This window comes from Haematobia irritans, chromosome 1 (assembly GCF_050003625.1).
Source record: "Haematobia irritans isolate KBUSLIRL chromosome 1, ASM5000362v1, whole genome shotgun sequence".
Lineage (NCBI taxonomy): Eukaryota > Metazoa > Arthropoda > Insecta > Diptera > Muscidae > Haematobia > Haematobia irritans.
The window spans coordinates 93,514,215-93,583,774 of NC_134397.1; the positions used below are offsets into that span (position 1 = coordinate 93,514,215).

At 32.7% G+C, this 69,560-nt stretch overlaps 1 protein-coding gene and 1 long non-coding RNA gene across 2 annotated transcripts; both read right to left on the bottom strand.

Annotated features, from left to right (window-relative positions):
- Window positions 1–35,678: 35,678 nt before the first annotated feature.
- Window positions 35,679–36,264, bottom strand: LOC142240078 (uncharacterized). The gene is made up of 3 exons (XR_012723167.1): window positions 36,224–36,264; window positions 36,068–36,129; window positions 35,679–36,002 (listed from the first exon to the last, which is right to left on the bottom strand). It is a non-coding gene; the product is annotated as an uncharacterized LOC142240078 (long non-coding RNA).
- Window positions 36,265–49,678: 13,414 nt separating this feature from the next.
- On the bottom strand, window positions 49,679–50,845 carry LOC142240086 (uncharacterized). Its single transcript, XM_075311807.1, has 4 exons — window positions 50,565–50,845; window positions 50,297–50,507; window positions 50,120–50,233; window positions 49,679–49,898 (listed from the first exon to the last, which is right to left on the bottom strand). Exons 1-4 carry the CDS (start codon window positions 50,677–50,679, stop codon window positions 49,754–49,756), a joined length of 585 nt encoding a protein of 194 aa, XP_075167922.1. The 5' UTR covers window positions 50,680–50,845; the 3' UTR covers window positions 49,679–49,753.
- Window positions 50,846–69,560: the final 18,715 nt, after the last annotated feature.

A 69,560-nucleotide genomic window follows, 5' to 3' on the forward strand; every position in this document is an offset into this window, starting at 1 on the left:
TGAGTTGTATTTTTTGAGTTGTATTTTTATATTTAAAATTTTCCAATATATCGAAACATCTCCGATGCTCGTCTTCAGGGAAATTACTTTAAACAAAAAGAAAAAACATTTAACACATTAACAAAAAATATATCATTACATGAAAAACACAGATAATTACATTTAAATTTAAAGAACAGTGAACTTCTTTACAAGGGAGTATATTTACAACTAAAAGTTAATCTGTATTTCTATATTTTTGTACAATATTTCTATAAATATGTGCACAATGGTCCGTATCAGTCTTAAAATTCATTCGTCTTTCTGCAGGTACATTTATAATATGTAGCATCTCCAGAGTAAATCTCCTTTTATAATTGGTTTCTTGCGTCAAAATATCTACGTCCTTAAAGTTTGGTTTGTGTCCTGTTAAAGTGCAATGTGCTGCAAGTGCCGTCTTTTGCTCCAAGGGCTTATCAGTGGCTTTCTGATCAGATTTATGCCCTGAGAGTCTAGTTTTTAATCCGGTTTTCGTTGTACCAATATATACTTTTTGGCAAGTATCAGAGTCATTTCCATTGCATTTGATCTTATATACTACGTTTGACTTGTCTTCTTTCTTAATTTTGGATTTTGTCTTGCTGAAGAATTGATTTACTGTATTATGAGTCCTTTGTGCAATTTGAAATTTGTCCTTATTTAGCATGTTTGATGAGTTGAATCTTTCCGAGAATTGGGGGACATATGTCAAGGGTTTATAAATTTTGGGTTCAATTTCGTCATGTTTGATATGTTGTCGTTCTTTTACATGTTGTATTAGGTCGTCAATCGTCTTATTCGGGAAATCATTTAATCGCAATATGGTCCTTATCTTATCTTCGTTGTCCTTATGAAATATTTTGTCGCTGATATCGTGTACTCTTCTTATAAAATTTGTAGCCGTATTCATTATAACTCGTCTAGGATGTTTGGAGTTGAAATTTATCAATCGTCCTGTGGCTGTTGGCTTTTGATACCAGTTAATTTTTATTCCATTTCTGTGCCTTAGAATTATAGTATCTAAGTATGGTAACTTGTTGTCCTCTTCTGTTTCCATCGTAAATTGAATTTGTCTATCAAAGGCGTTTAAAGCTGATAAAGTGGCCTGAACGTCATTTTTATTCAAAATACAGAACAGATCATCTACATATTTTGTCATTATTTTTGGTTTAATAGTCAATTTTTCCAATACTGAGTCCAAGAGTACTTCCATTACAATATCGGCGATAATAGGTGAAGCTAGTGATCCCATTGGCATTCCTTTACGTTGATCATACACCTTGTCATCATATACAAAATATCTTGAGTCCTTTATACAAAAAGTTAACATTTCTATAAAAATATCCATCGGTATCTTCGTATAGTCCTTTATTTCGTCCCATTTTTCTTTTATAATCTTAATCGCCAAATTTACTGGAATGCTTGGAAAAAGAGATACTACGTCAAACGAGATCATTGTTTCATTGTCCTCAATCTTAATATTACTGGTTTTATTCTTAAATTCAATTGCGTCCTTTACATTATATTTGGAATCTTTCGTCAAATTTTTCAAAATATTTACAATATATTTTGATAGTTCATAAGAGGGGGAATTTATTGAAGAACATATCGGTCTTACAGGAACTCCTTCCTTATGTATCTTCGGAAGTCCATAAATTCGAGGGGCGTTAGCAGTTTTACATAAAAATATAGAAATACAGATTAGCTTTTAATTGTAAATATACTCCCTTGTAAAGAAGTTCACTGTTCTTTAAATTTAAATGTAATTATCTGTGTTTTTCATGTAATGATATATTTTTTGTTAATGTGTTAAATGTTTTTTCTTTTTGTTTAAAGTAATTTCCCTGAAGACGAGCATCGGAGATGTCTCGAAATATTGGAAAATTTTAAATATAAAAATACAACTCAAAAAACAACAACATCTGTTTTTATTCACATGACCTCAAGCCGAACTAAGCAAATATAATTAATCTTCAAAATCTCTATCACTCATATAATATTTTCGCACAAAAGAAAATCGAAATATCGAATAAAAAACAAGAACAAAGGCCTTAAGTTTAACAAACACTTCTTTTTTTTTTAATAAAAAGGTCAAAAACACGAAGAAAACCTCTTGCAAAAATAAGCTTGAGCCTGAAATTCACTTAAAATTTTTTCACTGTTACAATAAACACTCTACTTACATGTTAATATTTAGTTTTAATAATTAATTAATAAGCTGATTGTTAATTTGTTGATTGTTGATATCTGCTAATTTGTTGATTGTTGATATCCGTTTGAGGAAAGTGTAGTGGGCCGTTGGGCAGTTTCGTGGGTAGAGTTGGGTGGTTTCGTGGGTAACGTTGGGCGACAGTAATAATATTTTAATTCTTTCTTTATTTTATTTATTCTTTACCAGCGTCGTCGGCTTGGTTTGAGTTACGGTTTCATTTAATTTTAATCTTTCTTTATTAATACAAAATCCGACCTGAAGGTAAAAACATGATTTCTTATAGCTAGACTTAGATGCTTTCGTTTCTTTTTAGGCACATACATTTAGATGGTATTCTTATTTCTATCAAAGTGCAAAGTCAGCGGTTGACTGCTGTGTGCTGATGAATTTGCTGTCAATGGTGAATTTTGTGGGATATTGGGTTACCCATGCAGTTTCGCACACAGCATGGTCTTGATAATGTTAATTTCTGGTTGACTGTGTTAACATATATTTATGTATATATATATATATATATATATATATATATATATATATATATATATATATATATATATATATATATATATATATATATATATATATATATATATATATATATATATATATATATATATATATATATATATATATATATATATATATATATATATATATATATATATATATATATATATATATATATATATATATATATATATATATATATATATATATATATATATATATATATATATATATATATATATATATATATATATATATATATATATATATATATATATATATATATATATATATATATATATATATATATATATATATATATATATATATATATATATATATATATATATATATATATATATATATATATATATATATATATATGTATAACGTATAGTTTGGGGACAGTGTTTTTTTGTACTTTACTTTACAGTAAATTGTTATATTCTACTTTGTCGTACTATATATACTTATTTTTTCCAATTCCCATGTAAGGATCGTTATATATAACGTTTTTCCTTTGTATCGCATATTTCAAGGACTGTGTCATTTTATCGCATATTTCAAGGACGTGTACCCAAATTATACGATATATATAATACATAATAGTGTTGCCGCGCATACTTCGTCTTCACTGGTTTTTGTCTTCACTATTTTAGAGTTTCATACAATTACATTACAGAGGGCATTTACTACAAATAATATTATCTCCAGAGGGCATCTTGATACAATTTATTACTATTTCCACACATTGTAGCGATTATCAGGATTGGTCCAAACAAAATATTGTTTGTATTCTTCTAACATATTATGTTTCACCTTAGGTATACACTGGTAGAAAAAGTGTGATGCATTTTTTTGTGTTTATATTTTTTAATGCGCCAATTGGTTACATCCATTCTTTTACTTGCAGTATACTCTCTAGATCTGTATTTCTAAACACATATATGTTTTTAGGGTATTTTTATTTAATATATGTTTGCATCCAAGCATATTATATTTACAAACATTTTGTATCCCAAATATTGTATTAAAATTTACATTACAGAGGGCATTTACTACAAATAATATTATCTTCAAAGGGTATCTTGATACAATTTATTATATTTTTCACACATGTAAAAATATAAAAAATTAATTGTTTGGAACTCAAAACCATATAATTTTTACACCCAAACATATGAAAAACAGTCTTTTTTGTCCGTGTGAATTTCCCAATTCCTTTGTTTAAATTCTCCAAATATATTTCATTTATCAACAAAATTAGTAATCAATCAATTTCTAACATCATTTTTATTAATAGAATCCCAAAAACATCGTATGATTTTAAAAATTCCCAATGAAGGATAAAGATTCGAAAAATGTCTGCAAAAAATGTTTTAGTTTTAATATAATAGTTTATATATAATAAAACAAAATCCAAAAAATCTGAGTGCAACAGGATTTGAACCTAGACTTCAGAGCTCCCATTCCACCGCACTACATACCGTGCTACGTAAGCGCTGTTTGCTCCTTGACATTAGCACTTACAATACATATGCTATTGCACCATTTAACTTAATAAACAGAAAATCAAATCATTTACAAATGGCGGGAATTTCGCAAAGCTAGTATTTCATTCTAGTGTTACCAAGTGCAAATATATATATAGTATTAAGTTACCTTATCACTGTCTGTAAAATTAAGAGTTTTTTAGAATATGAATAATATGTATCGTTAAACAGATTTAAACACCACATTATAATCAGATTTGAAAAAAACGAAAAGAGCAGAACTTCTAGAAAAAGTATCAACGACACTTTATTAAAAAAAAAATAAAATAAAAATTTGTCAAATTTTCTTTTTTTTTTAGAAAACTTTGTTAAAATTTTATTGCTTCAGAAAATTTTCTCAAAACTTTATTTATTTAAAAAAAATCAAAATTTTATTTCTTTAGAAAATTATGTCAACAATTTATTTGTATAGAAAATTTGTTTAAAACTTTATTTCTTAATTACATTTTATGAAAAATTTAATGTTTTTAATTTTCCATATAATTTAAATTTTAAACAATTTCTAAAAAATAAAATTTTGGGAAAAAAATTTTAAAAGAAATCAAATTTTGACAAAATGATTTAAATTTTTTCCAAAATTTTATTTTTTAGAATTTGTTTCAAATTTAATTTATATGGAAAGTTTTGTCATAATATTATTTATTTAGAAAATGTTGTTAAAAATAAAAAAAAAATAAATTATATAGAAAATTTTATCATTTTTTAGATTTTTATCTTATAAAATTTTTTAAAATTGTGTTTTTATGGACAATGTTAAGAAAATTTCTATAGGCAACTTGGTCAAAATTGTGGTTCCATAGAAAATATGATAAAAATTTCTTAAGAAAAAGAAAAAGCAAACTTTATCATATCTTGTTTCTAGAGATTTTTGCTTCTGTAGTTCATTTTGTTGCTATAGAAAGTTTTGTCGAAATTTCTTTCTTTATAACATTTTACCAATTTTTTTAAGAAATGATTGTTTTAAAATGTTTTTTAATATAAAATTTTTCCTCCATGTACGTCAAAATTTTTATAGAAATTAGTTTTCGTCTTTAGAAAATTTTGTGATTTTTTCACTAACTTTTGTTGTTTTCTTGTAGACATTTTTAGAAATTTAATCTCATTATAATTTTCCAAAGAACATTTTGTCATATATTTTCTAAAGAAAATTTTATTTTCAAATTGTGTTTCTATAAAGTTTCTTCTTAAACAATATATGTATTTCTATATTAAATTGTTTTAAAAATGTTCTTTGAAAATTTTGTCTAAGCCTTGTGAAAATTCTTGTTGAAATCGGAAAATTTGCTTCTACTGAAACTTTTTCAAATTTGTCCTTCTACAGATTTTTTTTTTCAAAATCTTTTGTAGCAGAAATTCTTGTTAAAAATGTTATTTCTATAAATAATTTTGTTAATAGTTTGTTTCTAAAGAAATTCCTGTTACCAAATGTTCGTGTAAAAAAATTATTTCTACAGAAATTGTTATTATAAACTTTATTTCTATCAGAAAATTTTGTGAACATTTTGCTTCTACAAAATTTTTTTTACAGGTTTGTTTTTGTTTTTAAATGTTATTTCTATAATTGTTTTTCATAACAAATTTTAATTTGAGAGAAGTTTTGTTTCTATAGAAACTTTCTACATTAACAACATTAATTTTTCCTAAAATGTACTTAAGAAATAAAGTTTTAACAAAATTTTCTAAAGAAATAAAATTTTGAAAAGTTTTCCAAAGAAATAAAAATTTGAAAATTTTTTCAAAGAAATAAAGTTTTGAAAAAATTTTCTGAAGAAAAAAAATTTGACAGTTTTCTAAAAAAATAAAATTTTGACAAAATTTTCTGCAGAAATTAAATTTTGAAAAAAAATAAAAATTGTACCTTATACTTTTCCTAGACGTTCTGGTCTTTTCTTTTAATATAATTATAATGCGGCATTTAGATCTGTTTAACGATATATATTGAACAAATGAATTCTAAAAACTCTTCATTTTGCCGACAGCGATAAGGTAACTTAATACTATATATATTTCACTTGGTAACACTGGAATGAGATACTAGTTTTGCGAAATTCCCGCCATTTGTAAATGATTTGTTTTTCTGTTTGTTATGTTAATTGGTGCAAATATACCATATGTATTGTAAGTGGTAATGTCATAGAGCCATCAGCGCTTGCGTAGCTCAGCATGTAGCGCTGTGAAGTGGGGGTCCTGAGGTCCAGGTTCAAATCCTGTAGCACCTAGATTTTTGGATTTTGTTTTATTATATATAAGGTATGATAGTTAAACCTAAAACATATTTTTGCAGACATTTTTCGAATTTTTATCCTTTATTGGGAATTTTTAAAATCATACTATGTTTTTGGGATTCTATTAATAAAAATGATGTTAGAAATTTATTGATTACTAACTTTGTTAGTAAATGAAATATATTTGGAGAATTTAGACAACATTTTCTAACGAAATAAAGGATTGATAACATTTTAAATATTACACAGAAAAAATATAGTCGTCAACATATAAAAAAAAACAGACGGCGAGTATTTTACGGCAGAGAACGATATAAATTATTGTACTTTCTAAAAGAGGATAATTTTTTCTGTACCTTAGTTAGACGATTTGACTTAACAATGGACTTTTATACCTTTTATTATTCATAGAACAAAATTTTGAAAAATTTTAGACAAAAACACAAAATTGTCTAAAAAAGTTTTTTTTTTTTTTTTTTATAAAAGCAAAATCTTCTATAAGAACAAAATTTTATATTGGAGAGCATTTTGTATATTTACAATTCAATAATAGAGATTGTAAAACCAAAATTTTTCATAATTTTCTACAAAGACAACACTTTGGCAAACTTTTGTATAGAAACAAAGTTTATAAAGTTCGTAAACAATTTTTTTCAATACAAAAGTTTGTCAAATTTCTTTATTGAAACTTTTGTCAAAGTTGTCTTTTTATAGAAAATTTTGTAAAATTTTTAGTTTTGCAGAAGATTTTTGCCAAAATTTTGTTTCTGTTGAAAATTTTGTCAATTATTTTTTATAGAACATTTTGTCATAATTTTATTTCTGTATAAAATTTTGTTAAAATTTTACTTACATAAAATATTTAGTCAAAATTTTGATTCTATAGGAAATTTTGTTATTATAGAAAGTTTTGTCAAAAGTATATTTCTATAGAAGCTTTTTTTTCGTTTTTGAAAAACTTTATTTTTTGTTAAACATTGAATCTTTTTCAAAATTTATTAAACAAACAAAATTTTATACAAGAAAAAAAAATTTAAAAAAATGGTGAAATGTTTTAAAGAAAGAAAGAAAAAATCTAAAGAAACAACATGTGACAAAGTTTTGTTTTTTAAACAAATTTTTCATGGAACCACAATTCTGACCAAGTTGCCTATAGAAACCCAATTTTGATAAAATTGTCTACGAAAACAAAATTTTGATAAAATTGTCCATAGAAACACAATTTCCAGAATATTGAAACAAAAATCTGAAGAAACGACGAAGTTTTGACTAAATTTTCTAAATAAGTTAAAAATTTTTAAAAAATAAAAATAAAATTGTGATTTATATTGAACAAAACAAAAAATTTTGACATAATTTTCTAAAGAAAAAATGTTTTTTGTTTTGAAATTCTTTTTTATTCAATCTATCCTAGGGAACTAAGCAAATTAGATAACAGTTTTATATAATATTATATACAACAATTACAGATGTTATGCAAATCCATCGAAATACATAACGTATAACAAAAAAAAAAAAAACACTTAGTGAGATTTGCTGTGTATTTTAAAACCACAGATTAATTTCTAAAAGGCAAGTCTAGTATATGGTAGCGCTTTAGTCTTCTTGTTTCATTGAATCTGGTTGACATGATCGCCTATTCTGTTAAGATAGTTTTCTGATTGTATATTGAACAAAACAAACAATTTTGACATAATTATGTAAAGAAATAAAATTTAGACAAATTTTTAAAAAAGAATTTCTATAAAACTTCAATTTTGACATACATGGTGGAAAAGTTTTATAAAAAAAATGTTGTCAAAATTTTCTATAAAAATCAAATCTTAATTTTATAAATAAAATTTCACAATTTTCTAAATAAATAAATATTTTGTGAAAAAAGATACATTTTTGTAAAATAAGAATTTTTTACAAACTTTAAAATTTTTCAAAGAAATAAAATTTTGCAAAAATTTTGTAAAGAAATAAAACTTTCTACAGAAACAAAATTTTAAGAAAAATTTGTATTGAAGCAAAATTTTATATATAACTTTGGGATCCGTTTTATCGATGTGCTTTTTAATTTATGCTTTTACATTGTTTTTTACTCGGATTATATTTGTCTATTTATGAAAAAATAGTTATTTTATTATTTTTAAGTCTCTAGGCCTACTATAAAAAACCTTTGCGAGGGAATCGAACTCAGAATTCACGAATCCAAAGAGTATATATCACCCACTGGGCTATACAACCAATCTCACAGCCAATATGTAAAACTGTTGTTCGTTGTTCTCACAATTAAGACTTTTTAAGCATTTTTCCAAATACGTATCACTCATAGAAAAAATCATGCACGGCGTGCTCATTTCAAAACGATTCGTTCATGAAAGTGAATCAACACACATGTGGTGTCAAACTGAGAACAGGCGGTGTCAATCTGACAACGATAAAATGACACCATGCGTTGTCAAAACAACAACCAGCGTTCATGATCTGACAACGCTATGGTTACGACTTTATAAACAAAATTACAAAAAGATTTCTGCTGGCGTGACTCGAACCTGTGTTTTCTCCACCATGCGTTAACAGTCGCCTTAGCACATTGTACCACCGAGGGAGTTACCATAATAACATCTAACGATTATTTTAAGACTTGTCATGGCCAAAGAAAAACGAATGACGTTCATGAAATCGTGAACGCCCGTGGACGAAATAGTGAACATTCCGTTTTGATTTTTTTGTGAACGTTTCCGTTTCATTTTGTCACCGTCCGTTCACGACTACGGAACGTAATTTTTTCTATTAGTGTAGTTAATGCAAGAAAATATTATAACTGAAGCAAACAGAAATTTAAGCATCGGAACAAAGTTGACGAAACATAGATTTAAACACACAGGTGTTAATATTTCGCTTCAATCTTTTATATTGCTGGACAAAATCTTTAAAATTTTTATGAAACTTCTGGGTAAAAGTTGTGACGAAATTTATCTATCAGAAAAACTGTATTAAATAGTTTTTCTGATATATACATTTCCGTCTTGATCAAACTATTGGAAATTCTTCCCACGACACCTGACTGACGGAGAACTTTTGCATAAAGCAAAATTTGACCACATAATTTGTAGAAACGAATTTTTGAAAAATAGTTAATAGAAACAAAATTTGACAAAATGTTCTTAAGAAACTAACGTAGAAACAAAATAGATTTACAATTTAATAAAAGCATTTTTCATAGGAACAAATATTTTGATACACTTTTCTCTAAAGAAAAAAATTATCTAAAGAAAAAAAATGTTGGCAAATTTTCGAAATAAGTCAAATGTGGACAAAATTGTATGTATAAGTGAAGTACAAACAAAATTTAAAATTTTATTAAACAACATCTTTTTATAGAAACACAATTATGACAATAAAATTTTAGATATAAACAAAGCTTTCTTTTCTGTATAAAAGCATTTTAACATTCTTTATTTAAATGAAATATTGAAATATAAATAAAAGCATTTATTTATATAAAAGCATTTTATCATTCTGTATTTAAATGAAATATTTAAGAAAGAAATAAAATTTAGAACAATTTTTTCTTAGAAATAAACTTTCGGCATAATGTTCTAAATAAATAATATATTGACAAAATTTTTCATATAAATTAAATTTAAATAAAAAAAACCCAAATTTTCTATAGAAATATAATGTTGAAAACATTTTCTAAAGAAATAAAATTTTGAAATTTTTGATAAAGTAATAAAATTTTGACAAAATTTTCTGCAAAAATTAAGTTGTGAAAAAAAATATTATAACACTTTCCCTAGACGTTCTGGTTATTTCTTTACATCTGATTATAATGCGGCGTTTAAATCTGTTTTAAGATATAGATTGAACAAATTACTTGTAAAAACTCTTAATTTTACTGACAGCGATAAGGTAACTTTATCCTATATATATTTTAACTTGGTAACACTGTAATGAAGTACTAGTTTTGCGAATTTCCCGCCATTTTTTATGATTTGTTTTTCTGTTTGTTAAATTAAATGGTGCAATAGCATATGTATTGTAAGTATTAATGTCAAGGAGCAATCAGTGGTTACGTAGCTTAATATGTAGCGCAGTGGAGTGGGAGTACTGAGGTCTAGGTTCAAATCCTGTGGCACCCACATTTTTAGATTTTGTTTAATTATATATAAGGTATGATAATAAACCTAAAACATTTTTTTGCACACCTTTTTCGAAACCGTATTATCCTTCATTGGGAATTTTTAAAATCATACTGTTTTTGGGAATCTATTAATACAAATGATGTTCGAAATGGATGAAATTTTGATGATAAATGAAATAAATTTGTAGGATTGAGACAACATTTTCTAAAGCAATAAAGGATTGATAAAATTTTCAATATTTCATTGAAAAACTATTGTCGTAAAACAGAGAATGATATAAATTGTTGTATTGTCTAAAAGTCGATAATCTTTATAATACGATTTGACTTAGTAATGGAATTTTGTACCAGTTATTGAATCGATGTTAACTTGTCCAAAAAAATTTGAAACCTTCTGTTTTAACACATTTTTGACAAAATATTCAATAGAACAAAATGTTTTATAGAAACAAAATTTTGTAAAAAAAATCTATTAAAAGGGAACTGTGACAAAATGGGAAGAAAAATAAAAAAAAAATTAAAAAACAAATTTGTCCAAAAAAAATTTTGTTATAAAACCAAAATTTTATATTGGAGAACATTTTGTATATTTTCAATTCCATAAAAAGTTTTAAACCAACATTTTAACATTACTACAAAAACAACATTTTGGTAAACTTTTGTATAGAAACAAGGTTTTTGTTCTAAATTTTAGTTTTATAAAGTTCGTATTTTTTGTTTTCAATACAAAAATTTGTCAAATTTCTTTATAGAAACTTTTGTCATAGTTGTCTTTTTATAGAAAGTTTTGTAATGTTTTTGGTTTTGCAAAGGATTTTTGTCCAAATGCTGCTTCAGTAGAAACTTTTGTCAATATTTTGTCGAAATTTTATTTTGTAAAAATGTCCAAAAAATATTTAGTCAAAATGTTGTTTCAATAGGAAATTTTGTCAAAATTGTGTTTTTATAGAAATATTTGTCAAAAGTATGTTTATGTAGAAACTCTTTTTTTCTTTTTTCGTTTTTGAAAAACATTGTTTCTTGTTAAACATTAAAAACAAAACAGATTTAAATTCTTTTGTCAAAAATTTGTTGCTATAAAAAACTTTGTCACATTTGATTTATATAGACTTTTTTCTGTAGAACATCTTGTCAACATTTAATTTCATTAAAAAATGTTGTCAACATTTTTTTTTTCTGTAGAAATTTTTTTTCCGTTTTTTTAAGAAAACTTATCAAAAAATTTCTAATTTATACTTTTCCCCCCTTTTTTTTATCATACATTTACTGTATGTTTAAAATAAACAATAAATAAATAAATAAATTTCTACAATTTTTTTCTTTTGATTAAGCTACTCGTGTAGCTTAAATAAAAATAACAATAATGATTGCTCATATTTTTTTATATTAACTTTGTCATTCCGTTTGTAACACATCGAAATATTGCTCTAAGACCCCACAAAGCAGGGATCCGGAGCGGAGCGTGGAGCGGAGCGGAGCAAGCCCTTTTTTAGCCGGAGCGGGAGCGGAGCGAGCGGCATTTCTAAAATCCGGAGCGGAGCGGGAGCGGAGCGGTTTCCAAATGAAAAACCGCTCCGCTCCGAATAAAATATTACTTGAATGAAATGTGTAACTTTGAAATTACACTGTGTAGGTAATTTCAAATTTAGCTAGTACTTAGCGTAGTGTGAGCAAACGTTTAAAATGTACGATATGTATTTTTGTACGTACGTACATTGGGGAAAACACAACGTGTTTTTTTAGTAATTGTTTTCAAAAACGGCAAATGTCAAAATATATCTCTAGTATGTGTTGTAAAAGTAACAACAGTACTTTCGATCAATTTCATCCCGTATTACTACAAAGATGTTTGTAATGAACGTCAAATAAATGCAATTAAACGATCTTATTTATATTTAATTTTTTAGTTTTCTACACTGAAAAAAATATTGTCGTGAAGTCAAAGATTCCATGTCCTTAGGTTAGGTTAGGTTAGGTTAAAGTGGCAGCCCGATTAAGATTCAGGCTCACTTAGACTATTCAGTCCATTGTGATACCACATTAACTAAAAGTACCTATTACATATGGGCACTTCTAGTTTTAACCGCTGAACCTTCTTGATTATTTTTCTTTGTTGAACCAACCAGATTGTTCCAAAAATATTAGCAGACTGCTTAAGTTAACGTTTTCCAGATCCGCCAGTAATCTGAAGCTATATGCTCCTAAAAGTTGCTTGCGCTTTACACAAAATGCAGGACACTCACACAAGAGGTGTTTAATTGATTCTTTTTCCTCCGCATCATGACAGCTCATACAAAAGTCATTATACTTCGCGCCAATAGTTTTTGCAAAATCTCCTATCAGGCAGCGACCCGTTATAGCAGATATCAGGAGTGATATCTGACGTCTCGAGAACATTAGCATATCTAGTGTGCGGTTTAAGTTGAAATGGGGCCATATTTGCTTGGTGTCGTTACAACCCTTGCAATTCTCCCATCGAACATTTGCCATCATAACAGCCTTCTCACGCAGCATGAGCTTGAAGGTAGCTAGGGGCATACCAACAAATTCTAGTTCCCCTGGAATATGTAAGGTAGTCCCTAGCCTTGCCAACTCATCCGCTTCGCAGTTCCCCGGTATGTTCCTATGGCCGGGCACCCATATTAGGTGAATATTGTACTGCTCAGCCATCTCATTGAGAGATTTGCGGCAATCGATGGCCGTTTTCGAGTTGAGGAACACAGAGTCCAAGGATTTTATTGCAGGTTGACTGTCTGAGTATATATTAATGCCCACATTATTTGGAACATTACTTCTCAGCCAATTCGCCACCTCTCTTATTGCTAATATTTCAGCCTGAAAAACACTACAGTGATCAGGTAATCTTTTCGCTATTCGAAGTTCCAGATCTTTAGAATATACTCCGAAACCCACTTGGCCATCCAATTTGGAGCCATCAGTGTAGAAATCTATATATCTTTTATTCCCCGGGGTCCGTGTACACCACGCCTCACTGTTGGGAATTAGAGCCTCAAACTTTTTGTCGAAAAGTGGACTCGCCAAAGTGTAATCCACTACGTTAGGCACATCTGGCATTATTTTGAGGACCGAACTGTGACCGTAACTTTTTTCCGACCACAGCGATAGCTCGCGCAACCGCACAGCCGTTGTTGCAGCTGACTGTTTGGCCAAAATGTCTAAAGGCAATAGATGCAGTATGACATTAAGGGAGTTTGTTCCTGTCTTGCTGAATGCACCTGAGATACACAAGCACGCCATACGCTGAACTTTGTCTAAACTTGTCGGCTGGTGAAGTGCCGGCCACCAGACTACAACACCATATAGCATTATAGGTCTAACCACTGCCGTGTATAGCCAATGTACAATTTTTGGTTTTAGTCTCCACTTTTTCCCTATTGCCTTTTTGCACGAGTATAAAGCTACCGTTGCTTTCCTCGCCCTTTCTTCAATATTAAGTTTAAAGTTCAGCTTCCTGTCCAAAATAACGCCAAGGTATTTTGCACACTCCCTAAAGGGAATTTCAATACCCCCTAAGGAAATGGGCCTAACCGTGGGAGTTTTGCGATCTTTGCAGTACATGACTATTTCTGTCTTTGCAGGATTTACCCCAAGACCATTATCTTTCGCCCATTTCTCAGTCATCCGGAGGGCTCTCTGTATAATATCTCTAATTGTTGATGGGAATTTTCCCCTGACTGCTAGCGCCACATCATCTGCGTATGCCACCACTTGTATCCTTTCTTTTTCTAGGGAAACCAGAAGGTCGTTTATAGCAACATTCCAAAGAAGAGGTGATAGAACTCCTCCTTGAGGAGTGCCTCTGTTCACATACTTTTGTATGTTTGCTTGTCCTAGTGTGGCTGAAATACGTCTCTTCATTAGCAGTTCGTCTAACAGCCTGAGTTAGAATAAGAATGCAAATTTTGTTTAACATGGAAGACGCATTTCTCTAAAATTACGTTTTTTTTCTTGTCCAAAAGGCAATAAACTTTTGAATGAAGTTGTAATGTCCTTATAATTAAGTGATTTTACTTAAAAATGTGTATCATAACATGAAAGATAAAATTTTTGAGGTAAGGTCAACGTGACTTTAATAATTAAGAAAAATTCTTTAAAATTAATAAAATTGTCTTTAAATTTGTTTCCTTTTTGCATCTTGCCTACAAAGCAAAAAATCGTTAAAAATAAGACATGTTTTTCAACACTTTATTTTAAAGACGCTTTTTACTTGAAACATAGCATAATTTCTACTGGAAGTCGAGTCTTAATATGGAAAAAAATAACTCGTTAACTCGTTTTTAAAGGATTTTGATAACAACTGACGAAAAAAATCTAAAAAAATTAAAAATTAACATTTGCTTCCTAGAAGCAAGTACATAACCCCCAAATTTAAAAGAGAATTACGTCTTTAAGGTATCTTTACTGTTAAAGTAAAGACAAAATCTTTGGAACCGGGCATGCTTTTTTTTCAGTGTAAGGACATTCATATTGCTTTACTATTGTACTATATCCTAGCATTCTCTTGTTTCTGATATTAGTTCTCGAAAATTTTATTAAAATTATGGATAGTTTAAATTTTGGTCGAAAAATGTGCGCATATACATTTATTATACAATAAAGGGGAAAAAGCGAAATTAGTAACACTAGATCTGAGTAAGAATATTCGTAGGTATACCACGGACTGATGTCGATGGAGGTTGTTGCAAACATAAACATACACACACACATTACAAATATAACAAAACCTCTTCTCTACGTCTGTTGCAAAACAAAAACAAGTAAGGAAAGTCTAAAGTCGGGCGGGGCCGACTATATTATACCCTGCACCACTTTGTAGATCTAAATTTTCGATACCATATCACATCCGTTAAATGTGTTGGGGGCTATATATAAAGGTTTGTCCCAAATACATACATTTAAATATCACTCGATTTGGACAGAATTTGATAGACTTCTACAAAATCTATAGACTCAAAATTTAAGATGGCTAATGCACTAGGGTGGAACACAATTTTAGTAAAAAAATATGGGAAACATTTAAATCTGAAGCAATTTTAAGGAAACTTCGCAAAAGTTTATTTATGATTTATCGCTCAATATATATGTATTAGAAGTTTAGGAAAATTAGAGTCATTTTTACAACTTTTCGACTAAGCACACTGAAAAAAAAGCATACTCGGTTCCAAAGATTTTGTCTTTACTTTAAAAAAATTGGTATTGATTCCGAGCCAAAGAAGCGGAGAATACAAGTAAGGATACTTTTAAGACACAATTCTCTTTTAAATTTAGGTTTTGTGTACTTGCTTCTAGGAAGCAAATTTTAATTTTTCGCTTTCTCAGCTTTTTTTTCATATGCTATCAAAGTCCTTTAAAAACGAGTTAACGGCAACTTTATTTTCCAAATTAAGACTCGACTTCCAGTAGAAATTATGCTATGTTTGAAGTAAAAAACTTCTTTAAAATAAAGTGCTGAAAAACATGTCCTATATTTGAACGATTTTTTGCTTTGTAGTTAAGATGCAAAAAGACAACAAATTTAAAGACAATTTCATTAAATTTAAAGAATTTTTCTAAATTATTAAAGTCAAGTTGACCTTAGCCTATATATTTTTTCTTTCATGTTAAGATACCCATTTTTAAGTCAAATCACTTAATTATAAGGACAATACGACTTCATTGAAAAGTTTATCGACTTTTGGAGAAGGAAAATAACTTTATTTTAGAAAAATGCGTCTTCTATGCTAAGCAAAATTTGTATTCGTATTTTAAAGACATGAAATCTTTGACCTCACGACAATATTTTTTTTAGTGCAGTGGCGATTTTACAAGGAAAATGTTGGCCTCTGTGGGCAAATGAGTGTAAATCGGGTGAAAGCTATATATGGGAGCTATATCTAAATCTGAACCGATTTGGCTGATATTTTGCAAGTTTTTCGAGACTCATAAAATATTCGGAAGTACGGAATTTGAGGAAGATCGGTTGATATACACGCCAATTATGACCAAATCGGTGAAAAATATATATGGCAGCTATATCTAAATCTGAACCGATTTTTTCCAAAATCAATAGGGATCGTGCTTGAGCTGAAACAGGACCCTATACAAAATTTTAGGACAATCGGACTAAAACTGCGAGCTGTACTTTGCACACAAAAATACATCAACAGACAGACAGACGGACATCGCTAAATCGACTCAGAATTTAATTCTAAGACGATCGGTATACTAAGCAATGGGTCTCAGACTTTTCCTTCTTGGCGTTACATACAAATGCACAAACTTATTATACCCTGTACCACAGTAGTGGTGAAGGGTATAAAAACTTTCGGAGAGTAGTTACTTCTACTCTGTGTATTCCAATTCCAATCAGCGTTGCCGTTTTGGTCCAATCGGACCAAAATTGGTCCAAAAGATTTCTAATTTTTAAATTTGGTCCGATGGTCAGACCAAACAGAATTTGGTCCATTTTGGTCCATTTTCATAAATTTGGTTTCTATCACATATTAAATAGTAGATGGTGCACCGCACAGAATATTGTCGGGAGGCCAAATATTTCACCTGCTTAAAATACGAATTTTGCTTAGAATAGAAGACGTATTTCTCTTAAAAAAAGTTTTTCCTTGTCTAAAAGTCTCTAAACTTTTCAATGAAGTCTGTTTATCCTTATAGCTAAGTGATTCGACATAAAAATGTGTATCCAAACATGAATGCAAATTTCGTTTTAATGAAGTCAAAAAGGATTTAATATTTCTGAAAAAATCTTCAAAATTAATAAAATGTTTCAACACATTGTTTTAAAGTCATTATACCCTAAACCACATAGTGGTTAGGGTATAATAAGTTTGATCTGAAAAAAAAATGTGCCTACAAGAAATATTGATTTTAGACCCCATAAAATATATACCGATCGACTCAGAACCACCTCCTGAGTCGATCTAGCGCTTGGTGTCCGTCCGTCCATCCGTCCGTCTGTCCATGTATTTGTTGTTCACAGGATTTCGGTCGCAATTATTAACCGATTTTGATGAAATTTGGTACAGGGAGTTTTTTTGGGCACAAGGACGAACGTTATTGAATTTGGAAGAAATCGGATCAAACTTAGATATAGCTCCCATATATATGTATTGCCCGATTTCGACAAATGGGGTCACGTTGCACTTTTTTACTAACCGATCGTCGTCAAATTTAGCACAAAATAATCTTCTGTATCACCCTTTAAGTCTGAAAATTTCATCGAAATCGGTTCAGATTTAGATATAGGTCCCATATATGTACCGCCTGATTTTTCTAAATAAAATAAAACTCAATTGAACAAATAATACAATGCTTGTACTATAATTTTCTCGAAGAGGAGCGGAGCGGAGCGATTTTTTTTTTTCTCGGAGCGGAGCGGTTTTTTTTTCTCCGGAGCGGGAGCGGAGCGGAGCGAAAAAAATGGACCGCTCCGGATCCCTGCCACAAAGTATATATATTCTGGGTCCTGGTGAAATTCTGAATCGATCTAGCTATGTCCGTCCGTCTGTGGAAATCACGCTAACTTCCGAACCAAACAAGCAATCGACTTGAAACTTGGCACAAGTAGTTATTAGTGACGTAGGGCGGATGGTATTGAAAATGGGCCATACCGGACCACGTTTACGTATAGCCCCCATATAAACCGATCCCCAAATTTAACCTCCGGAGCCTCTTGGTGGAGCAAATTTCAACCGATCCGGTTGAAATTTGGTACCTGGTTTTAGTATATGGTCTCTAACAACCATGCAAAAATTGGTCCATATCGGTCCATAATTATATATAGCCCCATATAAACCGATCCCCAGATTTGACCTCCGAAGCCTCTTGGAGGAGCAAAATTCATCCGATTCGGCTGAAATTTGGTGCGTGTTGTTAGTATATGACCTCTAACAACCACGCAAAAATATGGTCTCTAACAACCATGCTAAAATTGGTCCATATCGGTCAATAATTATGTATAGCCCCCATATAAACTGGGATCACGGTTGCCACTAGGAACAAAAATAATCTACCAAAATTTGGAGAAAGTTCTAAAAAAAATATCTTCTATAGAACATTTAGTTCCATTTCTATAGAAAATTTTGCCAAAATTTGATTTCTAAAAAAATTTTACCGAAATTTGATTTCTAAAGAAAGTTTTACCAAAATTTGATTTCTATAGAAAATTTTGCCAAAATTTGGTTTCTATAGAAAATTTTGCCAAAATTTTATTTCTATAGAAAATTTTGGCATAATTTTATTTCTGTAAAAAAATTTTGCTAAAATGTTATTTCTGTGGAAAATTTTGCCAAAATTGTTTTGCTATAGAAAATTTTGCCAAAATTATTTTCCTAAAGAAAATATTGCCAAAATTTTAGTTATAAAGAAAATTTTGATAAATCTATAGCAAATTTTGGTGAAATTTTATTTCTGTAACTAATTTTGACAAAATTTTATTTCTATGGATGACAGTCTTTAATAGAAGTTTCTACGCAATCCATGGTGGAGGGTACATAAGATTCGGCCTGGCCGAACTTACGGCCGTATATACTTGTTTTTTTATTTTGGAAAAGATTTTTGTCAAAATTAGAAACTTTTGTCAATTTTTTTATACCCACCACCATAGAATGGTGACGGGGGTATAATAAGTTTGTCATTCCGTTTGTAACACATCGAAATATCGATTTCCGACTATATAAAGTATATATATTCTTGATCAGGGAGAAATTCTAAGACGATATAAGCATGTCCGTCTGTCCGTCTGTCTGTTGTAATCACGCTACAGTCTTCAATAATGAAGCAATCGTGCTGAAATTTGAAATTTTTTGTCTGCAGGCATGTCAAGTTCGTAGATGGGCTATATCGGTCCAGGTTTTGTTATAGTCCCCATATAAACCGACCTCCAAATTTGGGGTCTTTGGCTCATAGAAACCGTAGTTTCTATGAGCCTGGAGGTATTTTAGGACCATAAAGAGGTGTGCTAAAAATGGTGAGTATCGGTCCATGTTTTGGTATAGCCCCATATAGACCGATCTCCCGATTTTACTGCTTGGGCTTCTAAAATCTGTAATTTTTATCCAACTTGCCAGAAATTTTAAATCTAAAGGTGTTTAAAGACCATAAAAAGGTGTGCTAGAAATGGTGAGTATCGGTCCATGGTTTGGTATAGCCCTCATATAGACCGATCTCCCGATTTTACTTATTGGGCTTATAAAAACCGTAGTTTTTGTCAAATTTGCCTGAAATTGAAATTCTAGAAGTATTTTAGAACCATTAAGGGGTGCGCCAAAAATGGTGAGTATAGGTCCATGTTTTGGTATAGCCCCCATATAGACCGATCTCCCGATTTTACTTCTTGGGCTTCTAAAATCCGTAGTTTTTATCCAATTTGCCTGAAATTTAAAATCTAGAGGTATTTTAGGACCGAAAAGAGGTGTGCTAAAAATGGTAGCATCGGTTCATGTTTTGGTATAGCTCCCGTATATACCGATCTCCCGATTTTACTTCTTTGGCTTATAGAAACCGTAGTTTTTATCCAATTTGCACGAAATTTGAAATCTAGAATTATTTTACGAGGTGCGCCTAAAATGGTGGGAATCGGTCAATGTTTTAGTATAGCATCCATGTAGACCGATCTTTCGATTTTACTTTTTGGGTTTGTAGAAATCGTAGTTATTGTCTAATTTGCCTGAAATTGAAAATCTGGAGGTTTTGTAGGACTATAAATAGGTGAGCAAGAAATGATTTCATTGTTTGGGGTTCTAGAAACCCTAGTTTTTATCCAATTAGCCTGAAATTTTAAATCGAGAAGTATTTTAGGACCATAAAGAGGTGTGCTAAAAATGGTGAGTATCGGTCCATGTTTTAGTATAGCCCCCATAAAACCGATCTCCCGATTTGCGATAAATTGGAATGCCATAATATTGGTATTTTAGACACACAAAAACGTGAATCAGATTTAGGTTTTAGCGGTCCATTTTGTAAGGCCTCCATATAGACCGATTTCACTTCCTTTGGGTATAGAAGGCGCACTGATCAAGAAAATTGTTTGAAACTGAAAGTAAAATATTCAGATTTTAATTCTCGTAATCATCTAAATAATGCAGGTGGAAATCTAAAGATTTGCAAATCAAGGCGTTATTTCATCAGTTTCTTGCACACTTACAATAGATGTTAATGATTCCTTTAAAACTCAAACAAAAATGGTTCTTATAAATCCCGAATATGATATAGTCTTCATAGGTAAAATCTTTCAATTTATCTTCGGCAAGTGTACTAGTTGAACTGCTCTGCGTGGGAGAATATCTGTCATCAAACCCCTGAAATTTCAAAGGAAACTATAATATTTGATTCATGGTGGTGGGTATTTAAGATTCGGTCAGGCCGAACTTACTGCTGTACATACTTGTTTTATAGAAAGTTTTGTAATGTTTTTGATTTTGCAAAGGATTTTTGTCAGTAGAAACTTTTGTCAATAGTTTGTCGAAATTTCATTTTGTAAAAAATTTCTAAATTTTTTTTCTTTTGATTAAGCTACTCGTATAGCTTAAATCAAAATAACAATAATGATTGCCCATATTTTTCTTGTATAGAAAATTATGTTAAAAATTACCTTTTTTAAGAAAGTTTTGTAAGAAATTTATTTCTGTAAAACATGTTATTTCTTTAGAAAACGTTGTTTTTTTTCTTTCCAATATATTGTCAAAATTTTATTTCCTCAGAAAATGTTGAAAAATTTTATTCTTTTAGAAAATTTCAAAATTTTATTTCCGTAGAAATTTTGCGAAACTTTTATTTATATAGAAAATAACTAAAATGTTGTTTCTACAGTTGTTTTGTTAAAATTTTATTTCTTTAGAAAATTATGTCGAACGTTTATTTCTAAGAAAACATGCATTGCAAAAACAGTGAGCTCACCAGGAAGAAAATTTTGGGTTAATTTTAGTAAATTTTGAATATTTGTTGAAAATTTTAACTAAAAAGTATTACAAACGTTTGAATCACGCCGATGGCATAAAAATAGGTAAATATTTTTCACTTGTTAAAGAAAATTTTGTAGGCTGAAGGAAAAACATAGAGTTCAAAATTGCAAGAATGTATTTAGTGACAACGAAGTTCGAGGTGGATGCATTTTTTGGTAAAATTTACTAATTTAAAGAAATTTTGAACTATTTGGTGGAAGACACGAATTTAGTTAATCGTAATGCTTCATTTATGTATATTTTTTTCCTTGGTGTTAGTTAATTTAACTAACGTACATTGATTTCTTAGAAAATGATGTTAAAATGTTGTTTCTAAGAAGAGTTTGGCAAATTGTATTTCTTTAGAAAATTTTGTAAAAATTTATTTCTGCGTGCGTCTATCCAACCATCTTGCAGTCTATAGGGCTTTGCCCAAATAAATTTGACAAACATTCTTTTCCTCTACTGGTTAAGCTACACTTGTAGTTTAGTCAATGCATGGTTTTAAGCTGAAATAAAAACAAAAAAAACAACAACAAAATTTGTTTCTTTAGAAAATTATGTCACAGTTTTTTTCTTTTCTTAGAAAACTTCGCCAAAATATTATTCATTTAGCAAGTTTTTAATGAAATTAAATATTGAAACAAGTTCTACAGAAAAAATCTATTAGAAATTTTTCTATTGGAAAAAAACAAATTGTTGACATAAGAATACAATTTTTACTTTTTTAAATGTTTAACAAGAAAAAAGTGTTTTAAGGACGAAAAAATAAAAAGAGTCTACACAAGCATCCTTTTGACAAAACTTTCTATAAAAACAAAATTTTTAATAGATATAATATTTTGACTAAATAATTTATGGAAATAAAATTTTAACAAAATTTTCTACAGCAATAAGATTTTGACATAATCTTCTATAAAAAATTGACAACATTTTCTACAAAAAAAAATGTTGACAAAAATTTTACAACAGTTTCTATAAAAGGAAGACTTTGATAAAAAGTTTCTAGAAAGAAATTTGACAACCTTTGGATTGAAAAAACATTTTTTATGAAATTTATAAAACTAACATTTTAAAAAACTTTGTTTCTACACAAAAGTTTGTGAAAATACTTTTCCATAAACTTTTTCATGGAATTAAAAATATATAAAATTTTCTCCAATCTAACATTTTGTCAAAATTTTGTTCTTATAGAAAATTGTTATTTTATAAAAAGCTTTGTTTTTTAAGAAAAAGAAAAAGAAAAAAAATTTTGTCAAAGTTCCTTTTCAATAGATTTTTTTTCAAAATTTTGTTTCTATAAAATATTTTGTTGTATAGAATATTTTGTCACAAATGTTAAAACAGAAGGTTTCATATTTTTAAGGACAAGTTGACATTGATTCAACGGTATAAAATCCCATTGTTAAGTTTATCGTCTTTTGCACAAGACAACAACTTATATCATTGTTTGCCACAAAATACTCGTTTGAAAAACATTTTTGTTTTGTTTACGACAATATTTTTTCAGTGTAATATTGAAAATTTTGTCAGTTCTTTATTTCATTCGAAAATGTTGTCAATTTATAAAATCATTTTATTATTTTCAAAAAACATAGTATGATTTTAAAAATCAAAGGCTAATAAGGAATCGACAAATAGTTTAAATTTAACTATCATAGATATAATCAATTAAATAAAATCTAAAAGCATATAATCTCTAGGTGCAACAGGATTTGAACCTGGACTTCAGGACTCCCACTCCACTGCGCTACATACTGAGCTACATAAGCACTGATGCCTAATTGCTGTTAACATGTACAATACATATGCTATATTTGCATCATTTAACTTAACAACTAGAAAAACAAATCATAGAAAACTAGCGGGAATATCGCAAAACTAGCATCTCATTCTAGTGTTGCCAAGTGAAAGTACACATACAATTTAGTTACCTTATCGCTGTAGACAAAATGACTTTTTGAAGACACTTTTTCAAAATACATCAATAAATAGCTGTAAACACACTGCGTTATAAAAAGATCTAAAAACAATAAGAGAATGTCTAGCGACAACATGATAGTATGTCTAAACTGATTTTTTATAGAAATACCTTTTAAATTTGTGGAAAAGTTATGTTTTTATAAATAATTTTTTTTTCTGTAGAAAATTTTGTTGCTGTAAGAAATCTTGTCAACTTTTTGTGTATTACAATTTTTGTATAGAAAAAAAAAGATAAATCATTACATAGAAACAAAATTTTAATACAATCAAAATTTTATATAAAACCAAATTTTTTATACAAAAATTTCTCCAACAAAAATATTTTAAATTAACAAAATTTTTTAAAAAGTATTTCTAAAAAAATCAATTTTGACACACATGGATAGGAAAGAGTTTATAAAGTGTCCGTTACGCTATCGCTCGACACTCTTGTTTTGTTAGATCAGTTTATAATGCAGTATGTTAACATCTTACATCATATTTTGAAAAACGTTAAAAAAAAAACCTTCATTTTGCCTATAGCGAAAAGGTAACTTAGTTTTATATGTATTTTCATTTGGTAACACTGGAAGTTGACTCTATATTTGCAATTTATTATGTTACTTTTATTTATTTGTTGTTCTGTTGCTTAAGTTAACTGGTGCAAATACAGCACACGTGCAATACGTATTAATGTCATCCAGCAAAAAGAGCGTCTATAGCTCAGTATGTAGCGCATTGGAATGAAAGCCCTGAAGTGCGGGTTCAAATTCTATTGCACCCTGAAACTACATATTTATAGTTTTTATTTAATTTTCCGAAAAATAATTTTATTAATTCGTTTTCAAAATATAAATGTGCGAATGACAAATAAAATATCCTTTTGAATGAATTGTAATAATAGTGTATTGCATAAGGCCAATCTTTTAAAGAAGCAATTGAAATGATCATTGTATGAATCAGACTGTAGATGGCTTGTTTAACTTAGTAAAGCTTGGAACCAGTAGTAATATTTTATGCCTCACATCTTACAAGTTTATTTTTAATACAGGAGAGGTGGCAACAATACCAAAAAAATTGAAATATAAAAGTTGTTATAAATATTATAAAACAGGGTTATAAATTGTTAAACAGTAAGTAAATAAGTATAAATGTAACAGAGCAATAAATCAAAAATGCAATCTCAAAATTTTCAAAAACAGTCCCTGAACTATACGATAGACTGAAGTCCCCAAAGTATGCGGTTTATATACGATTTTTTTGAGGACCGTCCCCAAAGTATGCAAATGTCCCCGAAATATACAATATATCGGAAAAAAGTCCCCAAAATATATGGTACGCATATATATATATATATATATATATATATATATATATATATATATATATATATATATATATATATATATATATATATATATATATATATATATATAATATATATATATATATATATATATATATATATATATATATATATATATATATATATATATATATATATATATATATATATATATATATATATATATATACATAAATATATGTTAACACAGTCAACCAGAAATTAACATTATCAAGACCATGCTGTGTGCGAAACTGCATGGGTAACCCAATATCCCACAAAATTCACCATTGACAGCAAATTTATCAGCACACAGCAGTCAACCGCTGACTTTGCACTTTGATAGAAATAAGAATACCATCTAAATATATATATATATATATATATATATATATATATATATATATATATATATATATATATATATATATATATATATATATATATATATATATATATATATATATATATATATATATATATATATATATATATATATATATATATATATATATATATATAATATATATATATATATATATATATATATATATATATATATATATAATATATATATATATATATATATATATATATATATATATATATATATATATATATATTATATATATATATATATATATATATATATATATATATATATATATATATATATATATATATATATATATATATATATATATATATATATGAATATATATATATATGAATATATATATATATATATATATATATATATATATATATATATATATATATATATATATATATATATATATATATATATATATATATATATATATATATATATATATATATATATATATATATATATATATATATAAATCACGCCTTATCGTAGTGGGAAACATACACATTTTTATGGCCAGTTTCTCATCCTTCCATTAATTTTAAGCGGAGGATAGACCTCCGGTTAGTAAAATTTTTGTATGGGATCAGCTGTTTTATCGACACGACAAATAATAACAAGACATTGAGAAACTGGCCCTTAGAGAAACTGGAAACAATAAAATTTCTCGAGGCGTGTAAACAGTGTTCCTCTTTACCAAATTATAAAAAAAAGGAATACTTATGACTACTTTTGGCAAATATTTGAAGTGGTAACAATTCGTTCGATGAATACTTAATTCATCGCCAGACAAGAAAATAGTTAAAAGATTTGGTAGGATATTCGTAAGAATATATATTTGCGACTAAGCAGCCCATCGGGTGGGTAAAATGGGGGTCCAACAGGTGTCATATACAAGGGGCAACAGAAGATTGGTCCCGACCGTTACCATCAGCGAGCAAACCAGATACGTTACTTAGTCTCATTTGACGTGGGCCTCGATTTAAACCACATAATACGATAACAAGATGGCGCCCAACGTATATGGCATTTCGCAGTTAATATGACTGAAAGATAAAGTTTATGGTTTTCTTTTACGCGTGCATTTTGTCGTTGTCATTCGATGTAAGGAACGACTGGAAGAAAGTTATTTATGGCAATCTTCTATTGCGGACTTATATCCATAGCCAACATTCTCTTTCTCAGCTTGCAGCGCAACAAGTCGTACTCTTGGATATATTTAAAAGTGAACTTGCTTCGTCCGCGCTAGTTAGCCTTGATTTTCTCCCATATGTTATTGTGTCTTGAGGAGGCAGTATTATGTGCATCTCAATAGCAACAATACATATATTTTGGATCAGTTTCGCTTATTTTTAGATATTGATGTCGGTTAGATGAGATGATGTTTATATTCATGATTTATATGTGTCTCTGGTATCCCACCTCACATTACGGAAATTGATGGATTGCTTATTAAATATTTTTGGTTTTGAATTTGTGTCCAATACGAGACATCGAAGTTGTAAATGAAATTTAATTCGCGGCCTTCCAATTCAGAAGGGATTCATATAAGTATGGAAAACCGAAGTATTTTTCTTTATATTTTTTGTTTTCGAGTGTGACCACTAATTTAGTGATACGTGTAATTGGCAATTCAAATTGACTCAACCAATAACTACAGTTATCAACACCAATTAGATATTGATCGATGTAATTGAAAGTTCAATGATTCAATTAAGATTTTTCTTTTGATTGAACTTTGCTTTGGCTGCATAGAAACGATTCTAATTGAATTCATCGACCTTCAACTTGAAACGCTTATTTAGGAAGATATCATTATCGTGTGTTTTCTTCTATGAGCGCGTCAATGAAATGTTTACCGACTAGTCTTGCTTACCTTATGAAGTTTACTGCATAGACCAAGCTAAAACTATACAAGAATATTTACGATTTTTATAATTTGTCTTATTCAAACATATGAATTGGTACGAATTTTGTGTCTTGGGTAAGGTCTTGTATATTCGATTAAGATCGATTACCGAAAGTTTTCATCACCACTATACATGGTCCTAAGTTTGGGGCACAGAAGAATATATATGACTGGATATCCTGGTTCACGGCGCTTATTGAAGTTTTAATCGTGAGTGTTTACTTGTAGCGCCTAACAATTTAATTTGAATTTGCATTGGATTTTATCCAAACGACAAATTTATTCTTCTAACGGCCATTTTCATGTAGCTCCGTTAGGCTTTAACTGCCAGTTAACAGAAAGAAAAATGGAAATATCTTTTCTTCGGTTAACTTTAACTGAAAAATTTTCAGCAGTTAAGTTTCTAACTGGCATATGGAATATATACGCAAGATGACAGATATGTAGATATCACGGTTTAAAAGTTCGTTAGCTAACGTAGCACTAACGGAGCTTCATGAAAATGGGGGTAAGTGAAATTTTCATTCAGAAACTTAATTGGTAATATATACTCACGCAACTATCGGAGGTTGATTCAATTAAGAAATTTGACCGATCAGAGTGATGTTTATGATTGGGAATTTGTTTTTAATTAAGATTTTATTCGATCAATTGGTATTTTGATTTAGCTTTTCTTTGTAATTGAAATTAACCTGAAGAGTACTGTTGAGTTTGTTCCCGGTTGTACTCCTGATATTGATACGAGGACTAGTGAGTACGACGGTTATTGACATTCATTGTGTGGGATCGGTGACATTCTCGCACATGACTTTTACTGGCTGTGACATCTCAAATAGTGACCTTTAACCAATCTAAACCAAGCTCAGTAAAGCCATTCTGAGGTTCGACTTTTCAATTGTGCTTCGCACTGATTCGACATGCCTGTCGATCCTCAATTTTCGGGAGGCATGCAGCGTGGAGAGAATGAAACCCGTAGCGGAGCCGAGCAAGCCAATGTTTCATTCCCTCCTAGACGCATCGACGATCGGATTGAGCATGCGGAAACGCGAGAGAGGAGTACAGATAGCTCAATTACTCGACCAAGCTTTAGCCCTATCACAGAACGTGGTGATAACGGCACAGAGGAAAATAGAGTGTACGGGTGTTTTTGAAGTTATGGAGGCGGCAGTGGGCGCGGCACAGGCTTCTATGTTACAAGTAATGCGCGCTGAAATGCGAACGGCCGTAGTAGAAGCCGTGAAAGTTGCCCTCTCTAATTCATCTGCGCATACTCATAATCCCGCTGACCCTTTAAATAATATAGATTGGCCACGAGATCTCCCACCGGACAGATGTTCGGAGGATAGGAATCGTTATGGGGCAGGGGGGTGCTCCGCTCGGACACTCCCAAGTATCGTTTTATCGGAAAATGGGGAACAAAGTTCGATGGGACCACAAAGACACCATCGGTGGAAGAGTTCATTTTTAGGGTCAGTAGGAGCAAGGGAGTTACAACGTCCCTGATCAGGAATTAGTTGACGGGTTTCACCATCTGCTCGAGGGCCGCCCGAACAAGTGGTATTGGGACCGGATGCAGCTTTACCCAGACCTGACGCTCGGTGATTTGAAAGCCGATATTATACGCGAGTTTCAGCGCTGTCAGACGAACATTGAGGTCCTTCGCCAAATCATGGATAGGAAACAGGGTAAGGACGAGAGGTCCGCAGATTATATTGACAGCATAACAAGCCTTCCAAACAAACTCAGCAAACCACTCTATGACTATGAAGTTGTGGATATCGTCAAGGCTGGTTTGAAACCGAAGCTTGCACATATGATTTTTGGGACACAAATTTTCTCGGTGGAACACCTCCGGTCCGAATGTCGGAAGGCGGAGGACTTATTAGAGCGGGATTTTCAACAAAGATCGCGATTCAATCCTGTCGGTCGTAATGTTTGCGAGATTTTCGATAGTGATGTAGATGAGGCTACCGGGATTGTCGACGAACTTCAAATTCGACAGAATCCGAAGAGGCCGTGCACCCAGAACGAACAGATGAAATGTTGGAACTGCGGACTCACTGGCCACACATTCCGAAAATGTGATGCTGAGCAACGATCGCTATTTTGTTTCCGATGTGGAGCCGCTGGCGTCACTGCCCCTCAGTGTGACAAATGCCAGCGGGGAAACGGAAGGACGAACGTGACCAGTGGGCAGTCACGTTTAAACCACACAACCAATTAGACACGGCGAGTAAAAACTCCCAAAAGTGACTCAGATATGCCCACTCGACCCCACAATATCACCAGACAAGACCCCGGCCATGGCCAGACCTAATCGGATGAGACCATTTCACGAACGCTTGGAAAATTACATGAAAGTTAGGGAACGCATATTTGGCGCCGAGATTAGGATTTCTTCTGTTTCGTGGAATATTCTCAAGGCCGGCGAGCGTCTTAGGCGAAGGTGGGAGCATAGGAGGTCTATAGCTTCGAATACATTCAACCGTATGCCTAGTTCAGACCCCAGGCCCTTCCGAGAGGTATCGGTTAATGGTGTTAAAGTTGATGCTCTCTTTGATAGTGGCGCTTCAATAACTGTTTTGGGCAGGAATTGCGAAGAATTGGCCAGGGAGCTTGGGTTAAAAGTATCACCTGTATACAAATGCAACGTTGGTACGGCAAACGTTGGGAAGGTTTTGGTCGAAATCACGTATGGTGGTGAATCACATCCATTGGAGGTTTATCTAGTGCCCACTCTTGATAATGAAATGTATTGTGGCGTAGATTTTTGGAAGATCTTTTCTGTTGCTCCTAACCTTATAAGTAGTATTAACATAGAAGACTTCCAGGAATATCCCAGAATACACCAACTCTCTAAAGTGCAGCTTGATATATTAGAGGAAGTCGAATCCCACTTTTTGGACTTCGAGACCCATGGATTGGGTAAAACGTGGATGGAAGTTCACAAGATTGATACCGCTAACGCTATTCCAATCAAACAGCGGCATTATCCAATTTCCCCGGCTGTTGAGAAGTTTATGTATGTGGAGCTTGACCGAATGTTGAGTTTAGGAGTCATCGAGGTCAGCAATAGCCCCTGGAACTCTCCCGTAACTTTAGTTCGGCGAGGGGAAAAGGTTTGGCTTTGCTTGGACGCTCGTAAACTCAACGAACAAACGGTCAAGGATGCATATCCACTCCCATACATCGACTCTCTTTTGGGTAGATTGCAGGACACTTACTTTATTTCGAGTATTGATCTGAAGGACGCCTTCTGGCAAATCCCTCTAGCTGAGGAAAGTAGACCTTAAACCGCTTTCACAGTTCCAGGACGGCCACATTATCAATTCACCGCAATGCCGTTTGGGCTTTGCAAAGCAGCCCAACGGTTATGTCGGTTAATGGATAAAGTGATTTCCCCGGAACTGAGACAGCGGGTTTTTGTCTACGTAGACGATTTGCTAGTGGTGTCCTCGGATTTTGATACACACATGGCTTTGCTTCGGAGAGTAGGTGATCTTCTTAAAGCCGCGAATCTTACGATCAACATTAGATAGTCCAGATTTTGCCAGAAGGAATTAAGATATCTTGGATACATGGTAGGTGGCGGGAAACTTAAACCCGATCCAGATAAGATCGATGGTATTACAAAGATCCCAGTACCGTAATGTACACGAGATGTTCGCAGGTTCCTAGGACTTTGCTATTGGTTCCGCCGATTCATACAGGACTACGCGACCATCTCGGCTCCGATCACACGTACGTTGAAGAAATCTAGGATTTTCAATTTTTACCATGAGGCGATCGAGGCATTCGATTCGATTCTTACGCAACCCGACTTTTCTAAGCGCTTTTACGTACATTGCGACGCATCTAACCTCGGTGTCGGCGCTGTTCAGTTGGATTCAGAAGGATTGGAGCGACCTATAGCTTTTCACCCGGCCAGCTCTCTAACGCTCAACGTAACTATAGCGTTACGGAACGTGAGTGCTTAGCCGTTGTGAGTGCTATAAAGAAGTTCCGACCCTTCGTAGAACTGATGGAGTTCATTGGCGTCACCGATCACAGTGCTTTGAATTGGCTCATGAATCAAAAGTATTTGAGCGGGAGGCTTGCGAGATGGAGCCTACAGCTCCAAAACTACAAATTTGACATTGAGCACCGAAAGGGTAGCCAAAATGTAGTGGCAGACACTCTGTCTCGCATCCATATAGATGAGGTCAACATATTCGTTGAAGAAAAACCTCTCATGGACATGCAATCTCCCGAATTCGAAAGCGAGGAATATTGTCAGCTTCGTGAGCTCATTTCCGAACGGACGGAACAGTTACCGGACCCCAAAGTTGTCGACGACTACGTGTATAAGAGGACATTGCCCTACGACGGAAATCCTATAAACGAATGTTCTACATGGAAACTTTGGTTTCCATCTGGACTCACCACGGACCTAGTAATAAACGCCCATGAACCGACGAATAAGTCCCACTGCGGAATCGGCAAAACGATCGCCGGTTTGAGGCAATATTTTTATTGGCCTAGGATGGCGGCACAGGTGCGAGAGGTTATTGGTAATTGCGTACTCTGCAAAGAAGTCAAGGCCCCTAACAGAATTTTGAGACCACCAATGGGAAAGGAAACTGTCACTGTTCGCCCGTGGCAGAAAATTTATATCGATTTTCTTGGCCCATTCCCCCGTTCCAAGTTAGGGAATACGTATATTTCCATTGTCCTGGACCACTTTAGCAACTTTGTTTTGCTGAAGCTTATGCACAGCGCGACATCCGAACTCGTGATTAAGTTTCTAGAGGCGGAGGTTTTCCATAAATTCGGTGTACCACAATTTGTGCACTCGGACAATGGAAAACAATTTGTTGCGAAAGATTTCGCATCCTTTCTCGATAGGTATGGCTGCTAACCAGTTCGAAACGTGGTTTACTCTCCGCAGGCAAATTCTTCAGAAAGAGTAAACCCCTCGATTGTGTCTGCAATCCGGACATATATATAATAATTGGGACCGGTAATTGTCCGCGGTGGAAAGCTCTCTCCGATCGATTATTCATACGGCGACAGGCTGTTCACCGTATTTCGCAGTATTTGGGCTCAATATGATTACACACGCTAGCGCCTATGACTTAGCTGAAAAGTTAGGAGCTTTAGAAAGCGGCGAGGTGGAAGTCCTGCCAAAGAGCAATGTGTTGGTGAAGGTGAGAGGCAAGGTGAGGGAGAACTTGCATTTGGCTTATGAGAAAAGTGTCGGAAGGTACAATACCCGTTCGCGGGAAATCAGATTTTTGCCAGGACAAGAGATATTACGCCGAAATGTTATCTTGTGTGACGCGTCGAAAGGAATCAACGCCAAGCTTTGTAAATAGTTTGTGAAATGTAGGGTGTCAAAACAGAAGGGCAGAAATCTGTATGAGTTAGAGGACTTACGCGGCAAACCGATAGGCACATTCCACGCAAAGGATTTGAAACATATGGTTTCAGCCACTTATGCTTGGTCATATGGTTTTATATCCATTGTATGGAGTGTCCCTTCATCGCACCGTAAAATATCTCATTCGTATTATGTCAAGTGAGTTCTGTTTTGGTATTCGAGAGAGTTCTTGATTGCAAAGGTACATGGAAAAGATAACTTTTTGCAATCAAGCAAAAAAAATATTTTTACCCCATATATTTTTTTAATTCAAATATTTTAGATCAGTTGAATTATAATATTATTCACAAAAGTTAAGTACGAGAAAATCATAATGTTCCAAAATTTATTGTTACAATTCAATTGATTTCCGATTCACTGCTAAGGATTAGTTGAATTTATTTATATTAATATGAGACTCAAGTGGTCTTGTGCATGGGAAAGCAAATAAAGAAAGAAAGAAAAAAGAAAAAAAAGAAAAAAAATTAGAATAAATTATTTAGAATTCTAACTAATTCTAACTAAATCTTGGCGATAGTTTTTTCTGTGTGTGTTCTATGAAAATGTTTCGATATTGTGGTACACGATAAACATTCGTTAACGACATAGTTGCAACCTTAAATTATCCGATCGTAGTTTGCAAAGGAAGTTGTCCAAATTGTCAACCAATTACTCATTGAATTATATTTATGGTCCAGTTTAAGAAAATTTAGATCGATATTTGTCTGCAATAAAAAGCGTTAGACTTCGTCGAATATTTTATGGCAAAGTCGCTATAATTTTCGTCCAGTGTGGACAATCGACGTTTGTATAATTTATGGAAACACATGTTCTCGAACCTAAAGGTGTTAGACGATGTTGGAGTTTGCCACATCTGTAAATTATCTGAGTTTATTTGTTATCTTTCACTCTTGAAAGTTAAATATTTAAATAAATACAAATTGGACCCAAGACACACATCACAAAAAAAAACAGAAAACTGTGATTGATAGATAATCGTAATTTCCAATAGTTTTGCTACTGCAATTTTATTGTCCTTCTATATGTTCCAAGTGTACCAAGAAGCTACTAGGACATACCTTTACGGTGCATTGACGTCCACCAAATCGGCGAAATATCAGAGCTAGGGACATATAATTTGTACAGAGGCGCCCTATCATAAAGAAAACCCCGGTTATAAATTGGTTGAACCCTAACAGATATTCAATATGAGGTAAAATACCGAAAGATTCTACGTGAATTGCTATTTAGTCTCATCCATTTCAAAGATCAAGAAAAATTTTTCGGATATTTAAAGTCTTCATTTCTTTGGTTGTACATTCGAGGTATTTAATCGAATTAAATATTTTCTTAGAGTACCTGTCCACCACTAACCATGACAGATTGTTTCACCCACAAAATCTTTTTACATACATCTTCTGTGGCCTGTATTGGTGTGCCTGCGTTGGAATCTAGTTTTCGGAATGCGAGATAAAACAGTTGAAGATTAAGCGGAGATCAGGGAGCCAATTGAAACCAAATACTTGAAAACAGGCTGAAGTGAATTTGGTATCAGACGATATCCGTTCCATTGTACTATTATTGAATTATACGAAGGTCTACTTGAAAACTAGGCACTGTGCACGGTGAAAGACCGCATCGAGTAATGTTCTGACAGTGATCTGAGAGGATACAAAGTAATCGGCGCCTACACACATATATATTAGTTAACATTTTCCTATATTTATGTACCACTATACTACAGAATGAAAAAATTTAACTGAATTGAATTCATATATGTAATGATTTTATTGAACTTTTTTCATTCATTGGGACAAATCTTACATATTTGTGGTAAACCTTTTTACTTCAAACTTAGAACTGCTTACCTTCGTTTTTAAATACAATTTTTTTTTATTTATATAGCCAATTTTTCTTCAATTAAATACACGGTTTATTAATATATTAAATATATTTATTAAGAATCAACAGGCTGGTAAGGCATAGGGTAATACTACCGAAATCTTCTTATCAAAGTATGATGATGGCAACAGTTAATAAAGGGAAATGTCGAGTCAGCCTTAATATAAGCGTGTTGCGCAAAGAAAAGTCGCCGAATAAGAGACACGCCGGACATTCCCCTGTAGGCAATGAAATACTTTATATATTTACAAGTTTTACAATAAATCATACGAATGGTAAAAATAGTCCGGAATATATTGTTACGAATTTGATAACTATAGATTTAAGTTTATTTAAATTAGTTTCCGTTAATTTAAAATTTAAAATTGTAACGATAAAATTTCGTTATCACTTGTTGGAATCATTTATTCATTTTCTGGTACTTTCCTGAATTTCTTTTATGTTCTTTTGCTTGCTTATTTGCATATCGAAATGTAAGTTCTTACTCTCTTTGATAACAACCCTTTTGCTTTGTTATTTTGCATTCTCATTTCATCTCATTGTCTATTGTCATTGTTATGTTGTTGTAGTAATGCGAGCATATATCTATGTGAGTGTATATGTGTTTGGCAGACACCAGATGAATAACTTAATGGTCGTAGATTCTTCTAGCGCCCAATAAACACAAACGTTTGAAAAATGCTAAATTTCAACAATTTTTCAAAGGATTAGGGTAATATTCAAGTTGAGAAGTTGTTGAGAAAATCGCGTTCTCAACAAAAAACAGACATTACCCTCAACAGTGAAATTCAACACATTAGCAATAATATCTCAAGTGTTATCCTCAAATTGAAATTCATCGCTACTCAATAATTTGTCAACCAATTTTCGATGCGAGTCAAATTCGAAACTAACATCGTTGCAAATACTTTTCAATCTAAATTTGTAGGAATGATATCCCCACTTCAAATTGAAAGTCAAAGCCAAAATTCTATGAATTTTGTATAATTTATTCATTTTCATCAAAATAAAATATATAATAATACGCTACACTACATAATACACTACAATACCAATTGATAAATAATAATTATTAAACATATCAACAAGTAAGAACAAAAAAACAAACAACAAAACTTTAAATATCTTAAACATTATTAGTAAACACTTTTGCATTGATAATTCGATTTGATGTCATAAAACAGCATTAAAATTTATTAACCTGCGGGCAATGTAGGAACGTACTGGACCGCGTGTAAGAATTGATTTCCAGCAGAAGAAATTCACAAAATATCCATTTTAAACTGATAATAGCATATGAATTAAACTGACGATGTGATGCACATTTTCATCCAGAAGTTGTTGATTTCAACAATTTGTTGTTTTTAACTATTTTAATTGGTTGCACTTGTAATGTTTCTGGAAACTTTTTCTTGTCGATAAGCCACTCATTTTTCATTGGTCAGCTTCTTAATGTTTGCAAGAATGTAGCATCCAAAGATTTTAGTTTTCTGCAAAGAGATTTAAATTTAGTGACTTCTCTAATGTGTTGATTTAATTTTTCATATTGACATACCAATTATTATAAACTATTTGAAGCAGTTTCAGTTAATTGTCCACCATTTTTTCATCGGTCAGCTTTTTAATGTTTTCAAGAACGTTAGTTTTCTGCAATGAGATATATTTTTAGTGACTTCCTTAGAGTTTTATTTCATTTTTTATTTTCACCTACCTATTTTTATAAACTATTTGGTTATTTGTCTAAAATTTTCCATTTTTTAAATTTCAATTGCATGGTTTTTTCGTTGCATTTTAGGGTAGTGTTTTGTCAAAGTTTTCTCATATTATATTCAACACCTTTTCAAAGATTTCGTCAATATTTTGGCAAATTGGAAGTAATTCGCAAACAATTTGAAGATGTATTGAAGATGAGCTATTTCAAGTCAAGTTGAATTTATGTTGAAAATTATATTTACCCTCAAACTGAAAAGTTGTTGCATTTGAAAAACGCTCATCCTGTGTTTATTGGGCGTTGTCAAAGAATGTTCTGGCGTTGGCAGAATATTGTAGTGCTGCCAGAATATTCTCACATTGCCAGACCGTAATGTATAAAAGCGCTCGCATGCTGCTAACGAGTCAGTCTTAATTAAAGCTTCAAACGAATAACATCAGTGTGAAAGAATTGTAAAGTTAAGTCATAGTAAATAAATTGTAGATTAACGTTATTGAAACGAACAGTATTTTAATTGTCGGGTAATTAAAAACGCCTAAATATAAAAACGTAACAATTGGTGTCGGAAGTGAAATAACGGAAAAAATCTACAATGAAGTTTAATGAGCTTCGTGTGGAAGACTTAAAAAAGGAATTGAGCAAACTGGAGCTGCCGACAACAGGCAATAAGACCCAGCTTCAAAAGCGTCTACTGGAAAAGTTTGAACGGCGTAACATGGACATTGCGACGCATGAATTTGATTATAAGGAGGACATTGATGAATCAATACTCTTCAATACCAGCAGTGTAGAAAATCCATCTGTGGCTTCAAGTTTTGTGGATTACATTCTAGAAGATAATTCTAGAAAACTTATGGAACAAAATTCTCTAAAAATGGAAGAAAATTCTAGAAAACTGGAAGTCAGTTCTCTACAAATGGAAGAAAATTCAAGAAATCTGCTCGAAGAAAACTCTCTGAAAATGGAAGAAAATTCTCGAAAATTGCTGGAAGAAAACGCCCTAAAAATGGAAGCAAACTCTAGTAAATTGGAAAAAAAATTCGACGAAAATTCTAGAATCCTCAATGAAAAACTACAACAAATTTCTGAAGGCATGGAGAAACGTGTGGACCATATAGAAAATCAAATTGTGGAATTGGATAAGAAAGTCCTTTCCGTGGATGAGAAAATTATGGTTCATGATGAGAAGTTTCTACACATCGAGAAAAAATGTCAGAGCTGGAAATTAAAGGTGGTCCAGTGCGCGTCATCGAGGGCTCAAAAATCAAAACTCCTGTTTTCGATGGCTCAACGTCATTTGATGTCTTCAAATTCCAATTCGAAATGGTTGCTTGTAGAAATTTGTGGAATGACGATGATAAAGCAATTGAACTTCTATTGGCATTAAAGGGCAATGTTGCTGATGTGATACAAAGCATTCCCGCTGCTTCTAGAAATAACTATAATGAAGTAATAGCGGCACTTCAACGCAAGTGTGGTGGAGAGCACAAGCAGGACATCTTCAGAATGGAATTGAGAGGAAGAATCCAGAAATCGAATGAAACCCTACAAGATTTCGCAACAGAAGTTGAGCGGCTAGTGCTTTTGACATACCCAGGTGAGAGTCATCCTCTTGTGGACCGCATCAAGATTGAGACCTTCGTCAATGGAATTCGAGACCCAGATATAAAATGTGCAACATATGCGTCACAAAAGGCTACATTCGCTGAAACAGTAACATTCGCACTTGCACAGGACACTGCGAGATTGCTAGCGCGGCCTCAAATTCACAAGGTACGTAAAGTAGAGACAGAGTGTGACGAATCAAAGTCCGTTATTGAGTCGATGAAAGAGGCCATGAAGCAGGCAATGCAAGAAATGAAGCAATAGACAAATAAATCCCGGATCAAATGCTATAACTGTGATAAGCCGGGACATCTAGCTCGAGAATTCAAAGCACGACGCAAACGGTCAAGACCCACATCACCATCTCCATTAAACAATATCCATAAGAAGGTGACCCCACAGTCAAGTGAGTCACCTTTAAACTAAATCGAGCTAGTTCAGTGGAGCAAGAGCTGGCTCCCACAGACGATGGCCCCACCATCTCCGTAGCAATAGTTCAACAGAAAAATAACAATTTAACTACTGCGGGTGTTATTAATGGCGACAAGCGTACTTTGACGTTGGATACTGGTGCATCAAAGTCTATCATTAGATCTGATTTAGTAAAAGGAAAAGTTACACCACTGATTGGAGTCAAGCTACGCACGGCTACAGGGGAACCCGCAACCGTATCTGGAAAGGTCGCCGTAAAATTAACTATTGCAAACAAATCCGTTACTTATGATTTCATTGTGGCCGATATGGTAGACAAAGTTATATTTGGAGCGGATTACATGATTGCTTTTGGTCTCAATCTGGATATGAAGCGTCGTGTAATGGCATGGTGCGAAGCCGAAATAATGGTAAACGTGGGATACGACGAGAATACAACTGTCAGACGTTTGACAACGAGCCAGTCAGAGTCTATACCACCGAATGCCGAAGCAATTATATCGGTTTCTATGAATGGAGATTGTGAAGTCGGCCAATTGTGGGTTGTTGAACCAGTAGACAACAAAAGCAAGAACATCTTGATAGCAAATGCCCTGGTAACAACGAACGAAGAGAGACTAATACCAGTTCGTGTCTTGAACTTGTCTGACAATCACGAGCAAATTGTAAAATTTTCTGACATTGGCAAATGTACACCAGCCGAAGCAATAGTCAATTTGGAAGGCAACTCATCAAAGAAGAAAACATCTAGAAGGGTATGTCGAGGCTTGAACACGTCATCTATCGCCGCCAGAGGGAAATAAAGCCAAGCAATTGTTGTGGAAAAACGCCTCTGCTTTTGCTTCTGAAAAGGGAAATCAAGGAAGAACATTTGTAGAGAAACATGAAATTAAAACCGCAGAAGAAAGGCCCATAAAACAGGCACCACGAAGTGTTCCCCTGGCAAAAAGAGACGAAGTTCAAAAGCTAATAAAGGAAATGGCGGAGAGTGGTTGTCCTTCATCAAGTCCTTGGTATTCCCCAGTTGTGCTGGTCAAAAAGAAAGATGGAAGTACCCGATTCTGCGTGGACTACAGAGAACTCAATGATGTCACCAAAAAGAACAGTTATCCGCTTCCACGCATTGATGACACGTTAGACACACTAGCCGGAATAACATGGTTTTCTACGCTTGATTTGCAGAGTGGATATTGGCAAGTAGAGATCGCTGAGAAAGACAAGGAAAAGACTTTTGGCGTTAATGGCGGTCTCTGGCAATTCAATGTAATGCCGTTCGGGCTCTGCAACGCTCCGGTTACGTTCGAAAGATTGATGGAGCGTGTACTGAAGGGGTTGCACTGGAAATCGTGCTTGATATAATTGAATGACATCATAGTGATGGGCAAAACATATGACGAGCACCTTAAGAACTTGAAAGACGTTATCCAACAATTGTCAGCCGCTGGTCTACGCCTTAACGCAAAGAAATGCTCCCTTTTCCAGCGGGAAGTTAAATACCTGGGTCATCATGTGACTGCAGAGGGCATATCCACCGATGAAGACAAAATCCAAGCTGTCAGAGATTGGCCACGACCCCGAAATCTCCACGAATTAAGAAGTTTCCTTGGGGTATGTACATATTACTGACGATTCGTCCCAAACTTCGCCAGCATCGCCGCTAGTCTCCATAAATTGACGCAAAAAGGTCAGAAGTTCCAGTGGAGCGACGAACAGGAGGATTCATACCAACATTTAAAAGAACTTTTATGTTCAGCTCCTGTTCCAGCGTATCCTATTCCGGATACAGATGCTCAACAGATAGACGGCAAGGAGAAGGTCATCGGATATTTCAGCAGAACGTTGTCCAAGCTGCTAGCCATCATAGAGAGTGTAAAACATTATCATAAATATTTGTATGGACAACACTTCTTGCTCAGGACTGATCACTCAGCTCTACGATGGTTGCTCCAATTCAAGAATCCGGAAGCTCAACTGGCACGTTGGATCGAGAGGCTCCAAAGCTATGATTTCAGTATCGAGCATAGAAAAGGTGGAAAATACGGTAATGCTGACGCTTTGTCACGTCGAACTTGCAGTATAGAATGCAAGCACTGCTCGAAAGCTGAACATAAGGAGGAGATTGTTGATATTCGGCTATTACACATCGAATCTGGAGTGGACTGTCCAACAGAACAGCGTAAAGATCCCATTTTGAACAAAATTATTTCGACAAAGGAAGAAAACAAGAAGCCCAGTAAGAAAGACATCGCTGCCGAAAGTCCACTTATGAAATCATACTGGGCTCAATGGGATAGTTTAGTTCTAGTCAATGGATCCCTGCAACGTAAATGGGAAAGCGAAGATAGCAAGAGCAGCCGAAATTTGATCATCGTACCGGATTCCAAAATAAGAGACGTTTTGGCGGAGTTGCATAATGGTCCCAGTGGAGGTCATCTGGGAATAACCAAAACAGCCGAGAAAGTGAAGCAACGATTCTACTGTGTTGCATGCCAGAAATCAATTGCTGAATGGGTAGCCAATTGCGAGAAGTGCATGAAGGCGAAAGATCCAACAAGGAAAAGTCGAGGTCCTATGCAAGAATATAGACCAGGAGCCCCGTTTGAAAGAATAGCAATGGACGTGGCAGGCCCTTTCCCAGTAAGTGATTCTGGAAACCGTTATGTACTTGTGGTCATGGATTACTTCAGCAAATGGCCGGAGGTGTATGCATTTCCAAACAAAGAGGCAAAAACTGTGGATGTTGTCAACAAAAACTGGATATGTCGCTACGGTGTGCCGTCCGAGATTCACTCAGACCAGGGAAGAAATTTTGAAATTATTGTTGTTGTAGTAATGCGAGCATATATCTATGTGAGTGTATATGTGTTTGGCAGACACCAGATGAATAACTTAATGGTCGTAGATTCTTCTAGTGTTGTCAAAGAATGTTCTGGCATTGCCAGAATATTGTAGTGCTGCCAGAATATTCTCACATTGCCAGACCGTCATATATAAAAGCGCTCGCATGCTGCTAACGAGTCAGTCTTAATTAAAGCGTCAAACGAATAACAGCAGTGTGAACGAATTGTAAAGTGCAGTCATAGTAAATAAATTGTAGATTAACGTTATTGAAACGAACAGTATTTTAATTGTCGGGTAATTAAAAACACCTAAATATAAAAACGTCACATAAAATTTGATTTTTTAAATCCAAAGTTCAAGTTTAGCCACTAAAATCGTAATTTTTACACTAAAGGTGGGTATTAAGTTCGAGTTTTACCGCTAAAATCGCTAAAGTGAAAACTAAATCAGTAAGAAAAATGCATGAAATTATACATATTTGTTGCAATTATAACTTGATGGGGAATAGCCCAAAGCAAATTTTAACAAAGTTTGTATTCCATAAAATGGATTATTAAAGAAAAGTAATCGTGAAAAAATGACGATTTTAGCGGCTAAACTCGAACTTAATACCCACCTTAAAGTGACAACTAAATCAGTAAAAAAGGCATAAAATTATACATTTTTGTTGCATATTTCATTATAACTTGATGGGTAATAGCCCAAAGCAAATTTTAACAAAGTTTGTATTCCTTAAAATGGATTATTAAAGAAAAGTAATCATGAAAAAATGACGATTTTAGCGGCTAAACTCGAACTTAATACCCACATTTAAGATGAGTACTATGTTCGGGGTTTTCTCCAAAACACTAAATTAAAAGTACGAATATATTTAGGAAGACGATTATATTTTGATCAAGTCTTGCAAAATAATGGATGGAAATATCCAAGGAGTTGATTGTAAATAATTTTATATCTCTAAATTAATTAATTAAAAAAAGTAACCGTGAAAACAAGCTGGTTTTCAGTTTGAAAACTGAACATAGTACTCAGCTTTATTTGTAAAATAACTTCTGCTTCTTCTTTTTCAATTTAATTATTATGTATGCGTGTGTGTATAAATCGAGCCACTAGTTTCCTATGTATATGCAAGGCATATTAAAGAGGTAAAGTCATGCAATCAGGTGACTAATATCGATATTCATCTTGTCAAAGGCTTTGTTTACGTTTAGTAGGTTTGTTTACATTCTTTGTGTACATAAATATTGCTGTTATGTACGTTGTGTTACAATACAACAACACTACACATACACAAAATGTCAACTTAAGGTACCTGTCATTTTAGTTTGACTTTCTAAATATCATGGAGTGTACACACGCTTGCTCGTGATTTTACCTTTAATTAATATGCCTTGGTGTATATGTAATAATTTCGTGACATTTTGCGATGTTGTCAATACATTTCGATGAAAAAAAAACGCGAAAAAGTTCCAAAATGGCTGTTTGTTTCCTTCAAAATATATTGTCAACACTATCATTTTTCAACGCAAAACAATGATTGAGGGGAACTTTTTTCGCACCAACAAACAGAGTACCGACCTATAGTGAGGCTTACAGCATGGGAATCAACAAATGGTTGTATAACCAAAAGTTGAGTATACTAAAATTTTAGTTCAATCATGCGACGCACGTAATAATATGTTCGCACTAGACTCGAAATACTCGTAAACGAGGATTTTGGCCAAAATCCTCCTAGATCTCAGTAGATTTGCAATAGGCAAATATCAGCTGGCTCGTAGAGGATTTCAACAAAATCTCTTTCAAAATCCCCTACAACTACAAAATGTACAACTGTGGTTTTAGTACTAAAAATGCGCTTTTTGCAACCCTGCCCCAATTTTCCTAGTAGATGAATGTGTGCGTGTGCGTGTACACATACGGGTTTGCGTTTGTATTGATATATTTAGAAACAGGTGTTAAATCCTCAAATATACGAAATCTCGTTATTTTGCCAGTCCGAACACTTGAGATTTGTAAAGAGATTTTGGTTCTAAATAGCGAGATTTCGTGTCTAGTGCGAACGTAGTATCCCTGCCAGCATTTCAAAGTTCCATTTCATCCTCATCGCTACCACAAACTCGTAAGTGACACTGCAACAATCGCCAACTGTGATAGTATTTTGCCATTACTATTGTTACAAGAGCTATTTTATATTTTGTGAAACACCAAGCACAACTAGCTTCTTATAATTTATTTAAATAAAAACGATAATGAAGTGCTGAAAACATAGTTATTTCGCTTAAAATTGTGAAAGGTATATTCCCTGCCAGCATTTCAAAGTTCCATTTCATCCTCATCGCTACCACAGACTCGTAAGTGACACTGTAACAATCGCCAACTGTGATAGTATTTTGCCATCACTATTCGCATGAAAGTATTTTGCCATCACTATTGTTACAAGAGCCATGTTATATTTTGTGAAACACCAAGCATAACTAGCTTCTTATAATTTATTTAAATAAAAACGATAATGAAGTGCTGAAAACATAGTTATTTCGCTTAAAATTGTGAAAGGTATATTGGTGAACAATTTTTGACTTTCCAAATGGAATAAAGTGATAGTTTTTCAAATATTTTTCCAGACACGCTGCCTCCATTGGGAATAGAAGCACTGGCTGATAGACGCTACAACATTTGACTTGCACCTTGTAACTCAACATCAATCTTTTATTAATGCATAAAAATATGTTAAATGTGATGTGATAGTCGTATAAATGTTATATTTATGAGATTTTATAAATGTTTAATAAAATTAATACACATCTAAACAATCGTGTTTTACTTGACCACAATGATTCTTTTACAACTATCTTAAAATGCACTTTCTCTGATTGTTTGAAGGGGCTCTTATTGGCGTCCTTCTAAAAGTATGCAGAAGGACACCTAATAATTGCACTAATGCGATACTTTTTTGTAGTAACTTGGCGTGGTACAACTTCTCAATAGTGACGGCGCTTTTCCGAGGAGTTTTGGATATCGTATACGACTGTTTTCGACGTAGTGGGGATTCTAAGAAGCGCCCCCAAATTCAAAAAATGTTGGCAGGGATAATAGTGCTGAACAAAGAAAAGTCTAATTCCTTATACCAATTCATAAAATGCTCCCAAATATGGTAAGTTAAAAGCAAATGTGATTAATATTTTTTATTACATGGTGTAAATTTTTACAATTTTCATTACTCCATCCATTTTTTTCAGCAAGATGTGTGAAAAATATATTTACGATAAAGAACTCAGGATATGTCAAAATGTTCAAACGGCGAATTAAAACAAACTACTGTCTTGTTCCACGTGGCCATAATTTTTATTCACAAAAACCATTGTATTAAGAACTTTCTTCATAAGTTTCTATAATAAAGTACGTTTGCTTAAAGAAAGTTCACTCTTAATGTATGAAGATTTTCATAATAGTATAGCGGTTTGTTTTTCCTTTAATTATTTAAATTCTTTGCATTTTGGAAAGATTTATTTAAAAATAGTTTATTCGTCGACATTTTAGAGAGAATATTAAAAATTATTAAATTTTATTATCGGATTTCCCAAAAAATAGTCAAGTTAACCCAAATTATACCGGTTTTTTTTTAACTTGGTAGGGGTATATATATCTTATGGTGGTGTAAAATTGAACTAAAATAAAATTTAAGAGAATTTTAAACTGGACAAGTAGAAAAAATCTTAAGGGCTAAATCATTTTCAATATTACTACAGTTTAGTTCATTTTGCAATGAAAAAGGGTTCACTGTTTTTTTCAGTGCAAGCATACATAATAATTAAATTGAAAAAGGAGAATCAGAAGTTTTTTACAAATAACTTTGGATTTAAAAAATTTAATTTTACAATGCTGCATTTTATTTTTTGGAACATAGCAATTAATTCTTGTGATTCCATTCATTGCTACCCCGGTACTACGCATGCTGGTTGAAGTGCTAATGCTTGTTTTGAAACATCAATTGCTGTGCCTCCTTTTGTTTAAATTATGTTTTGTGTTTATTATCCCGATGCCCAATACAAATGAAACTATTGTAAAATATAATTCACTAAATAAAGCTTTTACTTTGTTAACATTTGTGTTTAAATTTCACGTTATATATATTATTTATATTCTACCATATAGTAGGTAGCCGCTCCCTTTGGTTGGTTGCTGGTTTAGTATGGAAATACAACTCCATGTTATACTTTGTTTTATCAATCATCAGATTACATTTTTAAATAATAATCAGATCCCCTTTATGTTATAAATTCACAAAAATCAGTTTAATAAATAAATTATTTCTTAATTCACATTGCAAATGGCGCTATGTTATGAAAATACTAACTACGCGAGTTACGTCAGTTTTTCAACTCGAAAAAAACAAAGTACCACAACCCTGCCAACAATTTTTTAATTTGGGGCGCTTCAGAGAATCCCCACTACGTCGAAAACAGTCGTATACGATATCCAAAACTCCTCGGAAAAGCGCCGTCACTATTGAGAAGTTGTACCACGCCAAGTTACTACAAAAAAGTATCGCATGAGTGCAATTATTAGGAGCCCTTCTGGATACATTTAGAAGGAGCCCCTTCAAACAATCAGAAAAAGTGCATTTTAAGATAGATGTAAAAGAATCATTGTGGTGAAGTAAAACACGATTGTTTAGATGTTTATTAATTTTATAAAACATTTATAAATTCTCATAAATATAACATTTATACGGCTATCACATCACATTTAACACATTTTTATACATTAATAAGAGATTGATGTTGAGTTACAAGTTGTAAGTCAAATGTTGTAGCGTCTATCAGCCAGTAATTTTATTCCCAATGGAGGCAGCGTGTCTGGAAAAATATTTGAAAAACTATCACTTTATTCCATTTGGAAAGTCAGAAATTGTTCACCAATTTACTTTTCACAATTTTAAGCGTAATAACTATGTTTTCAGCACTTTATTTTCGTTTTCATTGTATAATAAGCCAGTTGCGCTTGGTGTTTCACAAAATATAAAATGGCTCTTGTAACAATAGTGATGGCAAAATACTTTCATGCGAATAATGATGGCAAAATACTATCACAGTTGGCGATTGTTGCAGTGTCACTTACGAGTCTGTGGTAGCGATGAGGATGAAATGGAACATTGAAATGCTGGCAGGGAAATGGAAAAATTTTCGCTAGTTTTTCGCATGTTTTGGTTTTGTATGGAGTTTCAACGCGAAAACCGGACAGAGTACCGGCCTTTAAAACACATGAAAAACGGTTGCCACAGTTGGTAGAATTCTACCAAAAATAGTAAATTTTTTCTGTTTAGGTAGGTACTATGTTCTGTTTTCGCGTTGAAATTTTCGCGGTTACTTTATTAAAACACTTCAATATGAAGCGGATAAATTAACTCACTTGACACGCAGATTCTTTTTCCTATAGATTTCGGCGAGACTTTACGGGAATATGTTTATTTTCATTTATAATTTTGATTATATAAGGAAAAGTAATCGCGAAAATAAAGTGGTTTTCAACTCGAAAACCGAACATACCCAATAAACACAAACGTTTGAAAAATGCTAAATTTCAACAATTTTTCAAACATTTTTTCAAAGGATTAGGGTAATATTCAAGTTGAGAAATTGTTGAGAAAATCGCGTTCTCAAGAAAAAACAGACATTACCCTCAACAGTGAAATTCAACACATTAGCAATAATATCTGAAGTGTTATCCTCAAATTGAAATGCATCGCTACTCAATAATTTGTCAAACAATTTTCGATGCGAGTCAAATTCAAAATTAACATCGTTGCAAATACTTTTCAACCTAAATTTGTATGAATGATATCCCCACTTCAAATTTAAAGTCAAAGCCAAAATTCTATTAATTTTGTATAATTTATTAATTTTCATCAAAATAAAATAAATAACTTTCATCAAAATAAAATAACAACAACAAAACTTTAAATATCTTAAACATTATTAGTAAACACTTTTGCATTGATAATTCGTTTTCCTTCCTTTTGGTGTCGTAAAAAAGCATTAAAATTGAAATTAGGAACGTACTGAACCGTGTGTTAGAATTGATTTCCAGCAGAAGGAATTCACAAAATATCCATTTTAAACTGATAATAGCATATGAATTAAACTGACGATGTGATGCACATTTTCATCCAGAAGTTGTTGATTTCAACAATTTGTTGTTTTTAACAATTTTAATTGGTTGCACTTGTAATGTTTCTGGAAACTTTTTCTTGTCGATAAGCCACTCATTTTTATTTGGTTAGCTTCTTAATGTTTGCAAGAACGTAGCATCCAAAGATTTTAGTTTTCTGCAAAGAGATTTAAATTTAGTGACTTCTCAAAAGTGTTGATTAAATTTTTCATATTGACGTACCAATTATTATAAACTATTTGAAGCAGTTCCAGTTAATTGTCCACCATTTTTTCATCGGTCAGCTTTTTAATGTTTTCAAGAACGTAGAATCCATAATTTTAGTTTTGTGCAAAGAGATATACATTTAGTGACTTCCTTAAAGATTTATTTCATTATTTATTTTCACTTACCTATTTTTATAAACTATTTGGTTATTTGTCTAAAATTTTCCATTTTTTTAATTTCAATTGCATGGTTTTTTCGTTGCATTTTAGGGTAGTGTTTTGTCAAAGTTTTCTCATATTATCTTCAACACCTTTTCAAAGATTTCGTCAACATTTTGGCAAATTGGAAGTAATTCCCAACCATTTTGGACAACATTTTTGCTCTTCCATAACATCATAAAAAATGAGTAATGATAGGTTCATATATATGAGCCATAATATCATTACATGTACTAGAGTACAATAATGTACTTCGTACAACAACAGCCTCGAATGCACGCATAATAGCTGATCAATGCATTTTGAAACAAACAGACTGAATAAAAACAAAACAAAAACAATGGAAGAAGGTAGCATACGGCCGTTGAATGTCATTACATGGCATTCATACTCTAGTAAATCAATTGCCGACGGCAATATACTAGAGTGGTGTTAATTGGAAGGCAAAAATGCTTCTACTATTTTTCCTTATTTTGGACATTTTGGATTGTTTGAAGCTCATTCTTTGCAATATAAGAAAGCTTTACCAATATTGTCTAATAATTGAAATTAGTAGATCGTCCAATAAAGGGAACTGATGAGGATGTGGAAATCCGAAACAGCTGTCTTCCCAACCATTTTGGACAACATTTTTGCTCTTCCATAACATCATAAAAAAATGAGTAATGATAGGCTCATATATATGAGCCATAATATCATTAAATGTACTTGAGTACAATAATGTACTTCGTACAACAAAAGTCTCCAATGCGCGCATCATAGCTGATCAATGCAAATTAAATCTCTATAGAAATAAAAAGCTAATTTTTTTTTTTTTTTGAGAAAGTTTTCTATAGAAATAAAATTTTGAGAAAAAAATCCATATAAATAAAATTTTGGGACAATTTTCTATAAAAATAATATTTAAAAAAAAAAAATGTTCTATAGAAATACAATTTTGAAATTTTCTATAGACATAAAGTTTTTACGGAATTTTTTATAGAAAAAAAAATTGACAAAATTGTCTAAAGATATACAATTTTGAAAAAATTTTCTACAGAAATAAAATTTTCTATAGAAATATTTGTTTGGTAGATTTGTGGTAAGATTTGCTTCAATTTTTTGTAGATTTTTTTGGCACGTGTTGTAACCGTTGTTACCGGCTTCTAATTTCCTTCTCTGGAGCCAACACAGTGCAAAAATTATTAAAAATTGTGATGAGTAGAAAAGTCCCTAAATTGTGGCCCTACGTCCTACAAGACGCTAAGTATTAGAAAAAAACCTATATAGGGAATTTCCCTATATAGGTTTTATATAGGGAAATTTTAATAATTATTATGGAAACCGTCAAACTAAAACATCTCAACTCGGTATGAACGGTGAAATGTTTTAGGAAAACGAATGAGGAAAACGAGTCAGTGGGAACATAGCATTAGGGGGATGTGATAGTTAATACCATAATAATACCGGATGTAAATCATTTGATATAAAGTGGTATTAAAAGAAATAGGTAACGTGAACCAATCTATCAATACCAAACGGTAATGGCCACATACCGCCTTTTTCTACCAGTGTACGTTTGCACTAGGCACGAAATCTCGCTATTTAGGACCAAAATCTCTTTACAAATCGCAACCCCGCTCTAATTTTCCTTACAGATGAATGTGTTTGTGTGCATACGGGTTTGTGTTTGTATTGATATATTTACAAACAGCTGTTAAATCCTCAAATCTGCGAAATCTCGTTATTTTGTCCGAACACTTGAGATTTGTAAAGAGATTTTGGTTCTTGGTTCGTGTCTAGTACGAATGTAGTATTATGTTAGGTTATTATTATTTTGCACGTGCCTAGTCAAACACAAACATGGTAAAGGTATTTAACAATCGCGACTGCCTTTTTCCAACAGGCAAATATTGCTGCAGCAATAAACTTCTTGACTATTATAATTAATTTTTATACATACATATTGAATGTGTTTGCGTTCATCCGGAAAAAATAAATTACATATTTTTATAATAAAGTATTTCTTTATTTAAAGTGCTTTATTTCCGATTTAGGCTATATGTAAGCCATTAAAAACCTAGAGAGTTGTTGAGAAAATATTTAACAACGATTTGGGACACTTCCAAAAGATATTATTGCATTCAAATTTGAAGCCAAATAAAGCGGCAGCAAAATATTCATTACTGACTTCTCCACCTTTTTCATCTGTACTCGAAAATGGTCTGTAGAAATTGGACATGAATTATAAATATTTTCGAGCCGTCCATTTAATATGCCGTTCAGTATTGAAGAGGCATAACACCATTTATGAAACATTCGATAATAGAGCCCACTTATTATTCACAATAAACTTTATATTTTCGGGAACCTCATAAATGGATTAATGCCACTTCTATACTTAACTAGCAAATAAATATTTATACGCATGTATACATATACTCACGAAAACAAAACTTCACTGATTTCATGCCACAAATTTCCCTTTTCCTGGGAGAAAGGAAATTGATTTGCTTCACATATTGATTTTAAAACACACTCTCGACCTTGAAGGCCAAGGCTAAGTAAAATGAATAAACATTATATAGAAGAGATTTGATTCTTACATCATATAATTATTTACTTATTGGCCCATAACTCTAGAGCTTTATAAAAATTCCACCGGATCTGAGACGAATACCTCGCATGTACATTCTGGAATATGTGGTTTCTATTTTGGTTTGTATTGGCGGGTAAATGAACTTGTGATTTAAATACTATTCCAGATGTAACTGATTCCAACTCTGAATCTATTGGTATTCCAAAACCACACACGAATTGAGATACGCTAAAATCTAGAAAGATAGGCTTTTTGTAGAAACATATGACAATAATTAGGTATATTATGTTACTATGAAATATTAATGGGAGTTTTCTTCTATAACGTCCCACAGCTGTATGTTCTCCTCTTAACACCACCACGAAATGAATTGAAAACGCCAACGAAAACAATTGCATAGTCTTCATAATGTTTGGTGATTGATATCTTCTTAAGTACTGCTAACTACATAATTTTGAGGTTTGCGGATAGATAGCAAAAAGAATCTGTACATTTTATATTTTTAATTAGCACCTCCTTATGCAAATATTTAATTTTATTCAAATACTCCTGTGCTAAATTAGCCAAATCCACCGAAACGTACATTCATTACAAATACATTGGGAAAAAGTTTTGACAAATTAATAAAAAAAAGAAATCTATATATACATATATATATATATAATATATATATATATATATATATATATATATATATATATATATATATATATATATATATATATATATATATATATATATATATATATATATATATATATATATATATATATATATATATATATATATATATATATATATATATATCACGAAAAAAATCAATATTTAATTCATACTCGTATGTAAATTGAAATTAATTTAGCTCCCGAACTATATTCTATTTTTGATTTTTGTTACTTTGCTGATTTCCGTTTGGAAAATGTCGTGAGTCTCGTGAATTTGTCGTGAATCACATGAATTTTCGTGAATCGTGCGTGAGTGTGAGTCTTTAAAAGTAGTTCGTGTGTGAGCGTGCGTGAGTACTGGTTTTCATTTCGTGAATGTGCGTGAGTGGGATTGGCTACCACACGTATCGTGCGTGAGCGTGCGTGAATAAACATTGTGCTTCGTGAATGTGCGTGAGTGTGAGTGAAATTTCAGTCACGCGCACACCTCTAGTTATTAGGTTGCAATTATGTGGTCGAACTACAGAACCTAATTCAATATATACTTGCCAGAAATTTCTTCCTTAAGCCTCTAGATATAAATAAAAATCGACTTAGACTCACCCTGTATTCTTAATACAATAAAAAAAGCTCGCTTGCCGTAAAAAGTATTTGTGTTTGTTGATGTATTAAACCTGCAATTTTTATGGAAACTTTTGTAATATTTCTTTTTTATAAATCGGTGTGATATTTACCTGAAGGCAACTTCTTTTCTATGGGATAAACTTTATTCAATGTATTGCGGACTATTATCAAGTAAATGCTGTTCCCCGTTTTGCAAATTTTGTAGCGTCGTACCATTTACCATGTCGATGTTGATATAAATATTTATTTGTTGCAACAACTACCTTACGCTCGTTCTATATATATATATATATATATATATATATATATATATATATATATATATATATATATATATATATATATATATATATATATATATATATATATATATATATATATATATATATATATATATATATATATATATAGATATATATATATATATATATATATATCAAAAAGTATGAAATGTACATGAAAGTATTTTGCCATCACTATTGTTACAAGAGCCATTTTATATTTTGTGAAACACCAAGCGCAACTAGCTTATTATAATTTATTTAAATAAAAACGATATTGAAGTGCTGAAAACATAGTTATTTCGCTTAAAATTGTGAAAGGTATATTCCCTGCCAGCATTTCAAAGTTCCATTTCATCCTCATCGCTACCACAGACTCATAAGTGACACTGTAACAATCGCCAACTGTGATAGTATTTTGCCATCACTATTCGCATGAAAGTATTTTGCCATAACTATTGTTACAAGAGCCATGTTATATTTTGTGAAACACCAAGCATAACTAGCTTCTTATAATTTATTTAAATAAAAACGATAATGAAGTGCTGAAAACATAGTTATTTCGCTTAAAATTGTAAAAGGTATATTGGTGAACAATTTTTGACTTTCCAAATGGAATAAAGTGATCGTTCTTCAAATATTTTTCCAGACACGCTGCTTCATTGGGAATAAAAGCACTGGCTGATAGACGCTACAACATGTAACTTGCAACTTGTAACTCAACATCAATCTTTTATTAATGCATAAAAATATGTTAAATGTGATGTGAAGTCGTATACATGTTATATTTATGAGAATTTATAAATGTTTCATAAAATTAATAAACATCTAAACAATCGTGTTTTACTTGACCACAATAATTCTTTTACAACTATCTTAAAATGCACTTTTTCTGATTGTTTGAAGGGGCTCCTTCTAAATGTATCCAGAAGGGCTCCTAATAATTGCTCTCATGCGATACTTTTTTGTAGTAACTTGGCGTGGTACAACTTCTCAATAGTGACGGCGCTTTTCCGAGGAGTTTTGGATATCGTATACGACTGTTTTCGACGTAGTGGGGATTCTCAAAAGCGCCCCCAAATACAAAAAATGTTGGCAGGATTGGTGTATATAGTATATTTGACTTTCCAAGTGGAATAAAGTGATAATTTTTCAGATATTTTTCCTGGCTGATAGACGCTGCAACATGTAACTTTCCACTTGTAATCAACATCATTCTATTATTAATGAAAAAATTATGTTAAATGTGTTTTTCTTGACCACAATGATTATTTTACAACTATCTTAAAATGCACTTTTTCTAATTGTTTGAAGGGGCTCTTTGGCGTCGTTCTAAATTTATTAAAAAAGGCACCTAATAATTGCACTCATGCGACACTTCTTTGTAGTAACTTGGCGTGGTACAACTTCTCAATAGTGACGGCGCTTTACCGACGAGTTTTGGATGTCGTATACGATTGTTGTCGACCCTATCGTAAACCTCTCTCATCTTCAGCCAACTGAAGCAAAGTTCGAAGAGCCAAAAACGGGGCTCAATTGACGCCAAACGTTACCGTTTTAAGTTGGTAGTCTTGAATTTCTTCGTCAGGAGAGTCACTGGTATGGGACATGTTTCGGATTGACAAGTATTTGTCTATACATCTTCGTGATATCTGCGTTAAACAAGAATTTGTAGAAGGGCCAATTTAATATCAACGAAATGATGTCCTTTTGTAACACGATTTTTCGTTCCTCAAAAAGCGACAAAGCGCAATATATCGATTAGAATTTTTCGAAGCACTCAACGGATTTTCTGCCTTAAAATGTAAATCTACCATATATCTACCATTTGCCGTCCGTTTTGTCGTATTTCTATAAATATTTTCACATAGCCAATCATATTTAGATAACTGTGTCTACTATGTCTTTGCCAACTTCCTCTACTTCCCAAAACTTTGTCAATTGACACCCTAGTACGTCCTGAATATCTATCATTCACTGCCAGTGAATCCAGTAACAATCCAGCCAAATAATGTTACTTCTCGTAAAATCAACGGGTATATATTATCTCCAATGAGGATATCTATCGGGCTAGTATGGAAGAAATTTGGATCAGCATATTCCAAATTTGGAAGTTAATCAACCAGAGATTTATCAAATGAGTGAGTACGCACGTCGCCTGTAACATCGCACACAACTAGTGCATCAATTTCCGCAGTGAAATTGTTGAATAGAGCCGATCGTAAAAAACGCTATTTGAGAACATCGCTTTACAGCACCACCCCCAAACCTGTTACTTCGGCTGAGATGGGCTTAGTTGGCAAATTCAATAATTTTTGTATTCTTGAAATAAATGTGTCATCAGAACACGGGTCAATTAAAGCTCTGACTTTGTGAGCCAAACCATCCTTCAAAATATTAATCCAAGCTGTAGCTTACATTGTTTTATTACAGACAGACATGTGGAGAGGCTAGAAAACAAGTGGAGAGGCTAGGGAAATAAATCGGGGAGTACAACTAACAGCAGAAGGCTTCGATATAGCGTGGTCCAATTTAAAATCTCAGTATGAAAATAAGAGAATTTTAATAAACAATCAACTGATAATTTTATTTAGTGTGCCACATTGCTCTCAGGAGTCATCTAGTTGTCTCAAAAAATTACATAGGGATATTTCAAACTGTATCTCGGTGCTGAAATTGTATAAAATTTATGTCGGATAATGGGATCCAATTTTTATGTTACAATTCTCTTCGAAGTTACCCCAGCTCACGTTTTAGCTATGGGAACAGTCGATTGGGGAGAAAACAGAACTCCCAAAATGGGAAGATTTGAGGAAATTAGTAGTAGAGAGATTGCTGAATACGCAAGAATCTGAAAATACGAAAATATGAAAATTAAAACATAAAAATTATAAAAACCCAGATTCAAAAATTATACCTAATAACAACTACGAATATTAAAAGGAATAACCATATAGTAATTAAAATTAAATTTAAAATGAAATTAATAAAAATGAAATGCAATGAATGAAAATGGAATGAAATAAATAAAAAAAATAAAATTAAATGAATAAAAATGAAATGTAATAACTCAAACTGAAATGAATAAATATGAAAACGAAATGGATAAAAATGAATGAAATAAAGAAATGAATAAAAAGTAAAATCGAAATTATACCTAATAAAAACTATGAATAATAAATTAAGAACTAAATAGTAAATGAAAAAAAGTAATTTTTAACCCTAATATAAAATTAATGAACAAATAATTTATAAAAACCAAAAAAAATCTAAAAAATATAAAATAAATGATAATATATTGTGATTTATTAAATTAATATCTTTGAAACCCAAAAATAACCTAAATGGAATTAATATTTACAAAAAAAAAAAAATAAAAGAAATTACAATTTCGAAATCTAAATCTACTAAATTCAAATTAAAAATAAAAATTTTTAGTGAAAAACTAAATTTGAAAATTAAAATGTAATAAAATGAAAATGAAATAAAGTAAAAATAATAAATAAAAGAAAAATCCAAATAAAAGAAAATTATAAAAAAAATAGTAATAACCGCAATCTAATTCAATATCTTTCTCTTTTAGGACGCACACACACTTCACTTCGAAATTTCAAAAACTTGAAAAACCGGTATTGTGTTACCCCCTAATAAACAAAAACCAAAAGGGCAATGGAGAAACATAAAACACGAATTTCATCCACGACTCTTTTTGGTTGGCATATGTAAAGCTATAAGTATACGGACGGACAGGTAAGTAAACACAATTTGGACTATTGAAACTATTACTATTGTTAATGATGGTATTTTCTTTTCCCAGGAAACGTCGCAAACGACAACTTAGTCGAAAACCATTCTGCGTCGTGACTTACGCTCCCCTTTTGGAATCGACGAACACCTGACCACGTTTGTTCCCACCCAGACTTCATATATCCGTTCATGGACACGCGATTTCGGACTCTTTAATCGGACTAAACATCGGGACCTACACACACGAACACACGAGACAAGATCGGAAATTGTTGTGGTCACAAACATGAAGTGGTAAACCTGATTTCTCAGGCAACTCAGTCCTCTGGCAGCTGACAAAAAAACTAAACATTCAACCAGCTTTGGAGGACAGCACAAAGACCAACAGGTACGTATCACAAAACGAAGAAAAATTAATATTCACACAATTTACCACCCATATTGGCTTGCTGGCATGCCGGTTTTCCAAGGCATGCCATGGCCTGAACCTCCCCAACCATGGTGTCCCCGTGGCCCATCAACTCGGGACACCCCAAATGCTACTCACCTGTTCTTTTAAAGCACCTTTTTCCCTTTTCCCTTATAACTTCTTTAGCCTTCCATTTTCAATAATTTGATATCAATATTATTACTTTTCAAATAACGTTATAAACATATTTTATTACTACCCTTTCTCTCTCTTTCAGACAAATTAAAATCATGAAATTGCAGAAGATTAATTACGGCAAAAATGTACAATTATTCTCCAACAAACAAAACAATTCATAAAAGATATGTATTCTATCAAAACAATATAATCAAATTAATCTCAAATCCTTCCACAAACAGCATCTGCCAATATCTCGCCAGGACCTCACAAAATCCCTTCTTCGTTTTAATGTCTTTCCGTCCGTCCGTCTAGATCACGTAAGTATTAGTAACGTCAAAATATAACTTCCGTAAATAAAAAAATAATATTTTTCGTGTAGCTCTTGTTTCACAGCTTTAGTGTTCCTACGGGGACAAACATTAAGAGCGATAAAAGTGGACCCACATTTCCAGTCCTATTAACTCTAAAATTAGTCCTAGGGTGAGTTCAGCCTAAAAACTATTTATCATGCCCAAACCAGGCGCAACGAAACAAAACCGCGCTAATGAATTCCCCCTTTTTGCTAACACATAAAAACTGGCCTAAATCAAAGAACTAATAGATTTCTTTATTTTATTTGCAGAAGCTCCTGTCTATGTCTGTCCGTCAGTCGATGTCAAACAAATGTCCAAGTATTCAAAGTACGACAACAGACGAAACAGAGGTACCTGTGGCGCTGTAGGTTGACCAGCGCTAATTACACCCAAGATGGAATAGGATCATTCATGGAAAACGGAAAGCAATTCAGTAGCCAAAATCAACAATACTTCTGGAGACAATCAAATATTTCGCCAGCTGGGAAAGACTGGAGTCGATGACAATTACAATATGGCAGTGGAGGTGGACAACAACAGGCAAGTACTCTTTTATTGAATGTTCTTATGACTTATTAATTTATATTTTTTGCTTGATTTCACTAATGTTGATTTCTCATTTCTCTTTTCAGGTTTTACCAATAACTAGTTTTTAAGCTATATTAAGCATTTATATTATTGCATTTATAATATTGCTTAAACTTTTAAGAATGTTCAATTTGTAATAACCACACTTTGATTCAACATTAAACTTTGTAATATTGTTTATTCATTATATTATTTAGTTTATTTCTCGTTAAAAACTTTCAAAACTGTCTTTATATTAGGGCTGTTTTCTTTTTGCACTGGATGCAACATTTGTATGGGCTATCCAGAACATCGTTGCACTGGTGTTCTATCCAGAACATCTCATCAGTGCAAGTCGCGCCGAGGTTGCCAGATTGTATTTGGATAAAGTGACGCTTCTTCGATTCACAATAGCAATTTATTGTGTCTATTTTATCGAAAAACATGAAATTCAAAGTGATACAGTGTCATAAATAATCGCAGCAGTAAATATTTATTACTAATTGAAGCATTTCATACATTAAAAATGCAAGATTTCAATTCTTTTCTGTGATTGTTTTTAAACAGCTGATGACAGTGTTGCATATTTTTGGAGATGTCCTGGATAAACGAGTACTCCGTTTTCTTTTAGTCCTTAACGGCTTAGCATATCCAGTGCTAAAAGAAAACAGCCCTATTATTGTTTATATCAAATTGTATGAGTTTGTATCTTTGCATCTTTGTTAAGTTTGTTATGTAGGTAAATTTATTCAATAAAATCCAATCAACAATCACAATCTTTATATTCCTTTGCTTTTTTCTCTTGCCACACCAACCACTCTTCTCAACGTCCAAACTCGGAATCAAACTGACGATCCAACAAAAACCTCCATTAATGACGCTGCAACCGCCATAATCTTCTCCACTTCCCAGCCATCGCGAAATTTGATTCCAATCCCCAACAAAAACAAGTTTTTGCCAGGGATGTATAACGTTTTTGCCAGGGATGTATAATACTCATTATACGTCCGCTGCTTTCCACAAACAGATGGCGCTAAAGTCAATAGAAATTCACTGCCTGTTCATGAAACACAAAATCGACTCGAGACGAATCGTTCGTCTAGATTGAAACTAAAATAACTTTAGATATATTTGGTACAAAATCCTGAAATTTGTTATGAACTCGTTATTTCTGATTTACTATGGAACACCGAAACAATTGGGATTTCACAGACTCTTGTTTTCGATATATTAATATGTGATTTTTGACGAATCGTTTGTCTCGAGGCGAACGAAAATTCCACGAACAGGCGGTCAAACCATATTCGGCCGCACATGACAAACCCAACCATCCTTTGACCAATACTGTCAGAGGATGGGAGGGAAAACAGTGCGTTAGATATCAACAAACCCCGCATTCCACCGCCACTATTTTCGCAAAAAAAAAAAAACATACATAAGCTTTTATTACTCTATACGCTATGAATTAATGATGTATCAATGACACTACCTGTTAATCCTCCCGCGACTACTGTCTTTATCGTACCCTGAACTACACCTTTGCGTTATGCGCTTTACAGACTATCAGTTATTCCGGACGGAATGTCGGTGTTTGTAAAGAATCTTACAGTGTGTCAGATCGATACGACTAGTCGGCGATGACTAAATAATCGGTAAATGTGTTATCGATCCCATAAACATGTAGCAGTATCGATTGTGCCTTCGGACTTATCTTATAATGCGCACAATATATAGGATATGTTCGACACGAGCACTGTCGTCCGGAATAACACACGTTACGATACGAAAAATTGTTATCGATCACAAATACTGAATGAAAATCGTACCCACTACTAATGAATGAGTCGACATTCATAGTGTTTTTTTTTTTTTTTTGGATGAGAATCCCGCGCAAAAGGACGCTTTTTTTGAGAATTTTCTAATTAAAATAAAAAACCCGAATTTACTGTGGAAATGGTTTTCCCGGAAAGCGAGTATTTCGACACGGCTGACGGGAAGAAGATTCCTCTTCCACGTATTAGGAGATACGATCACTTCCAGCTCGAATATACGGCGATCATTCAACCTCACAAGGCTGGGCCAAAATTTCGACTGATGGAACTGAGTAAGAATCTATACTCCAAATACAATGACTTGGAAATTCACTACATGACAAAGAGGAAGCTGCGTTTGATAAGTCCTAACAAGGATACAATAAATAATATTGTTAGCGATTCAGGAATTCGACGTGAATGCTATGTATACATACCAATGGAGCTTTGTGAATCAAAGGCAATTGTAGAGATTCCAGCAGAAGACAACATTGATGAGGAATACATTTACAAAAAGGCAGTGGTCAAACACCGTGCTGATCTTGGGGATATCCGTATAACGGAGGTCAAACGACTGACCAAACCTGATCTTGAGAAGGCGGACATACGCATAGATATTGACATGGTTGTTATTTGTGTAACCGGAAATAAACTTCCATCCCACATAGCACTTGACAACAAAATATTTCCTGTAAAACCGTTCATCGAACACGTAGTACAATGTAGACGCTGTTGGAGATTCGGCCATACAACAAAAGTATGCCGTAGTTATAAACAAATTTGCTCACGTTGTGGCGGGTCTCACTCAGAACCGTGTGAGGGGATAGCCAAATGTTTGAATTGTAAGGATTCTCACGACTCCGCCTCCTTCGACTGCCCAATTCGCACGGATTTGCGCGAGCGGGCAAGGGTCAAAGCGGAGCAAAGAATGCCAAGAAGAATCGTTACGATAGATAGTACTCAGATACACAATACACGGAACGACAATTTCCAGTGCAATGACACCGATTTTCCACCAATTGGAGTCAAGAGACCAAAGCTAAAACCACGGAAACGAACCAGAAAGCGACAAGGCACGGCATTAGAATCGGCCAACGAAGCCATTGAAACTAATGTTGATACATGCGAGGAGGAATTTGATGCTACGCCTCAAAACGGCACTAATACAACAATAGAGACTTCACCGACAGGCTTATTGTCAATAAGCCATAAATTATATGATTTGTCCACAAACGCAAACGATACAACTGACAACAGTTTATCGAATTCACAAAATATTAATGATACCGATGAAGATACGTCTCCAGCAGATGATATCATAATCGACACAATGGCAGCTGACCTCATAGCTGGTCAGATGGCAATAGTCGATGACACCAATCACAACAGTGAGACCCTGAAAACCAAAATATGTAACAAACAAGATCCCTTTCAAAAATTCCAACAATCTGTTCCTGTAGAAGAAAATTACCAAATACCTGACAATGATCAGGATACACGCTTTAAGCAATTTAAAAACAAATATTAAGTATGAAACTATTACAAATTAATCTCACCAGTATCAGGAACAAGAAAGCACAACTTATGGAATTTTTGAGGGAACATAACATAGACATTGCTTGTCTTTCCGAGACTTTTTTGAATCCAGATGAGACTTTCAATATACCCGGATATGACATTATTAGATACGATAGAACCACATATGGTGGAAGTGTTGCCATTCTAATACGAGGCGCTTTGAAATACAAGAAGTTAACAGTAAGACCACCGAATACAAGATTGGAGCTTGCAGCATGTACCGTGGATACAAATTTGGGCAGTATAACAATAAGCTCATTGTACATTCCACCATCTGCATCTTTCACCAGAAGCGATTTAAATTATGTATTACAATTAGCTCCAAATAATGGTCACTATATAATATGTGGAGACTTTAACTGCCACCACCAAATATGGGGAAACGATTCATGCGACGAAAAAGGACAGATCATGATGGATTTTATAGAGGATAATGGTATTGTTTTGTTGAATGATGGATCGAAGACTTTTTTTGGGTGTGCTAATCCAACTGCTATAGATTTGACATTATGCGATCCAGCCCTGGCATTAACCGCATCTTGGTCAGCTATGAATGAAACTTTGGGTAGCGGACACTGTATTCTGAAGACGTCATTTCAATTGAGACCCACAGTGTATCAGAAGATTGCTTACGGTGTTCCTCGTATTATTTCTAAGGGCGCTCTAAATAAAGGTGCGTGGGAGATATTACAGAGTGAGTCATTTAATGCTGCGGATCAAAGTGAAAAATTTGATGTGTTTTCCAAACTTTTCTATGAAAAGTTTATGAAAAAGACAAATATAAAGTCACATACTGATACACCATGGTGGAATCTGAATTGTAAAAAGGCAAAGGCCAAACAGATTAAGGCGATATCCGAATTTAGAAAGCAGCCATCAAGAGAGAATTTCATTAGATACACTACATGTAAGAAAGAATATTTCTATATAATTAAATCGGAAAAGCGACGTGGATGGAAATTGACGTGTGAAGGTATCGACAGTGAAATAACACCTAGTGAGCTCTGGAAGATTGTGAAACGGTTTAGAGGTATAAATATACCTAAGCCGCCATCTATTCCTGAATCCTGTATTGAGCCCTTCTGTGATATTTTGGCTGGCCCGCAAGGACCTATATCTATAATACCTGAAAGTGAACAGACAGCTTTGGAGGGAGACTTTGTGTTGTCAGAACTTGAAATGGCTATTTCGTCTTCCAAAGACACATCTCCAGGTCTTGATGGAATCCGCAACGGCCACATCAAGGAATTTGATAACAGGGTCAAGGTGGCATTACTTGAAATGTTTAATAGTGTGTGGAGAAGCAAATGCATTCCTAATTCATGGATGAAATATAAGATAACACCAATACATAAAAAAGGTAAACCACACGACCGACCAGATGGATACAGATCGATAGCAGTATTATCATGTCTACGAAAATTATTTGAGAAAATGATTTGTCATAGAATCGAACATTATCTTGAATCGGAAATGAAAATTAGCAACTCGCAATTTGGCTTCAGACGTGGCAGATCAACACAAGATAATGTTATCACGCTATGGTCAGCTGCTCAATGCGCCCGAAAAGAGGGAAAGTATACTACATGTCTATTTCTAGATATAAAAAGTGCGTTCGAAAACGTAAATATTGAACAGCTGATTTTGAAATATAGAGCACTCGGTGTTGGTGGCCACACTTGTGATGTACTTTACAACATGCTACGATTCAAGGATTTGTTAATAGAAATAGATGGTAAGTCCTATTATAGAAGATCATTTACGGGGACGCCGCAGGGTTCGGTGATAAGTCCCCTGAGCTTCAATATTTATATCAACGACCTATTCTACGATCTGGATGTGGAAATACTGGGCTACGTGGACGACGTGTCCATTTTTTACTCTGACATATCGCTTGATAGGGGCATTGAGAAGATTCAAAATGCCATTAACATCCTTGAGAGGGGATTACATGACATACAACTCTCGCTATCCGCCAACAAGTCAAAGGCTATGATCATTACACCTGGTAAAAAAAAGTTTAACCCCACATGTCCACGATTATCGATCGGGGGGATCCATAGTTGAATATACAGACAAACACATACGATATGTTAAACGGAATTGTTTTGCGTTCATGAATATATTGCAAGCACTTTGTGGTGTTACTTGGGGGGCAGACCCCCATAATTTGTTATTGCTCTACAAAGGGGTCGTAAGACCTAGAATTGAATATATGGCCCCATTATTATTAGAATGTTCTGCTTCGAGTCTATTGCAGAGAATCCAATTTCGAGCTTTTGGCGCTTTGGGCGCGTTAATCTCCACTCACACACTTGCATTGGAGCAAGAGGCAAATCTCATGCCCTTACCGGAGAGATTCAGATTTCTCGCAAATAACTACATAAACCAGATAATTTCTAATATAAATCATCCAGCAAGGAAATATATAACCCATTTCATAGATAGTCGTTTCTCTGGATCTAAATTTATGTCTGAATATGCGGAGAAAACACGCACATTCCACATTGAGGAGTACAACAAGTTGCCCAGACATCAACACTCTTTTGGGAGCATTATATACAGACCAACAGTACATTTTTTGGATACTCGTAAAGATGATATAAACCCAAGTGTTGTGTTGACAAAATTCAACTGCCTGATGAATAATAAATGGAAACATTTTACCAGAATTTACACGGATGGAGCCAAAAATATGGATAGGACCAGTTTTGCCTTTTGGACACCAGATATGGACATAGAAGCATCCTTTTCATTACACCCAATATGTACAATTTACTCAGCAGAGGCACAGGCCATAATAGAATCTCTTAAATTCATAAAAGCTAGTGATTTGGACAGATACATTATTATTTCAGATAGTAAGTCTGTTCTAATGGCTTTAAGTTCATTTGGAAACAACAGAACACATCCTTACATTTGGATTATAAGAGAACTGCTATATGAACTTGATCTGAAAGGCTATACTGTTCATTTTCTATGGGTTCCCAGTCACACAGGAATTCCAGGAAATGAACACGCGGATTATCTGGCTGTAAACCATACATACACATTACATTATCCGGCGATACCTTATATGGACATTAAATCATATGATAAGAACAAATCTGTAAGATCTTGGCAGCAGAAATGGAACGAGAGTCCATTCGGACGCCGTCTCTATTCATTATCTAGAACTGTTAATACAACACCTTGGTTCCGAAACCGAAAACTGCCTAGGGAGGTGATTACACTAATATGCAGAGTAAGATTTGGTCATACTTGCGCCAAGGCACATTTGTTTAGAGTGAATATGACAGACAGCAGTGCATGTGAATGCAGATCAACGCAAACCATCGACCATCTCACATTTGAATGTCCCAGCATGAGTCTTACATCAAGAGATTTCCTGATTAGGAAACTTCGCAATGCTGGTATCAGACAACTCAATTGCATGGAAATATTGAAGAAGGATGACCAGAATATCTATGTAGCACTTCATAAATTATTCAAATGCTCAGACAAGATACTGTAATTTCAAAACAACAATCAGATATTCCCACAACTTTTAATAATACCCACAACTAAAACCCAGGAAAGGTGGCATCATAGATCTGGTGTCTCAGCCACCTTTTACTACAATTCATATGTGCTGAGCACATATGAAACAGAAGAAGAAGAAGACATTCATAGTATATGTGAGGACGACAACAACGCGCCGGCACAACGCAAATGTAAAAATTCCAATTAAAATAATATAAGTTCCTCGAACACACAAAATAAAATAAAGTAAAATACCAACAGCAAGAATCCGTGCCGTGTCAGAAAAACAAACGTTAGTGTCCTACATAAGCTGGTAACAACCTGTAACTAAAATGTGGCTCATATTGTCGTGTGTGTGACGCAGGGATGGAAAATACAATTTTGAAGAAAGTACAAAAAAGGTATTTTTTGAGCGAAAAAGTACTTTTCACTAAATTTCAACAAAAGTTCCAAAAAAATAGATAAATAAAATAATTTTTTGACAAATTTTTTCGTAGAAATAAAATTTTGCCAAAATTTTCCATAGAAATAAAATTTTGACAAAATTTTCTACCGAAATAAAATTTTGACAAAATTTTCTACCGAAATAAAATGTTGACAAAAGTTTCTATAGAAATAAAATTTAAAAAAATGTTCAACCGATATAAAAATTTGACAAAACTTTCTATAGAATTAAAATTTTGACATAATTTTCTATAGATACAAAATTTTGACAAAATTTTCATCAGAAATAAAATTCTGACAAAAATGTCTATAGAAATAAGATTTTGACAAAACAAAAAAAATGTTGACAAAAAATAAAATAAAATTTTGACAAAATTTTCTGCAGACATAAAATTTTGACAAAACTTTCTGAAAAATACATTTTTGCAAAATAATATTTTTTTGGTAGTTTATGGTAAGATTTTTTCCAAATGTTGGTAGATTATTTTAGTACGTGATCGATAAATTTTTGACTGTGGCTTTAAAAAATCGAGATTTTCTTCCATGAACTAGTCTGGTTTGCCAAATTTTAAAAAGACTATTAACAAATAAGTTTATTAAAGATTTTCTGAAAATATTTTGTCAAAACTATTATACCATAAATCTGATATCGGCTCAAAAATTTCTACACAAAAGGTACTAAATCATTAGCGGGGGTACTACAGTACTGACCAGGGTGGAAAAGTATTGAAAAAAGTACTATAGTACTGCATTTTCCATCCGTGACGGCTTACTAATAGCGATTACTCCCAAAGGTGGTATTAAGTTCGAGTTTACCCGCTAAAAACGTTATTATCTAAAGTGAAAACTAAATCAGTTAAAAAAACATAACATACATATTTGTTGCAGATTTTATTGTAACTTGATGCGAAATAGCCCAAAGAAAATTTTCAAAAAGTTTATATTCCTTGAAATGGATTATTAAAGAAAAGTAATCGTAACAAAATGAAAATGTTAGCGGCTAAACTTGAACTTTATACCAACCTTAAAACAAACAAAAAACACAACAAATATGCAAAATGAATTATAATAAATAATACGTGCAACCTGTGACTACAGCTCATCCATACCTGATAAAAACACTTCCTAACCTCTTTTCAAGTCTAATGGCGTTTTCTTTTCTTGTAAAAAATGCACACTGTTTTTGCATTTTGCCCGGAAAATGTACTCTTTAGATTCTTTTCTAAAAAAGACAGGCAAAAGTGCGAAAAGGCTTCGAATTCTGTTGTGAAAATAGCGCCACGCATAGAGGCAAATTACTGGCATTTTCAGCACTGCCAACAAATGAGAGTGCTGCGATTGCCCTGTTTCCTTCTTTGAATTCTTTTCTGCCCGCTGAAATGATAGCATTTTTTTAGGTTTCTGGTAACATTTTAAAAATGCGCATTCTGTACAGACAAAATGAAGGCAAAGCACTTTTTTCAGAAAAGAAAACACCATAAGCCAAACTCAATAAAATACGCTTGTGCCATAAATTCCCCCTTCCAAACCTACAATCTTTGGCGGAAAACCAGACCGAAACCCGCATGTATAACTGAGTTTCACGGCCGAGGTGACTTAGAGGTCACAGTATCCCATCTTCGTTCCACGGAAACTGTACAATCCGTGACATAACGGAGTAAAAATACAAAGCAAATAAACCAATACCCGTACATGTTCAAAACCAGTCCCATGTGATATTGGGTACGCAAAACGTACAAATCTAGTGAGCACAATTGCTAATACAACAAGCAACATTTTCTCATCTCCCATCTTTCTTCACCTAAATCCAGCAAGTCTCAAAGAATATTCAGTCTTCCATCAAAATTGGTACGTGTCTTTAGTCCAAAATTTATATAGTTAGTTTAACATTCATGCCTAGACTCATATTGATTCATAACAGTTTTAGGAAGGTATTTTTAGTATTGAAAAAACAAAACTGTCATTCTTACCATCCATTATGATGACAATTTATTTCAATACTCCCAGTCATAGACTAAAAGCAAATTGAAAATTCCAAAATTTTTGTTACAAAATAATTTTATTTTGAATTTTTATATTTATTTGTCACAACTTCAATTAAATCTAGCAACATTTTTGTAAAGGGAAAAACTACAATGTGTGTCCATTGTGAAGGCACATCAAAAATAAAAAGAAAAAAATCTTGCTGATGGGAAGAAACCAGAATATTTATTTCAATTATATAATGACAATTGAGAGAGGTGACAAACCCATAATACCCTTTAGCTACGCCTATGCTATTAAGAAACAATACTGACAATCTACGTTCTGCTCAAAATAAAGGAATTGCAATCCCCTGATAGCTTGAAAGTACCTTCCTAAATCTGTCATGATGTTATTTTTAATAATTCATTTGGTTTTATTGTTATTATATAATTACTAACGTTATTATTATGGTTATTTTTTTTTTTACTCATTTTCTACCATTTCAATTTTGATATACATTAATTCAAGTTAAACTAATTTCCCTTTCACGTTAATAACTCTAATTTATTGCATTTCCATCTAACTATCTCATCACTTCCTCGCATCTTCCGGCAACATCACATTTCAAATATGTTCTAATTTATATTTGCACTATATTTACACTGTGGCCGATATGATGTACATTAATTTAATTTAATTTGCCTTAACTTAATATAACTTAATCTAAGTTGATTTAATTTACTTAAACTAATTTAACTTACTTTAACTTTATATTATTTATTCTATTTTGTTTCATATCCTTAATTTTGTTAATTTTGTTGGCGTTGTCTCCAAACTCAAGTCAGATTCAGCCTAAAACAACTGCAGAATTTAAAGTTAACTTGAATTTGAAATCGATCTCAACTTGATCGGAAATTCTAACCCCAAATATTTGCCATAAGAATGTGATGTGGACAGGACGTGCAAATCAAAATATCCCATCATTTGAGTTGACCATTTCGATTTGAACCTCTTTTTGATTGATTTATTTGTACCCGTCTCGATTTCATTTGGATTCGAGTAAAAATTTTTCATTTTATTTCAATATCAATGCCTGAAATTAATTCGAATGGGGTCTGTCCCAACTTATATCCCAGTCTTGTCTACAAAACCTCTTATTTATCAATTGATTTCTAATAATCCCCTATCTATGTTAGTTCCCTTTTCGACGCTATTATTATAGTATATTATAGAACCATATACGGTTCGTCTTTAAATTAGAACATATTTTAAATCTGGCTCATTTTATTGATTCATCTCCTTCTAGTAACCTATCATCTCGGCACATTTATTAGTATTTATTGGCCCTTGTACCTATATTACATTTATTTATTACTAATTTTGGTTCTATGATTTCACTAACATACTGGTTTCCTCTGGCTTACTTCCAGATCTGACCTACGTACACCTAAACCAGCTGCAGGAGAACACCGGTGTGTGACTTCACTTTTCCAGTGGATTAGTCCAAATCAGCCTCAAGGTTTAAGCATTCCATTTCAATTAAGTTTTCACTCTAAACTTTAATTGTAGTTTATTTATTATATTTTTATTTTCTAGTTATGCTTTTAACTTTAATTTCCAATTTTAATTTTAATTCTAATTTTTATTTATTTTATTTTTTTTTTTATTTTTTTTATCAAAATATTTTTTTCTCAATCTTCTAATTTTCAATTTTAATTTTACTTCTACCTTAAATATCAATTTGGTTCAGCTGTAACCGTTCTAGAGTACAGACGTTCTTTTTACATCGCGGAAAAAAATCAAAATCATATCCTCTTTTTTTTCTATTTGTGAGATTACATCGCATTTAATACAAAAACAATGTCTAATTCGGGAGAATCTGCTAACATATGCAGTCATTGCAATGCACCCATAACACAAGCAAATTTTGTTTTGTGCCATAGTTGTGAGAGAAAATTCCATTTCTCACCCTGCACTGTGATTTCTGAGAGCTCTTATTATTCTATGAGTGCAAACAAAAAAACTGAGTGGAAGTGTCATATATGTAAGCCCCGTGTTAGATCGCCCAACAATGGATATCAAACTTACGTTTACAAAGAAACCACTGTGGACAGCACGAGGGAGAATACGCAACAAAAACAGTAAAGAGAGGGAGAAGAAATAAATCGCGAAAACGCTAAACGATTTAAAGAGGCCCTCACACCAACTTCAATCAATAAAACACCAACAATAACCATAAGTAACCAATGTGAAATATCCGAGCTGAAAACTAGTATGATGAATTTACAAACGTCCATGCATAAATCTTTTGAGTTGTTCTGCAATAACCTAATGCAACAAATGGCAGCAAATACAATGACTTTAACTGCCTCCAACAACGAAATTAAACAACAATTATCAGAAGCAGTAACAAAAATTAAAATGAGACACTCTCTCAGCTATCGTCACAAGTAGTTGACTTACAAGAAAAGGACAAAGAAAAAGAGAGAAGAATTGAGAGTTTGGAAAAAAGAGTACAACAGTTGGAACAAAAAAACCTCAATAACAATATAGAAATAAATAATGTTTCTAATTTAACTATTGAACCAATTGTCGTCGTGCAAAAAATTGCTGCATCTGTCGGTATGGAATTAAAAGAAACTGATGTAAATAGTGCAAGACGCATTAAAAGAAACAATAAAATATTGGTAGAATTCGTCTCCACGAATATAAAGAAAGAGTTTATGCAGAAACTAAAGGGACATCGCATTGACTCAAATGTTTTGAGCGAAAACCATAACGAAGCTCCAACAAAAATATATATCTATGTAAACGATGAACTAACAGCATACAATAGGCGTCTTTTATGGATGGCAAAAACTAGAGCCAAAGAATGTGGGTGGAAATTTGTATGGATAAAAAATGGAAGTATTTTTGCACGTAAATCGGAAACTATGCCATCAATTATTATCAACAACTCTGCTGACATAGAATCCTTCAATAATTAATTTATAATTTCCAAAAAATAAAAAAAAAACTTTATCAAACAGTTGAAATAAAAAATATATATAAATAAAAAACGTGTACTTAAAATAACAAAAAACAAAGCCAATAAACATTTTTTTTATTTTGCTTTTCACTTTAAACAAGAACAATAAAAAGA

Bases quoted from the DNA above. Each gene is read 5' to 3' on its own strand.
- LOC142240086 (XM_075311807.1), bottom strand. From the start codon at position 50,679: ATGAAGACTATGCAATTGTTTTCGTTGGCGTTTTCAATTCATTTCGTG. The intron at 50,234-50,296 runs GTAAATAATTAT...CATTTTACTTAG, and splicing joins CTAGAGTTATGGGCCAATAA to CCTTGGCCTTCAAGGTCGAG. The intron at 49,899-50,119 runs GTGAGTATATGT...CAATTTCTACAG, and splicing joins ATCAGTGAAGTTTTGTTTTC to ACCATTTTCGAGTACAGATG.